Source organism: Candoia aspera, chromosome 2, assembly GCF_035149785.1.
Source record: "Candoia aspera isolate rCanAsp1 chromosome 2, rCanAsp1.hap2, whole genome shotgun sequence".
NCBI classification, from domain to species: Eukaryota; Metazoa; Chordata; class Lepidosauria; order Squamata; family Boidae; genus Candoia; species Candoia aspera.
In genome coordinates, this window is record NC_086154.1 from 170,401,824 (window position 1) to 170,473,912 (window position 72,089).

Below are 72,089 nucleotides of genomic sequence, written 5' to 3' on the forward strand. Positions count from 1 at the left end.
TTCGTACATGATAACTGCAGCGAGACTGTTGTATGCATGAAGATGGAAAGATTCGGCATTACCCACAATGAGGAATGGTTGGTGAAGATGATGGAACTTACTGAGATGGCAAAATTGACTTCTCTGATCAGAGAAAAGAATATCTATGTTTATTGCTGACTGGAAACCTATGCTTTTGATGATTAGACAAGATAGATTATAGAAGAAGAGAGCTACAGTATGTTGTAACCATTGAGTAAGAGATAAATTTATAATTGTACTTATAACTGCTGTAAAGAAGGTTGGAAGCTACTTCTTCGTATCTTTTTTCTTTCTTTTCTATTGTTTTAATTTTTTTCTCTTGTACTTTTCTCTTTCCCTTTGATTTCTTTCTTTTTCTTTTCTTTTTCTTACTTTATATTAGTTTGTATTAGTTTTTATCTTCCTTAAAAAAAAACTTTAATAAAAATTATTGCCAGGATAGGACAAGGAAACTGGAAGAAGCCTCTTGGGAAAGAAGGAAGCTCAGTGTAGTGTGGCAGTTCAGGTGCTGGACTAGGAGCAGGAAGACCCTGGTTTTAGTCATTTCTTAGGTATGGAAGCTGACTGGGTGACCTTGGGACAGCCACTCCCTCTCAACCCAAATCAGCATCAGACTCTGCAACAAGCTGGCTGAGAAACCAAACCCCTTGTCCTGTCAGAAATCAATAATGGCTGTGGGAACTAAGTGAGTGCAAAACAAAACCAGACAATAAGTGGGACAAACACAAAGAGAAATAAGAACAAGTGGCAGAGAGCCTTGTAGAGGTGGAGGTGGGGAGCTGACTAGCAAGGAACAGAAAGCAAGCCCTGGGCTTTCCAAAGATGCTGAGAACCTGCTGAAGTTTATTCCCTCCAGTCCTTGAGCTTTCAGAGACAAAAACAGACTCTTTGGAGCCTCAGGAGTCCAAACTAAGAACTCAAAGCAACGTTCAAAATAAAATGTCTAACCAAGGAGGTAAACTGATCTGTAGATGCAGTTTGAGGCTTGTTCTCCTGCTCTTGCACCAACTATCTGAATAAGCCTTCCAGCCTTATCTGGGGCATATAAGCAGCTCCTTACTTGAGTAGTCTCTGGTCCTTTCCTTCCCTCTGAGGAAGGCTTTCCAGCTTGAGGAACCAGCTCTCTTTTCTTCCTGGACAATGAGCTGAGTCCAGACCAGGCAGCCTAGAAGGGTGGGGGAGTTTGTCTATCCAGGCCTGATCAAGGTAATTCAGCTGTGCTGTCTCTGTAGGCTTCTCTTTGCCATCCCCTGGCACCTGCCATACCATCTCCCTCAGCCTTCTTCTCGAGCCCCCCATACCTGCTCCTTCATCAGAGCAGCCTATGCACTCAAAAGGCACTGGGCCTGCAAATGCTCATTTACTCAAAAAGAAGCTGGTATTTCCCCTTCACTACCCAACAACTCTTGGGAGAGGTGATCTGCTTCTGGCAGGGCAAAAGGCGTAGGTTCATTTGCAAACTTCATTAGCAGGTTCCTCAGTTAAAGACTCTGAAATTCTACCATGCTGATCTGCTTTGCTTCCTGTCCTCCTGTGCTTTATGGGCTTATGCAAGAGGCCCAGACCAAATGCCAGGCATTTTTCTTTTGTGCGATTTTTTCTTCGCTCCAAACAATACTTGTTCTCACCGGCAAAACATAAATGGCCAGTTCCAGCAATCTCAAAGCTAGAAAAGCCTCAAGCTGAAGATAGATGTGGATTACAGCCAGGCTTTAAGTAGAAACAAATATAGGGCAGGACTAAAAAAGAGTCTGCACCAGCCGGAATCAACTGTAGCGGTTAGATTTTCAAGGAAATGTCCTGTTTGCCCATGACTGGAAGAATAAAGAGCAGCAGAATATAGATCTGCCATATCTGGGCTGCAGAAATCCAGAGGACCACTAGAAGGCAACCAAGAAATACAAAAGTCTTAAGCTTTTGCTGCCAACTAGACTTTGTCCCAAATCTGCTATGCCTGGCAGAACGTATCTGCATGAAGAGCTTGACACGTTTAGCTACATACATTTAATTCCCCACTGATTGCACTTCCAACGCTCACATAGCTATTGAAGTCGGCTGGTTTAAACAAAAAAAACAAAGAACAAAGACCCAGTATTCGGATATCTCTGGACTCCAGTGAAATTGATGTACAGTTGGTTAACACCACATGCATATAAAGCAGAACCAACCCTGCATTTTCCAGAAACCTCAGGGCGATAATGCAAGAAGAAAGGGTTCATACTTCTTCCTGAAATCTAGCTGGGTGGGGGTGGGGAGATGGAGGGATTGCTTTCCATAAGACTAATGCATAGCTCCCTGCTATGTACACAACATCCAGAATTTGAAAATGCAATTTAAATCTATACATTGTTTTATATAAGCAAGGCTGTAGTTAAATATGTATATTAGTGATACCCATGTGCTGAACAGCTGCAATGTGTTGATCCTCCCCCTTAATCATTTTTATCCTCCAATCATTCTCTCTGGATAACCCTTATGTCCTCTCCACTTGTGCAGAAGTGTCTGAATCCTGAACAGAGACCAATGCACGTCACATCTTAGAGCTCTGTCCACTTTGGCTGATACAGTGGGTGGCAATAGTGGTTCCAGTTGCAGGCCTTCAGTTTTGGACATGGGCACCTTGTGAGCCTGGCTGTGTCTTAGTGGCTCAAGGAAAGCCTGTCCCAAAGAGGAAGAACCGACAGCTTGTCCAGGTACGAGTTCTTGTGCTTCCAGCTAAAAAGTGTCAGGAAATTCATTGTCACTTTCCTGCTTGCTTCAAGAATCATCAAAGCTTGGCAATCATTATTCAACAAAAGCTGAGACTGAAGTAGGAGAAGCTGGCCCTTCTTGTCCTTTCCCTCAAGTGGAGCTTTTAAATTGTCATTTTGGCTTTTTTCCTTTCTTTCCCTGGTGCTTCTAGGATACTCTGCATGCCAGGTCAGCACAGTTTGATACTTTGGGCTCTAGACATTGTGTCTAGCCTTCTCCAGCTCTTCAGCAACCGGAAGAGTTCTGCTGAAGTTTCTGGTCCGTCCTGTTTGTTAGATTCCTTTAAATGTTTTTTTTCTTTCTTTATTGGTATTTCTCTGCTGCTCTGTTCCAAAAAAGCTCCGAGCAGCACGCAAGAGAAACAAATGCTAAAAACAGGGGCAATGAATATATATTACAACAGCACTAACTTGTGGGGGAAGGTAATAATAGAAAGTCTAACATCTGTCCAATGATCTCTTTCAGTGCCGGGTTTCCACCTCTTTTTGGAAACTTAGCCGGGAGAAGGCAGTTATTAGGTGTGAGGGCAAGCTTTTCCACAGGACGGCACTGCCCCTGAGAAAGCTGTGCTCTGAAGCCCCTGTAGGTGGAATTCCTTTGAAGATCAACCTTGGTAGGACCTCTCCCAGATCTCATAGCATAACAGATTCACTTTGGAGCAGGAGGTCTTAGAGCTGAATAGGCTCTGAGCTAAATTAAGTTGAGTTTGTGATGCTATTTTAAAGGTCAGCCTCTAAACCAGTGTTTCTCAACCTTGACAACTTTAAAATGGGTGGATTTCAACTCCCAGAATTCCCCAGCCAGCATTCTGGGAGTTGAAGTGCACCCATCTTAAACTTGGCAAGGTTGAGAAATACTGCTCTAAGCAATGGATGTGGAACCAGCAATGCATTTTACACTTTGGAAATAAGGACTTTGCAGGACCCATTCTGTATAATAGTCTAAGGACAAGGGGATGGAGCTGCTAAATGATAATAGGTATTACTTCCCTTGCTTCAATTATTTTTAGACAGGAGCTATTGAGATTGTAATGTGTATTGCACTTCAAACTGCATTAAGCCTGGTCTGTTCTATTTGAGGGCCTCTCCTATTTATTTTGCTTTGAGACCCTGAACCTCTGCCCTAAAGTCCTTCTCTAATGGCACATTTTTTTTCCACTTGACATCTACATTTTCTTGGTATTATCATGTTGAGACATAGCTTCAAGCCACTGGTGGATTAGGTGAGTGCTAGCAATAGCTGGAGACAGAATCAGAAGTGGGCTGATGGAGCTTTATTTCCCTGCATAATAACATTTTCTGTAAAGATTTTACAATCAAAGTACTCTGATTTTGGAGCTCTTTCACCAATCTGTGAATCAAAAAGAAAGGATAGAGGGAAATGAATAGTTATGTCTTAATAGTAATCAGTACTGCAGAAGAGAGAGCCAGTTTGGTGTAGTGGTTAAAGCACCAGGCTAGAAACCGGGAGACCGGGAGTTCTAGTCCTGCCTTAGGCACAAAGCCAGCTGGGTGACCTTGGGCCAGTCCTTCTGTCTCAGCCCTGGGAAGGAGGCAAGGGCCAACCACTCCTGAAAGACCTTGCCAAGAAAACTGCAGGGATTAATCCATGCAGTCACCAAGAATTGGGCACAACTGAAATGCTAAAAAACAAAACAAAACAAAAAAACATCTACTATAAACAGAATTTTGCGATATGCTTCTGAAATTCCAGAGGTACCACTAACAAAAAAAATGTTGCTTACTCAGACATTACTCAGAAAAACCTTGCCAAGAAAACTGCTTTGAGTGATCAAGCAAACTTCTCAGACAGCAAGCAAATCAGCAAACAATATGATGGCTGATCCCACTTTCCTAATGCCCTTGTAAAACATTAACTAGTGTTGTGCTATTGTATAAAAAGAATAGAGTGGAGAGGGGTCATTTGAAAGCAAAATATGAATTCTGTCTATTCCAGCTTCTTAGCAGGGGTCATTTTATGTAATGGTATGTGGGAATGACCCTAGGAGACAGGAGGAAGAGCCACAGGCTAGACAACTGTCACACAAAAGTTATCTCAGCCTATGGAAGGAAAAGGGGTGTGGGAAACATCTCAGAAGGGACCCTCCCTAGTTTTCTGAAAAGTAAAAGAAAAGGAGGGGTGAAGTGCTTTCAGACTTGTGAGATTCTGTTTCTGTCATCTTACAATAAAGGAAGTGTTAGTACTTCTTGTCTGAACGACCTTGAAGGGCGGACAGTTTATCAGATGCTTTAGGTGGCACTGTTGTGCCATGTCAAGTGCTAAGGGTTTGCTACAGGACTACGCTGATGGCAGTGAGATGGTGGTGAATACTGCTAGGACCAAGAGTAGGCACAGCCAAACTTTCGCCTTTTGTAATGTCCTTTGACTTTTCTCTCATTGTATCTGGTACTAAAGATGAGTGGATAGACAATGCTGGCTGGGGAATCCTGGGAGTTGAAGTCCACATATTTTAAAGTTGCTAAGGTTGAGAGACACTGGGATAGACTTTGAGAGGTAGGGAAAGATGAAAAACCCTAAACTAGTATTTTAAGGAGAAAAGATATTTCTCAGTTCTCTTCAGTCATGGGACTAGCAACAGGAGCTCACCCCGTCACGCGGATTCGAACTGCCGACCTTCTGATTGGCAAGCTCAGCAGCTCAGCAGTTTAACCTGCAGTGCCACCGCATCCCATATATATATCCTAGATCATCCTCTTTTTCTTTTTTCAATCTGCTGAGTAGTTTGGTTCACAGAATATTTTTACTACCTAAATTTGAGGTGATTCAGAGAGAAGATGAGCTGTTATGGCTGGAGTGGAGCACCACAACTGGGTTACATGCCAAGCCTTGGGTGAAATGCAGATTGAGATATCAAACTTGAGCTATAACTACATTTGCTCTGTATTGTTTTTGAAATAGTGTCAGCAGGGTCAATATACTGTATTTCCAAACCTGGAGATGACAGAATCCTACCCCAGGATGATTTAATCAGCCATGTCTGGTATTTTGCTTCTGGAGCTCCTGAATGCTTTTCCCTGGTTAAGAGCTTCAGAATTCCTTCTTCTTGCAGTGTATTAGTGCTGACTCCAGGTTTTGGGGTTCTCCTGAGCAATGCACCCCTAAAAACATCCATATGACATGTGCCTTCTGCTCAATGCTAGTCCCTAATTCTTTGCACATGGAAGGGAGCAGCCTCCCTCCCCCACGCCAGTCATTTATTCACAATCTGATTCCACTGTCTTTCCATTTGGAGGATTGCATAAAGTGCTCTCCACCCTGGTGAGATCTCCTGCATTGGTCCAATCACCCAGAAAGGTCATCAGCAGCCGTACTCTTCCTCTTTTGGATGGCAAAAGGAAAACAGCTCTAATCTTGGCCCCTCCAGCAAATGCTTCACTCTGCCAGCCTCTGGCCCTAACTCTGCACAGCCCAACCTTCTTATCTGATGTGCTAGAAGTGTATATCTGCCTGTTCCACTTTAGCAGGAATAGCTGCGCTTCTCCGATCATGCCCTGGGAATCCTCTTGCGTAACTGTGCAGCATATAAACAGAAAGAGGTGTTAATAGGCCATCTCTTCTTGCTCATTTTCATACCCTGGCACTAAAAATCTAATGGGTGGGCTGCTGTGAATGGTCCTGACTAACAGCTCAAATGCTGTTGTTAGCACGGTGGTAACTGTGTGACTGTAATAGCCTTCAGTATCCAATAAAGAAGAGCTGTTAACAGCAAGGGGAACTCTCATAGGCCCGGCTTGCAGCGTTACCACTTAACAACTCCGGGGGGCATTAGAGACACAGCATCCTATGTGAGCTTGACAACAGCCTGGAGGGTTAGGGGACTTGAGAAAGCTAATATGCCTTATTTTGAATTTACTGCATGGAAGGGGGGAGGGGTCAGAAGAAGGGGGGGAAATCAGGAGAGTTGTAAATCATTTTTATTAGCAAAAGAACAGAGTGGGACCCCTCAGAGATGAGGCAATGACTGCAATGGGCAATTGTTATTGCCAGACGCCATTTCTGGAAACTCCATGCTTTCTCAGGCACCCACCAGGCTACAGACGGAGATCTTGTTTTTCCATTCAAAGAAGAAGATGCACGACAGGGAAAGGATAGCATTGTGTGTTCCTGTACACCAAAACTACATTATGTAGAATATCTGCACTTTTGGGTAAAGTCGCACAGAATATTAATTCATTTTAACTGTCGCACCTAAATTAGCATCCTACTGTAGCTGAAGATTCCATGGAACATTCATGATGCCCTGGCAGAAGTGGCCCTTTGCTTTGTTTTTTTTCCCTCCGTTGCCCTCTCTGACTTTCGTTTTATTGGCCCTCCTTATTGCTTGATCTGATTGGCCACATCGACTCATGGAGCACTTGCTTAAGTGGTCATTGCAGATGCTATGCATTTTATTAAGCCTCGGTGGCAGATTGTGAACTTGGTTAGCATCAAGGTGGCCCCACTCAACATTTTAAACTGAAACGGATGCTTATGAATTTTGGATTTATTTCACCCACACACTATATAGATGTTTCCCCAAAGTAATGCACTTTTAATCAGGATCATCTGTTCCCCGTGACTCACAACTGCCTAGGATTTTTCCATTGTAAAATTCTGCAGCAGGATTACTTTGGACTATTGGTTTAGCATTAAAGCAAAAAGGGTTGCATAAAGATTCAGGGATGAATTTGGGATAGCTGCTGGGCAGAACCAATCTGTTTGGGGTTTCATTTGAAATTCTGCTCATTAACTTTGAGATTAACTGGTTCTTCTTCTTAGCTTGTGGGGCTTAGCAGATGACTGGCAATAAGTGCAGAATCTTATACAGCCTGCTGGAGATAGAAACAGAAGTGAGCAGGGACTCTAAATTCATAGTGGAAAGCAGCACAACAAGTAGAAAGCTGTTTGTGGCGTCCAGCCTGGCTTCAGTTAAAAGCTTTGCAAAAAGAGGAAAGCAACCTTGGAGGCTTACTGGGTAACTCTTCAGTCTGATGGAAGTTGAATCATCCACAGAATCTATATCAGCCTTTCCCCGATGTAGTATGTTCCAAACACAATGGGAATGCAGGTCTTAGAATAGCCAATCAGCTTGTTGGTTGGGGACTTTAAGAGTTGTAGCACCAGCAAATTAGGAAGGTTTATTATTAAATATATATCCTTTGTCTTTGCCAGGATCATAAGGCAGCTTACACGAGGGTCTCTTTTAATTTCATTTCTACAATAGCAAGCCTATGAAGTAGGTTGGCCAGAGAGAGAGAGCGTGCGCACATGTGCAAAGGGCCCCAAGTTACCCAATGAGTTTCCATGGCTGAAGATAGACTGGAATTTGGGTCTCCCCAATCCTAGTCCAACATCTTAACTATTCTGCCAGGTTCTGTCAGCCCTACAAGTAGACCAGACCAAGAAATAGTTACATAATCTTGCAACCCTGATTGTTCCTCCTCCTTCCTCCTTCTTTTATATTCATGTGCATCAGGGGGATTCAATATGAGACATTTTCATAATCCACCTGCACCATCTGGACTCAAGTAAGATTTCCTTCTTCATTACTCTGGTAATGGATCTTCCCTCTCTCCATCAAGGTCATCCTCTTTACTCTCTACACTCTCTTTCAGATATTTTTCCCCCTCTTTGGAGTTCTTACTATGTATTGAGAGTAAGGAAAGTGACCTTGATGGAATTACACCAGCTCCATTGCCAAGGTGACAAGGGGTAAAATACCAGTTGCATCCCTTCCTTAAAAAAGAATGACCTTAAATGTGGTGCATATGTTGGTAAACTACTGTATTTAAGGATGTAAGGGTATGTGGGAATGACCAAAGAGATGCAACCAAGGGAATGGTCAAATAAAAGGCTTGACTACTGTAACACACTCTACAGTGGGCTGCCTTTGGGCATACTCCAGAAACCTCAGTTGGTACAGAATTCAGCAGCCAGGCTGGTCTCTGGAAAGACTCAAAAGACAACAACTGTGCTAAAAGCATTGACTGACTGCCAATTTGTTTCCAGATGAAATCCAAATGGCTGGTTATGACCTTTAAAGCCCTCTATGGTTTGGTTCCAGGCTACCTGAGAATGCTCTTTTCTATATTACCTCCCACTCCCTGCCTGCCAGAACCACTTCAAGAAGTGGCATGGTTGATGTGGGCTTGAGTTGTGATAATTTTGGACTGAATTATTATCTGCAGCTGCCCCAGGACTCTGGAATATACTCCCTGATGAATTGAGTGGCTTGATCTGTCTGTTGGCTTTTAAAAAGACTATAACAATCATAGGGTTTAAAACAGTCTTTTAACTCTGGTATTATGCCTATGTTGTAAAAGCTGATGGTTGTTGCAGCAAGCGCAGCAAATGAAGAAACAAATAACGGCGCTTAGAAGCCTGTATGCAATCGGGGATCTCCTAGAATGTGCACAGGGAAGCTAGCACATGCAAGAGAACTGGGTATGTAGGTGTCTTACATGCTTGTTCAAATGCCTAAATAGGGACATCATACTATATAGATCCAGAAATGTGCTATGATGGAGATAGCTACAGTAGTCTTCTCTAACTTGGTATTGTTTAGTTGTATTTGAATCACATTTCCCAGGCAATCTGGCAAATGACAACTAAGGATCAAGAGCAATAATACAGATTTAATGTATTTATTTGTTCAAGTTTTGCCTTTTGCTTGCCTAATCAGGATTATATATCAAGACAACATTATGACCATTGCTATACCACAATTTGTGTGTACCCAGATCATACTTACTCCACCGGTGCCGTCATTGTAGTTGAACTTGCTGGGCCTGGCATCCAAATACAACCAGATAAGAGGTGTGATCTCCCCTCAGGAAAACTTCAAGTAGACAGTTGAGGAGTTCACAAGACTCTCTGGGGAATGGCTATCATGTAGAAGACAGGACAGAATTATTCAGAGTATTCCAGAAGACAGGACAAGGGTCAGTGGGCTTAAATGATAAGGAAGCTGATAGCCTGAGGAGATCATGGACACTCCATTTCAGAATGTGGTTGACCATCTCTTCTAATATTGTAGTGGTGGATTCCTGAATGGGCAGGGGAGCAGGAGTTTGGATTGGAGCCGATCCTTATATTCTATGATGCCCTCCAATTGCTCCACTTTCTCTATTCTGGGACTCTGAGGATGAGTATATGGAAGGCAAGCATGTTGAAATGGGCTTCCAGTAATGGATGACACAGGCCCAGATTGGAAACCTCATTTTTTTGTGACTTTCAGGAAATTGAACTGTTGAGCCAAGAGCTGCACATCATCTACTGCTTCCAGGTGGCCACAGGGGATCCCCTGTGGAGTGGGTGGGGCCTCCCACATCTGACTACCTGATGCAGTTTTCTATATGTGTGGTAGACCTTCCCATCTGCATTGCAGCTATGCAGAGAGTAAAATGTGGGTCACCTTGTCCTGGAGGAGATTTCATCATGATTTTTTCAGAAGAATAAATTGTGGAGATGACATTTGACTTGTGACAGATTTGAAAGCCTCTGCCCAGATGCCAGACAGAGGTTACAGAGAGAGACAGCACTTCTGTCTACTTTCTCTGTTGTCAGTGCCTTCTTGGAAGGATGTATCTTGACCTTTGCCTTTCCCAGTGAGTTGATGTAGACTCAGAGTGATCCAAAAGGCAACAAAAGATTGAAAAAACACACACACAAACACACAATGAAGCTTCTTAGGCTGGAACTCTTTCACTTACATGCTACAATGAAAACTATAATTCATTAATGGTGTTTTACTGTCCTGTCTATTATTTGTGAAATATTTGATTTGTGGTTTCAATAGCCATGCTACCTAAGAATGATGGGACCTATGGTTTAACACCTATCTTGAAGGACAACATGTTAGAGAAAGCTGATTGAATGGTTAATTGCATAATAGAGGAGTCCCCTGCCTCATCAGGCTATTCTTGGACCCAAAGTTCTTAGATAAATATTGTCCTATCTCCTATCTATCTAGAAAAGGAAGGTTGTTGAGAAGGTAGTCAGACAGTAGCTGCTGAGAACTCTGGAGGAAGTGGATTGGCTAGACCCATTTCAGTCAGATTTCAGGCTGGGTTTTAATACAGAGACAACCTTGGTTGTGCTTGTTGATTACATGGGGCATAGCTGGGATGGAAGTGGTGCTGGACTGAATACAAGAGGGAGTCACCAGTATAAAAGAAGTACATTGGGCTGATTTGGTCACAGGATGAATCATGATAAAAGTGCAAAACAAATATATAAATGAAGAAGGAATGGATCAAGAAGAAAGGGAAGACCAAGGAAGTCATGGTTGGATGGAGCTGATAAGATTCTGAAAACAAAGACAAGTGAGAAGTTTTAAGAACAAAAGGCAAGGTATGAAGTGATGGATGGATGGATGTGGCACAAGTTAATATGGTTTTCAAGGATAATAAAATATGGAGGAGTATATCAAATGGTGTTGTGTAAACTAGTTTTAGCTATATTTTCTTTTTCTTATTAATGCCTTTAATTTATTTGGCTTATTACTTCTTTGTATTTTTCTGCACTTTGTATGATTTATCCAGACACACATAAACACTCTCATTTTAAAAGGAAGTGATTATAAAAATGCATTTTGCAGAATCCATCCTAAAAACTGGACTTTCTTAAAAAATATATCATTTAGTTAAGGTCATTAACTGATTTCTTCAAGAAGATAACATCCCTGTTCAAAATCTAGTCAGATTTAATTTCTATATTCAGTATTTAATGTTTCACTCTTTGATTATTGATGTAAAATGTAATATCTAAGAAGTTCTAAAATATGTAATTAAAAAAGGGATTTAGTGCTTTTAAAACAAAGCAAGCCTCCCCATGGGATGCCTACACACACTTAGGACATAAATTTACAGTTAAAAATTAAGGTTGCCCATCTAAAATGTGAATGATGGAACTGAAGGCTAGAATGCCTTTTAAATTCTAAGCTTTTAGTTTAAGCCCTTAAGAGGAAAGTGATGTCTACTTGTTGTAAAATTTAATATTAGGTCTTTGGTCTACAGCATTTGCTTTGGGTTCTTTTCCTTGAAAACCAAATATGAAAAAACGCACACTGAGGGCTGCAAGAAAGTGCAAACAGAACTGCTAAAGTAAATATGTACCATTTTTAATGTGGTTACATGGTTTCATCAGATGCATTTTTATGTCTTGTGACATCAATAGAGAGTGTGGAGACACAGAAAAAGGGTGCAAAAGTTGCAGAAATAAAGCCTTCCAATCTAGGCTTCCCCAGCTCAGGGTTCTCTAGGTATGTTGGATCTACAACTAGCATCACTTGAAGCCATGGGACTTGCAGTCCAACACATAGAGGATGACTGCTTCTAATACCTCCTATCTGCCAATGCAAATTTCTTCACTGAAACAAACTGGAGAAAAAGAGACAATACCAGACTAGGACTGACTTACTGCAATATACCTGGTCTGTCTGTCTGTCTGTCTGTCTCTATCTCAGTGACTGCCCATTGCCACTGGGAGTCAGTTAGCATATAAATATAATAAGTCGTCATCATCATCATCATCATTTCACCAGAGGGTCAATTAACTCCTTTTCTTTTCTTTTTTTAAAAACTTTATTGATCTTTCAAAGTATAAGTAAAATACAAAATGTAGAGTACAGAAGACATAGAATACAGAACTAAAGGAAAATCTATAAAAGTGCAGAAATCGATAGAAAATATAGAAAGAAAGCGACTTCCGACCTTCTCCAACACAGATATAAATGCATATTATACAAATGTAATCTCTTACCATTAGTTAAACTTTTAGTACCATTATTTCTATAAAATCAAACCATTCAATCATCAAAACCCAAAATCAAAACTTCATTTTTTCAGATTCAAGCAAATAACCCATTAACAACTTTTTTTTAAAAAAAATGCAATTTTTTTTAAAAAATGCAATTTTTTTCAGATACAAGCAAATAATCCATTAACTCCTTTCTTAAAAAAATGCAATTACAGCTGCCACCTTTGTCCTGTGTTTGTTCTATTTAGAAGACATTTGATCTGATGTAAAAGGTACCCATTTCACACTCCGCACAGGACAAATTCTAGCCATTTCTATTTTTCTTTCATGGGTAGCAAGTTAATAGGTGATGCAGATGGAGTTCCCCAACTGTAGGTTTTCAAGCCACAAGCCATTCTTCTTTAGCGGATCAGCCACGTGGCCTCTTCAGTGAGCTTGCTTCACATTAACACAAGCTGGTAAAAGCATTTCTGACCTTTTGAAACCTCCTTTCCATTAAATTCTCCTCCAGATGGAATGTTACATTCTTTTAAAGTAAAGTTAAAAACACAGACCACACAATAGTGATACAACAAAACCATGACAGAAATAAAGGGATAGCAGGTTAGAATAAGGGGTGAGAAGGTTCAGATTCATCCTGAAGTGAAATGGGCTTATTTGGAGAGATTTGGGAGATGTCTTTATTACAACAGGATTCTTCTGAAGTACCCCATATCAAAATTTGAACCCCTGACCCCAAACCTTTTTCTTTTTACTGATTCGGAAGGACAGCAATTGTTTCTGCAAAAATTGATGCATTTTTCACCAGCCTCTCTGCTGAAGGAAATCATAAGGGAAATAAGAATGAGGAGGTAAAGAAGCAACATTTTTTAAAATTGAGAATTCTAGCTTCTAAATATGGTGAATAATTGGACCAGTCTTCAATCACAGTGCTCTGGGAGAAGGGATGTGGAATGGTTGCACAACTGTCCTACAGTTGTTGGGGTGGGATCTGAGTGATGAAAACAGCAAAAGAATTTTCAAAGTTTGCTAGACTGGTACGTGAGCAAAGTTAATTTTAACACTAAACACAAAATGTTGAGATTATTTTCTTCCAGTCTTTCCTTGGATAGATGTCCAATGAAAGATGATGATGATGATGACGACGATGATGACAGCTGCAAATGTATTTGTCAACTGACCCTTCAAAAAGGATAGAAGCAGAAAGCAGAATTATAGTAGCACTGGTTGTAAAAGTTAATACAGCCATTTAAAAGTATAGCAATCCTCACATGTAGATTTCTGGTATTTTGAGGACACCCAAATAGGTAACGAGGAGATTATCATCAGAGTGATTTGGAATGAGCCCAAACAATGGGGTCTTTGTACTTATCAGATCTGGACTACAGAAATCCCAATATCCATTAGATGGCAGCAAAGAGATATTCTGTATAATGTGATCATCCATATTTTTTGCAACTCAAGTCTGGTTGCCTAAGAATGATACTCTATTTTTATTTGGAGGGTATTTCAATAGGAGAATATTCATTATATCTTTGATCAAGGCTGCCATTTCATATCTGGGAGTAAGCCTCACGAAAATTGGTGGAACCAGCTTTTCAGTAAACACATCCAAGATGGTGCTATGAATGTGTCCGTTGTCAGCTCAATTTGTTTGGACTGAAAAAATTATGGTGATGCAAAATGAAACAGATTTCTCAGTCCTCCATGGGAGACGAATGATTATTGTGTTCCTCTCTAGAGGAAACCTCCAAATGCCTAGCTTCCACAATTATCATAGCTGTGTATTCACTTCATTTTTCCCATTCTAGTTTTTTGCTTTTGTTCTTTCTACTGATTGAGGAGGAGTCCTTCTCCACTATTTGAAAAGATGCTGTTTGTATAACTTACCCTCTTTACAGTTTCTTTTTTAAACTGAGTTGTCATCAAGATGTTCTGCAAATGACTTTCTATCATATATCCACTTTTTAAATTTGTTTTATAAAGAAGGATTAGAAGCACATAACTAATATAAACATCATATGCTTAGCAGGACATGGAACATTAACAAAATAGCAACGAAACTGAGTAACAAGAATAGAAAGAAAATATTTCATGTTTTGCCCTTATCTTGCTTCCCTTACAATGAGTGTTGCTTCAACTTCACTCACAATCTGTACATTAAACAAGATAAAAGTAGAATTGCTCTGTATTTATGGTCTGGTCTATGTGATATTATTGACCCTATATGAGAAGTAAAAGAACTCCAAATCACAAATTATTCTCTCTCAATCCATCACGAAGGGACGCGGTGGCGCTGCGGGTTAAACCGCTGAGCTGCCGATCGGAAGGTCGGCGGTTCGAAACCGCACGGCGGGGTGAGCTCCCGTTGTTAATCCCAGCTCCTGCTCACCTAGCAGTTCGAAAACATGCAAATGTGAGTAGATCAATAGGTACCGCTTCGGCGGGAAGGTAACGGCGTTCCGAGTCGTCATGCTGGCCACATGACCCGGAAGTGTCTATGACAACGCCGGCTCCAAGGCTTAGAAACGGAGATGAGCACCGCCCCCTAGAGTCGGATTCGACTGGACTTTACGTCAAGGGAAACCTTTACCTTTACCTTTACCAATCCATCACATACTATTTCAGCCTGCATGACCATGTCAACTTTCTGCATGATAGTAAAGTCTTGGAATTATGAGCATGGATTAGTTGGCTTGTTTCTTTTCTTGGAGTTATCCAAACTATGTTTTTTTTTAAAAAAAAATTGAGGGAGGTAATATTTGATTGCATACAGGATTTGAATAAGTAGAGTTTCTTTTAGAAGTCAGAAATAGGGTTTTTTCCCCCATATGCTATCCAATAATTCAAGCCAGCATCCAGATTAGCATTTCTGAAGATGGTGCTTTGCAAACTGGTTAGACTTCAGGGCCTATAATTAGCAGCACAGATGGAAATATCCTGGTTAAAAGGGTAGAATAGCCTATAATTGATTAAATAACCATAACAATATTTTTCCAGAAGACAATGATATCTGTATATGAACAAAACAAATCAATGCACATACTGCACCCCTTCGTAGGTCAGATCCAACCCATCCCCTATCTGGTTGTAATGATACGTGAATTTGGCTATTCTTTCTCCTATACAAATAGTTTTCTAGGGAATTCCCATTTGGACTTTGTATGCAATGAATTCTATTAAACCTTTTGGGGCAGCTGGTCCTAGTTACAGATCTTTTCTGGAAAACAGACAGCACTGGTTCAGGAAGGAATGATCAGATGTACTCTCCTCAAATGACCTGCATCTTTCAGTAGAGCCAGAATGTTCTTACATTCTGACTCTCAGCTCAAATGACAAGATGTCAGCTTTAGCACCTCCAGAAGTGAATCATGCCTTTCCTACATGTTCCCAGGAGTTGATAGACTTCCAGTGGCCTGCTGCACTCTGGAAGGACTTTTTCTTGGGAATTGTTCATATGTCAAAGTGTCTGGGGAATGAAACCAAAGGGTGTTACCTATTGTCAGCCCTCCCAGGTAAACCAGACAGCAAACACAACCAGATGAGCTACTTCTACTTCATTGTTAGGCTACATTTGTTAGGCTACATTAACAGAATCTTGCAAGTATGAAAGTGCAAATCTCCCACCATCCTTATATACTGCTTAACCAATTAGGGCGGGTCCTTTCTAAGTTTCTTTCTCTGCCCGTTACTCAGTTGCGGGCTCCTCCCTCTTTTATCAAATTGTTCCTTAGGCAGCATCTCTTCCCCCCATCTTCCGAAGTCATTCTCACATTCCATTACACCTATGGAGTGTCCCTTTGCCACAGAAAAAGCTTCAGGTGTCCATAAGCCCCAGGAGCAGGGCCATGTGTGGGATCAGTGCCATCTGATGCCCTCTAGTGATCCAACTCCCCTGTCAAGATTAATGACAATGGTAGACAGCAGAAGTGCAACAAGAAGTGCCATATTGCATTATCCATTTAGAATTCCCCATAGAATTTTGTATGGAGCCTTTTAGGGATTTTAAAATGGAAAGCAGCTTACAGCTGTCTGATGCTAGGTCCAAGGATACAGCGTAGGAAAGAGCTAATCTGTGGGCTGCATCAGAGTGGTCCTTCTAGGGCCTTTGGGCCCTTGGCAATTGCTCAAAGATTTCAGGTGCTGCCACTGATATTTACTGAAGTATCTTTTGCCTATTCTTCAATCATGTAGCCACATATTCCAAACAATTTTGATTTTGCTCTTTGTCTGGCTTCATGTTGTTGGCATCAAAATCTAGGGACAGATGACTGTATATGCAGAACCTGTTTTTAATTCAACATATCTTTTTTCATCAAGGTTTTGTGAAGACAACTCTGAGTCTTGCCAGCTTGGAAGTTGCATTCATTGCCAATGTTGTGGGACCTGTTGACAGTCAAGGGAGCAACTCAAAACAAAATTGCTAATGTGAACTGATGTTCACAGGTTGCCATGTGCATAGCTGCCTGAATGCACAAGGGTACAAATTGCTGAAGTTGTATGCAATATTTCAGTTCTCCTCCTTCATTGCTATATATTGCAGACAAAACACTGACCATACAGATGGTCCTCATTTAACAACCACTTGTTCAGCAGCTGTTCCAACTTGCAACGGCACGGAACTAGTGGTAGTTACGACAGGTCCTTGAAGTTCCAGCTGTTGCAGCGCCCCCATGGTCACATGATCATGATTCAAACACTTGGCAACTGGCCTGGATTTCTGACCATTGCAGTGTCCTGTGGTCACATGATCACAATTTGCAACCTTCCCTGCCAGCTTCCCATAAACAAAGTCAATGGGGAAGCCGGCAGGAAGTGTCCTAACAGCCAGGAACCACGCTGAGACAAGGAATAGGTCTCTAGTGTTTTATTACTGCTACATAACAGAGAATCCTAACAAACTGAAGAAGCGTGGGAAAACCCAGACATATAAACCCCAAAGACTAAGGCGGGCCCGATCTGTGTCTCTTTGAACGGCCACCTAATTCCTCAGTACTACGCATGTGCTTTACAACCTGGATGGGAGCCCCCTGCTCGCCATCCTCACTCATGACAGGAAGTTGGAAGTTGCGATCACATGAGGTCCTTGCTTAATGAGGGTAACTAGGGACTGCTGGAACTGCCCTTCGGTAAGCAGCGTGGTCATGTGATGTTGCACTTTACAACCACATTGCTTAGTGATGGAAATGCTGGTCCCAATTACCATTGTAAAGTGAGGACTACTTGTAATGGAAGGCATAGCTTGTGTGAGCTTCATTTCTTTTAGAGATAAAGAATAGAAATTGTACTAGTTTTTCCCCCTTTCCCCCTTTTTCTTCTTTTTCTTTGTATTTGTATTTGTAAATAATAATATAATGGAGATTTTGGCACTAAGCTCAAAGGTTTATACTTCTTTTTCATATTTTTTATTAATGTTACATTGAGCATTAATTGTATCACTTCAGTAATTTTCATTGTCCACTTACTGATATATGTCTTTTGAAACTGCATCTTTGTTTTAATTTAAAAAAGAATAGAAGGAAACAGAATTGATCCAGTATTCAAATAAATTAAGCCATGCTATTCCAGTGGCTTATACAGTGACCCCAGTGAAGAAATGAATAAACGAAAGAGGATATCAGTTTGGATAATATATGCTAATTTTTCTGTATAGTTGCATAGATAGAAATAATTGCTATAATCTAAACAGCAATACAGTAAAGATCAACTGGGCAAAGCTGCACTTAGGTAACCTTGAGCCCACACAATTTATTGTCAAGACAATAATTGTGGAAAGGAACTTTCCAGGGTGCCTCTTCACCTTCCTTTAAAAAAAAGAAAAGAAAGAAAGAAATCTTTCTAAAGAGTTGAACCAGACAGCCTCTCAGCAAGAAGAGAGTACCATCAAATGGAGATATATGTCTCTCTGTGATGGTTGCCTTATTCCCAAAGAAACACAGACTCACTAGTTAGGGCTAAGGATTTCTGGTTTATTGGGAATAGAATGCATACACAAAAATAGACGGGAATGAGCACATGGCGTGCGTGGTATCCGGTAAATACCCACAGTGTGGACCTGATCCTTCCCCACCCCCTATTGTCCCAAAGTCCTGATCTGGAGTCTTGATGGGCGATCAGGGTGCGATTCCGGAGTCTCGATGGGCGATCGGGGTGATTAGCGCTGATTGCCTCTGTCCTCTTCCTGTGTCCGGAGCAGGTGTGTCCCCTGTGGTAATGCAGAGATGTCAGGGAGATAGGGTGATGGCTTTTCAGGTCAGGACAAAGGTATGGCTCCTTTGTCCTTTATTTGTCTTTGTCTTTAAGTGTTTGTGAGATTATCACTGATTCCTTCCTCCTTCCTCCCCTTCCCCGGGAAGGCATGTTCCCCGTTGTGATGTATGTATACATCGCAACGGAGGACATGACATACTGCCTCCCCCCAAAAAACTTCAAGGCACCGGTTTGGAAGGATACGCTGCATGGAAGCGTTTGACAAGCCATTGCGCTGAGACATCCCGGGCATGCACCCACTCAGGGTGGGGGAAATGTCTCCAGCGGACCAGGTACTGAAGGGTGCCCCATAGCCTTCGGGAATCTAGAACCTCCTTTATTTCAAAGTGCTGTTGCCCATCGATCATGATGGGAGGAGGCGGGGGGTGGGTGGGTTTTGTTGTGCCACTTTGAGGAGGTAACCGGTTTCAGTAAGGCACAATGGAACACCGGGTGTATGCGTTTCAAGTTGTGTGGCAATTCCAACTTAAAAGTTACCGGGTTGATTATTTCCACTATTGGAAAAGGGCCAATGAACTTGGGGGCTAACTTCTTTGAGGGCTGTGGCGACTTAATGAACTTAGTGGAGAGGTAGACCTTATCTCCCACTTTGAAGTCTGACTGTGCAGCCCTGTGGTTGTCTGCATAACGCTTGTAGGTTGCTTGGGCTTCGGAGAGGGCCAGCTGAATGATTGGTCAAATGTTGGCTAGCTGAGCCACCCAGTCATCTGGGGAACAAGGTGGGGCAGTTGGCTGTGGCAACTCCGGGATTGGAATGAAGTCTCGACCGTAGACTACCCGGAAGGGGGTGTAGCCCGTGCTCTGGTGCACTGCATTGTTATATGCTACCTCAGCAAAGGGGAGTAAGTCTACCCAATCATCTTGCTGGTAGCTTATGAAGGAGCGCAAAAATTGCTCCAGGGTGGAGTTAAGGATCTCCGTAGAGCCGTCCGTGTGGGGGTGCCAAGCAGTGGACAATGCCTGCTTGGTGCCAATCAACTTCAAAAATGCTTTCCAGAATTGTGAGGTAAATTGTGTACCCCTATCTGTGACCAAGCGGGAGGGGGTACCGTGTAATTTGTAGATGTGATTTAAAAAGAGGCGTGCCAGCTGTTGAGCGGAGGGAATGGAGGCGCATGGGATAAAATGTGCCTGTTTCGAAAAGTAGTCTTTAACCACCCAGATGACCATTTTCCACTGGCTGGGTGGCAAGTCAACTATGAAATCCATTGAGATTTCCTCCCAAGGACGGGAGGGACTTGCCACTGGCTGCAATAGTCCCTGGGGCTTCCCCACTTTTCGCTTGGCCATGGCACATGTAGGGCAAGCAGCGACATAATCTTTGACATCCCTCCTAAGTGTAGGCCACCAGAATTGTCACCTTACTAGATGTAACATTTTCACAAAGCCAAAGTGCCCTGCCATTTTGTCATCGTGAGAACGTCTCAGAACCTCTGCTCGCAATTGCTCCAGCACATACAGGCTATTTTGTTTCCAGGCCAAATTGTTATCAAAAGAAACATTGTTTTTATTGTTTTGCAACCATGTATCCATTTTTAAGGCTTGTGCGAACTCCTGTTGCAATTGCGATGAAATTGACCTGCGTCTCCCTCCCCTTGCGGGCGGTTGTGCCGGAGTCCACTGCGTTCCATTTTGGCTGCGCGTGACAGCTTGGCAACCTAGTCAAGTCCACACAGTACCTATAATGTCAGATGCCTGACTGGCATCCTGGGGCCACCTAGAGAGAGCGTCAGCTAAGATGTTCTTTCTTCCTGGTATGAACTTCAGCTTAAAATTAAAGCGGCTGAAAAACTGAGCCCAGCGAACCTGCTTGGGGCTGAGGCGTTTCAGGGTACTGAGCGCTTCCAGGTTTTTGTGGTCTGTCCAGACCTCAAAGGGGCAAGTGGCCCCTTCCAGAAGGTGTCGCCATGCCTCTAAGGCAGCTTTGACGGCAAAAGCCTTTCTCCCATACATGCCATCTCCATTCTGTTTTGGAGAACTTGCAGGAGAGGTACGCGCAAGGCTTCAGCTGATCATTTAAATCCCTCTGAAGCAAGAGCACCCCAATTGAGAAATCGGAAGCATCCACTTGTACTACAAAGGGCTTGGTGGGGTCGGGGTGTTGTAGCACCGGTTCGGCTGTAAACAGGCTTTTGAGGTGATCAAAAGCCCTTTGGCATTCAGGTGTCCAGTTAAGGAGCACTCCTGGGTTTCGTGCTTTGCGCGTGTCTCCCAAACCCTTGGTGTGGAGTAAATTAGTTAGGGGCAAAACGATTTCCACTAGTCCCTTGATGAACCCCCTGTAAAAATTAGTAAATCCCAAAAAACTTTGTAGTTGCCTCCTGGTGCGCGGGCGCTCCCATGCCAGGATGGCCTGGACTTTCCCAGGGTCCATTTCGATGCCCCTCTCAGAGATTCTATAGCCCAGATAATCTATCTGAGATTTATGAAACTCGCACTTAGAAAGCTTGGCGAATAGCTCGGCTTTGCGGAGTTTCTTGAGCACCTGTTTAACCAAGCATTCGTGCTCCTCTTCAGTCTCAGAATATATCAATACATCGTCTAAATACACAAGGACCCCCTTGAACAAGTGTTTGTGCAAGACCTCGTTAATCAATTGCATAAATACCCCCGGTGCCCCTGCCAAACCGAACGGTAACACTTTGTATTGGAATGATCCCAGTGGGCAATTGAAGGCCGTCTTCCACTCATCCCCCTCCCATATGCATATGCGAAAATAGGCTTCTCGCAAGTCCAGTTTAGAGAATATTTTCCCCTTTGCCAGATGTGCTAATATGTCTTTGATTAGGGGCAAAGGATATTTGTTGGATATGGAAGTCGCATTCAATCCGCGGTAGTCCATACAGAGTCTTAATGTCCCATCCTTTTTTCTCTGAACAACACTGGGGCTCCAACTGGCGAGTTTGTGGGCTCGATGAAGCCTCGTGCTAAATTCTTGTCCACAAACTCCTGCAAAGCTGCCAGTTCTTTCTGGGTCATTGCGTAAATTTTGGGCTTTGGCAAGGGTGTGTTGGGGACCAGTTCTATCGCACAGTCAGTCTTTCTGTGGGGTGGGAGTTTGTCTGCTTCTTTCTCCCCGAACACATCTGCAAACTCCGCGTACCTGTCTGGCAAGCCTTCCAGGGCCGCTGCAGCCAGGACACCGCCCTCCCCACCGCAGCATGGGGAATTCGGTCCCCTGTGGGTGCTTGGTAGAAGCCGTCTGTAAACGTGATCGTCCTGGTTTCCCAATTTATGTAGGGGTTCCTTTGTACCAGCCACGGAATGCCCAAGATGATTAAAGGTTGGCCCACCAGTGCTACAACAAATTTCAGTCTCTCCCGGTGACTGCCTAACTGCAGCGCCACTTCTTCGGTGAATTGGGTGACCGGGCCCCCTCCCGCTGCCGAACCGTCCAATTGTGTGAACACTTTGTGGTGCTGAAGTGGACAGCAGCAGAGATTTAAAGCGGCAACCACGTCCGGGTGCATTCGGCACCTAGAACAGCCCGAGTCTATTAGGGCCCAGACTTCAATCGACTTCTCAATGGACTTTAGCTTAACTTTTATGTACAGGGTGGGACAGTTGGCACTCACCCAGATGTTGCTGCGCCCATTCTCCTCCTCCACCTGCCCTCTGGCGCTTCTTAGGGCAGGTGGCTGGCATTTCCCACCAGTTCTACTTGGTCATTCTCCTCCTCGTCACTGGAGTAAGATAGTTCTTTTGCTCCGATCTCTCCCCTGGCCGCTGGCATCTTTTTGGGCACTGCGGGTGGTTTGCCTGGCGTTTTTCCTGGTCTGTCAGCTACCTTTGTTTTCGGGCACGCCGCTGCTTTGTGGTCCTCTTTCCCGCATCGAAAGCATTGCCCCCTGGCGAACCATCTCTCCCTCTCCTCTCTCCCGGGTTGGGATGTTGTCCTCACCAGTCCTGCAGCGGTTCGGGGTCCCTTTACCATTGCCTCTTGTTGCGCTGCCCTCTTGGCTTGTAGGAAGGTTTCCTGGGCATTTTCCGCCTTACCGGCCAGCAGTATCCACTCATGTAGAGTGTTTGGGTCATCTCTGGATAATGCCCATCTCAGAACATTCAAGTTCAGGCCCTCTTTGAAACGTTCAATTAGGGTAGACTGCGACCAGTCCACCACCTTTCCAGCCAATGCTTTAAAGTCCATGGCATAATCTGCAACGGATCATTGCCCTTGGCTGATTCCCCTTAGGGATCTCTTCGCTCTCTCCTTTTCCAAGGGGTCTCTGAAGTGCAGATCTAGTGCTCAGAGGAACTCATTGAAGTTATCGAGCTCTGGGGCATCTGCCTGGCATAGCTGTACATACCAGTCAGCTGCCCTTCTTTTAAGTTTGTTTGCAATGGCATTAATTTTGCCCTTTTCTGAGCAGAAATATGGCCCAAATTCTTCCATGTAGTTCCTTGCGTTTGTCAGGAAGAAAGATAATGTTGCTGGGTCCCCGTCAAATTTGACCCCAAAGTCTTTCACCCCTGCTCCTGGTGGGCTCCAAACCACATCTGATCGTCTGGGCGTACCTCGGGCTGCTGGGGTTCTCCGGTCTCAGTGTGGGGATTCCTCAAGCCGGACTCCGGGCAGTGTTGCCTCCGTTTCTTGCCGACTCCAGCCTCTTCCCAGCGGTCATGTCCCCAGGGAGGGGGGGAAGATGACCTCCTGGCGGATTCCGCGAGGTGAATTCTGCCCGGCGCTGCCTCACCCTCCTGCCATCTCCTTCCTCGCCCCGGCTGTTGCGTCTCAGGGATGGGAGGGGGGTGGTGATGAACTTCTGGTGCCTGGTTCCAGCTCACCCCTTCCTCGGGATTCCCACACCACCGACCATCTCAGGAACAGCTGTTCAATCAACTCCAGCCTCGCCTCCATTATCCTCAGCCTCTCAGCTGTCTGGGGGCTTTCCTCGGATCGTCCGATCTGGCGCCTTCCCTCGGCTCCTGTGATCGACGATGACAGCAAGTCCCGCGGCTTCCTAGACGCCCCGAGCGTCCCTGGCAGGGATCTCGGTGTTTCGTCCATGGTGACCCACTCACCCTGCGACTCTCTGGTGGCTTCAAGTGTCCTGCTTCTTCTGGCCTCCTCCTCCTCCGAGCTTGATTCCGAACTGCCCTGGACTTCGTACTGTCTGGGAATAGGGTTCTCGCCGATCACCCGTGCCGTGGAGTCAGGAGTCCTGTCGCCGGTCCTCTGGTAGCCACCTCTTCGTGGGTTGAGTCTTTCCATCACCAGCTTTGGTCCCTCACAGACGAAATCTGGAATGGTGCTAGCGGAAATTTTTTTTTTTGATTCCCGTCTTTATGTGATGGTTGCCTTATTCCCAAAGGAACACAGACTCACTAGTTAGGGCTAAGGATTTCTGGTTTATTGGGAATAGAATGTAATGATTGCCTATTCCAATAAAAGGAGTCTCATCAGTAATTACTAGAGAAAACTAATTTATTGAATGAATAGTATGCAAAGTACGAAGAAAGCTGAGAATGAGCAAAAGCGCGCCAAATGCAAACTTAAAAAGCCTTGCTCCCGTTGCGAACCCTCCCCTCAGGCTAGCATAGCAACCACCCACCCCAGATGCTAGCAACCGTTAGAATCGGCCTGAGAAAGTAACCTTGAACAGCAGAGATAACCCAAACATACATTCCAGAAGATCACAAGTCAGCACAAAGGAAATTTACCAGCGTGGCCAGGCAGGCACGCAACTGCAGATATGACATGTGAAACGTTACGAGGAACCATAAACATCGGAACGGGACCATGACATAGAATGCATACATGAAAATAGACGGGAATGAGCACATGGCGTGCACAGTATCCGGTAAATACCCGCAGTGCGGACCTGATCCTTCCCCACCCCCTATTGTCCCAAAGTCCTGATCTGGAGTCTTGATGGGCGATCAGGGGGCGATTCCGGAGTCTCGATGGGCGATTGGGGGGATTAGCGCTGATTGCCTCTGTCCTCTTCCTGTGTCCGGAGCAGGTGTGTCCCCCGTGGTAATGCAGAGATGTCAGGGAGATAGGGTGATGGCTTTTCAGGTCAGGACAAAGGTATGGCTCCTTTGTCCTTTATTTGTCTTTGTCTTTAAGTGTTTGTGAGATTATCACTGATTCCTTCCTCCCCTTCCCCGGGAAGGCATGTTCCCCATTGCGATGTATGTATACATCGCAACGGGGGACATGACACTCTCTAGCTATGGAAGATATAATCATCTTCCATGGATCCTCCTAAGGCAGGTTTAAATTACCAACCCAATGCATTGTCTGAATTAAATCTGCTTTAATCAAAATTATGACCCCAGTTAAAATTATGCATCCTGTTGCCTCCTCTTCCTTCTCTCTTGGAGCAGGGAGATGATGAATGGAAAGGAAGAAAGGCAGAGAGGACTTGAGATCAATGCACTTTGCCTTGTCCTCTTTCTGGCCAACCCATTTTTGGCCCCATTTTTGGGTTATACTATACTGACATGGTAAAGGAAACCCTGGAAAGAATATCAGGAATTATCTGTCAAAGCTGGGCATTTATGTCATGGGTAGTTTGGAATAGGTGGTTCAGGAGGAGCCATCAGGGCAAGCTTTGGAGATAAGAGAAGCAGAACTTGCCTTAATGGGTTACATGTTAGGCAGGTTGGAATGAGTAAGAGTCTGTCAGTTTTTCTATTATGTATTGGCAGCCTTGCTTTTTTTCCTAGATGTATTTCACCTTTGTTGAACTGGAAACATGCCTGTTTTTGATGTGTACGGTGAGAACCATCCAGTTTGCACAGTGTTCTCCGAAGACTTATTGTTCCAAACTTACAGAATCTTACAGTCTTCAGGTAAAGGCAAATATTTTCTATACAGTGTTGAAAGTTCTCTGGGGCACAAACAATTTGATTGCCAGCATGGAATGAAGCAGGATTTTTCTCCCTTCTGAATATAATGCTGGTGGTTACTACTGATGAGACTCAGAGCTAAAATAAGATGTTTTATCACTTGGAAGCTTGGAATCCAGACCAGCTGACACACTAGTGTTGAAGTGAGCTATTGGTTTGGGACAATGTTGTCTTGATAATCAGATTTCTGGAGGCCATGCCTCAAGCAATTAACTGATGTTTAAATGGCATACTTTGGATAAGAGCTGCTACCCTCCTGTTTCATGAAATCAAGGGTAAAAATAGAGAAAGCTGTTCATTTAAAATGGCACTGGAACATAGCCAACATGCAGATAATCATTAGAATAGCTTCTTTAGGGTAACTTTCTCACTGCCACCATATTGCATAAACTTCTTTTGGAAGCTGATGCATGTCACAGACTTGTGTGGAGTGATTCACACGATGAATTATTGAAGTGTTGTGACAGCTTCTCAATGAAATACTTAGGTTCTGGATTGACTCCATCTCCTGAAGCTGGTTATTGGATCCTTCTGGACGGGAACGTATACATAACCCAGTGGTTGCAGAGAGTCTGGGGCAAGGCAAGAAAGATGAATGTTGTTAAATTAATAGCAAGGAATAGGATCTTCAGGAATGATAGTTATTAGCTTTGGAAGAGAAAGACAGTTCTTCCCAGACCTTCTGATGTCTAGGTTATAGTTGAATTAGCATAAAGGTCAGTTAGTGGGTGGGGGATAGGATGCAGTGGAAGGAAAATAATTCTGGGGACAAAGCAGAAAGCTAAGTTAGAAACACATATAGGACCTAACTCTGGGTGTATCAAGGCAGAAAAGTGAGAGTGAAAAGGAAGAAAGAAGGGGTGTTTGGAACCAGTAGAATGGAGTAACCCCTCTCCACCGGTGGAAAGACTAATTTGAGCAAGAGGTAAAGGAGAAGACACAAGGCTTTGTAAGCATCAGTTGACAGTTCACTTGATGTGGAAGGTGAGAAGGTGCAAATTGTACTAGTGAGGAGGTCACTGGGGGTAAGTCATGTTTGGGAGAAGAAGCTGAGAGAAGCAGATTGGAGGTCTAGCCCAGAAGGAGGAAGCCTGAAAGAGAATAAGAGAAGAATATAATATAATATATAATATAATATATATAATAAGACTATAAGACTCTATGCCAAAACAAATTACAGTTAGCATATTAGCAAGGCTAATTGGTTTGATTTAGTATGTACTGGTCTTTAGAAATGTGCTAAACCTGTAAGGAGACTGTTCATACAGTAGCTTAGAATTGTTTGAAGTTTTTATTATACTTGCATGTTATGATGCAAGAACCTGTATGTTGCTTCCACATGATAGAAGGAAAAGCTGTAATAGATAGAAGTGGGATGGGCTTTCTTATCCCAACTGAGCCTTGTAAGAACAAGCTCTTCCTTAGCTCTTCCCACAGCTTTAACTCAATTTCATAATATGTTCTCTGACCCTCTTGGCCCCCAGCATATCCTTTGTTCACCTTAGCTTGTGACAGCACTGGGTGAAAGAAGTGACAATATTGGATGCTCTGGAGATGGAATAGAAAGCTTGTTGCAATGCTGATAAGCAGGGTAGGGAAGAATCCTGTTGGAATAATGTCAGAGATAATGATAGAGATGAAAGTTGATGCATAGTGGCAGTAAGCCTAATCTATATCTCCCTATGGCTACTTTTCTCTGTTCTCACACTAAATATATTTGGAAAAGAATAATCCTGTCCCATAATGATTTGCTAAAGTGACAGGATTTGCTGGTGCGTTCCTTTCTGATTTGTTGCTTTTTTTTTTTTTTTAACATGGAGTGGCTTTGATAAACCTGGGGACTTTGCCAAAAGTTTTTCAGTTAATGACCTTCCCTGCATACAAAATAGCCCTGGTTTAATTTCCAGTGTTCGATACAAGACCCAGAATGCTCATATTTACCTAGCCACCATTGCATATTGTGCTTTTTCATAAGGCTGTACCATGTTTTTCTAGCTAGATGTTTTTGTTCATCTTAATAGTCCAACGCACAATTGGGCAATAAGCTGGAATGGAGAAAGGCTGCAAGATAAAAGAGATGTTCATTTTTGCATCGGCAGGGCCATTTTTCTCCACACAGATTGTGCTTCTTAAATTTTACTAGGGAGAAAATAAATGGTTTTCACCACAGCCAGCAATGTATGTTTTGTTTTAAATCTCAATGGTGGACAGTTGCCTGCATCCTCATTCATTTGGCTTAATGAGTCATCAGATTGCCAAAGCATCTAAGAATGTTTCATTCAATTTGGCTATTCACTCAGTGCATCTGTCTGTCCCCTTCTCATCTCCATGGAAGATGGGGCATAATTATTTTCTGGGACAGTTACCTGTAAATAATGAGATGTGAAGAAGCCAACAATGTCTAGTGAAGCTCACTTTCACTCTGGGATGCAGTAGATGATGACTGTAAGCTACAGTTTAACAAATATGTAAAAATAATGAGTTGCTCTTTTGAGCTTTATTGTCTAAGATAATAAAAATATATTAGTTTTTAAATGGAAATACAAGTATCACATCTCTCTATGGAATAAAAGATGCATTCTGAAAATATGCTCTGAAAACTCTAGAAAAACCAGATATAGAAATATGAGAGAAAAGAACTGTGCCATATTGCATGTAACTTGATTACCACGCACTTGATGTGCATCTGAATATGTGAATTGGTTCCAAGGAGTGGCTTTGCATTTTGCAGTGACATCCCTTTCTGGTTGTGGGGATTGATCTCCATTGCTTTATTTACATATATCATTCATGACTTGTAGTCATTCAGTGATAAACATTTTTGAATGAAGAACAACATATCATTGGTGTGTGTGTGTGTGTGGGTATCTATATGTATGTGTATATATGTGTGTATGTGTGTGCGTGTGTGTGTGTTTGGTGTATGGGATTTGGAAGTTAGAACCAGGCCTGTGTGAATCAGGGAAAATTTAATTCAATTTGGAAGATCAATCCAATCTGATTCAACAATTTGTACTGATTCAGAATGTTGATCTGATTAGACTTGGTGTTTTGAATTGAATCATCAAACTGAGATGACTTGATTCAGAGTGCCACACTGATTTTAAAAAGCCATGTCTGAAGCATTTGACTCATGTGAATCACTTGGAGGCATCTGATTCAATTTAACAATTTGACTTGACTTTCCATCGATGAAGCTGGTTTGGAGATTCAGGTGCATTGCCAACAAATCTTCAAAATGAATTTTTGCATAGCCCTGATTAGAACTGCTAGCAAGGAGTCATTATGACATTTTCAACCTATGTTTCTCCCAGGGCTCTAGAAACAAATTTATTTATGTCTTAGTAGCAGCATAACTCTTATCTGTGTTTGAAATAGAATTGGAGGGCAATCATTTAAAGAGATAAATTGTGACAGACAATGTTAGTATAGTAGAGGCTATAATAATAAGGTAGGGGAGTAGTGGAAGCTATAGTTTAAAACTACTCAGAATATCCACAGGGTATGGTCCAAAAAGTCAAGATGATGACCATGATGATGCATTTGAAGGTTTGCCCATTTTTTATGTGCATCACACATGCAGTGCACATTAAAAACAGGTGGAGCTTTGATCACAGTTATGGTTGCCATCTCAACTTTTGGGACCACACCCTGCAGACAACCTGGAGACAGAGACTGCCTCTCTTTACATTGAGGTTATTTGTGGCCATCTTTTTCAACCTAAGTTGGGATGGTTGTAGAGCAAGATAGTATTTTCCCAGGATCAGTATGAAGTACAAACCAAACCTCTCTGCACTGAGCCTCTTGTGTGTATCTCAAAGCCATTCAGCTTCTTTGTCATCTCAGCTGGCATCCCATTCCCTGTTTCAAACCCAGCTAGTATTTCTTTTGCTTTGCTCAGGTAATAAATGTTTCCCCATCAGGGCAAGAAGATAATGTGGTTAGAGTATGGGAAACCACATGGTAAGAACAAGCTGCTCACAGACCACCTGAAATTCTTATTCATCAACCTTTTTGTGTGTGTGTGCAAATTTGAATAATGTGAGTATTTAACGCCCAAGGGGGAAATGGTACCTCTTTATTCCATATTTTGCATCCATCAATCTGGTCTGATTAACCCTTGGGACAATGGTTTAATGGTGGCCTGAATGAAAGTGGTGTAAGGACCATCTCCCGCTCTTACTGGAAGCCCATTTCTGCTGAAATGCTGGCTCTATGCTTTCTTGTAAAGCCAAAATGGAACACATTGTACAGATGGTGTGTCCATGGCACACTCATAGTACAGCTGTTTCTTCTTGGCACAAAGAACCCTGTCCATATCCATTGGCACTAAGCATATTTTCTCACCCTCCTCCCTTGCAACACAGCAAAGCTTTTTTCCTGCCAGTCACTTTCAAGCTTGCTTTTTCCCCAGCATCAGTTAGACTTTGTTTTGTTGTTGGAACCTAATCAAGACAACTGGTACTACAAGCAAGTTTGTTCTTTGTCACGACAGTTCAGTTGAGGTCCCTCTGCCCATTTCTGCAGAAGGAGGTGACATTATTCTGATTATACCATTTCAAACTGCATGTTGGAGAAAATGTTTCCAAATAATCACACAAATAGGACAGCTTTGTTAGACTATTACTTAGGTTATTTTCATTTACCAAACAAAGGTTGTACTTCTGTACCCACCATCCAAGTGAAAGCCAGCATTCAGAAATGCAGTTCTTCACCTACAACCTGAATTGGTACAGTCCAGAATCCAATCTCTGCTACTTTATATCTGATGTTCAGCTATGAGGACCATTGCAGCTGCTGAATGCCGATGGTCATGTAAAATGACTTTTTTGTTGTTTTGTTTTCGGAGGAATAATAATTAAAAAAAAGGATTATAGAAGGATGAAAATATATTGCTGTGTAAGGCATCATTTTGATCTCATTCCTTATGCCTCAAGGTTCTTTGAATTACAGTTTCCCACAGCCCCAGTGCATGCACTCAATGGTCTGTGATGGTGGGAGATGAAGGGTAGGCTCTGTCTAATGTGGGAGACAGTGGCAGTTTGGCATTGATATGCAGGGTTCTTTATTTCTTCAATGGGTTCCTGCCTAATACTACAATTTCCATTTGAGCACCTTCTTCAGATGTTCCCATCAAGTGAGATAAGGCAGGTGGTCATAAGATAAGGAGTTCATTTGTGTTTTCTTTAAATAGGAATGGTCTGTGCTTGGGCAATCATCTCCTATGTTCCAGATGGAGACCTTTCCCAGGTTTTTTAGGAAACGAAATTTGCAGTGATTGTTTATTATTTTTTTGCTGGTTTTGTTGTGCTTTTGGGTTATATATATGAATGATATGTACAAGCCAAGCACATTATCTCATTTTGGGATAAGCAGTGTCATGCAAAATGCCAGTCCCATGAGGGAGATGATGACCTCCTCCTCCTCCTCCTCCTTGTAGTTCAGTGAATAAGGGAGGTGTCTGTCTGAGCTACCTGGATGTTCTGGTCTTAAAAAATGCTTTAGCCCCTGTTGCCTAGGTTGTGGAGCCTGCATATCTCCATCCAGGCCATTTTCCTTTCTCTCCACACAAAGCACAAAAAGGGAATAAAAAACAGCAAGAAGTTAAAAACAAAGTAAATACAGATAACTCTAGGTTATACCAACATACCTCATTATACTCCCTACTTTTTAATTCTTGCTAACCTTGTTTCCACCACATTTGTATACCACTTGGTACATTCCGTTCTTTAAACTCCTTGCCTCTTTCTCTTTCAGGATTTCCTCAACACCACCCAACCATGACTATTGCAGCACATTCACTGTTCTTTCATATATTTGTTTTGCTATTCAATTTTAATTTATTCTCCTTATATAATATATAATATATCTCAGTATACTTCTTTCATTCTGATCACTTATTTTTGCATTCAGTATACACAGGATGTTAACCCTGAGAGGGTTTCTTTTTCACTTCCTCAACTGCACTGTACTCCTACTGCCAGAAATTCTTATTCAGGGTGGACTCTTGCCCTCCGATCATTACACTCTGGAACCATGAGTGGTCAAGGCAGTACTTGATATCTGAACCAAACTGCAGTAAGTCCTTGAAAACAGAGCAAGCCACCAGATCAGCACAGACCAGCTTATTATTTCCTATTACCTCAAGATTTGAGGTAAACTATTTGTTTTTTCCTGGTTTATATATCCCTCTAGGGACTATGACTCACCATCTCCACCACAGTCATTCATGCATGCATTTGCTTTCATTTAAACAGCAGTAAATATCTCTTTACTTATAAATATCCTGGTGCAGTTATATGGCAAAACATAAGCAAAGAACCCATTTAAGTATCTTTTACTTAATTTTGCAGAGACTACACAGTATGCATAAGACTGCTAAGAAACAGAGATGAAGAGGTACAGGAACATAAAACACCTAAGTTGCAGGTATACAGTAAGAGCTGGATGACCAATCTACACCCCACACAATGATTTGCAGCCTTGTATGAAAGATGTTCAAGTTCACTGCTAGCTGGAAAGTGGAGAAACATGCTGAAGTCCACTGAGAGGGCAGACAAATGTCATGAAAATAGCTAATAAATTCCAAGTAAAACCTGGAGCTTTTAGTGTATTTCCTTAAAGTCCTAGTTGGTTCAAAAATATCAGGCCCTGGCTTTCATGGGTGCTAGTTCTTCCCCTTGGATCTCTGGCACTCCAGATTGGATCTCTCAGCTCCTTAGCACTTTAGAAATGGATTTTTAGGATAAGCTTCCAACTTGGCCTTCACCAAGATTGGCAGAGGAAGTGCTACAACTTTTTAACACATAGTTCAAAGGAAAAAAAATTGTGAAAGTCTATGTCACTCTCAGCTCTAAATCACTGTTCCATTAACGTCTTGTTGACACTTTCTGGTGTCCAACTCTTACCACTTCTTAGTGCCAGAGTTGTAGTATTCTAGCATGTTTGGATTACCAGCAATACAAGAAGGCAAAAGAATATAAATATAAGAACAGCAATGTGAATGGAGTTTGCCCCTTTGTCTAATAATGAAAGAAAAGGGCAGGCACTGAAGTAAACAGAAGAGAGAGGGAGGAATCCCAAGCGCCTTTAAAAAGTTTTTACTTGGCTTGACGTGTTTTGGAAAATGTATTTCTTTTTAAAGGGCATTTCTGAAGTATCTATGAACTAATTGACTGGCAGGATCTGCAGCTGAAATGAGTGTTTGCATGTGAATGTAACGGACTGTTACTGTAAATACAACAGTAACAATACTATTAGCTTCTGTGAATACAGCCATTTGCAGTGATAGCAGGTATGATAACAATAATTCGACAATCCCTGTCAATCAGTGTGACATACTGGCACCAAGCAAAGCAATGGGAAGGCAAAACATTCAGACATAAGTATTTTTCAGGCATGAGCATCAAAAAGCTAGTTGAAATCTCAACAAAACCCCCATTCACTCTTGAGTTCCCCATTCCCATTACATTCAACTTACTTTCATGATTCCCCTGACTTACTCAGTTCTCTTTCCGTATTAAAAAAGGGGGCAGAAATATGTTCTTATGTAGAGCCATTTTCACAACAAACACTTGTTCCTTGCAACAGATCACACAGTATCCATTTCTGCCATTACATTTTCTCTGCCCATTTCCCTATCTTTAGTAAGCATTCTATCAAGTACACCAATTCATCTAGTTTTTCATCATTTATGAATAACTTGAAATTTTCCATTCCACTTTTCCTGTCAAACACAAGTATCTTGGTCTTTGATACCTTAGTTTTCAGGTCCTTATCCTTGTTGCATCATACGATCTAGCATTTGTTATATATATATATATATATATAATTTTCTATCCCACCTTTATTATTTTATAAATAACTCAAGGCGGGGGACATACCTAATACTCCTTCTTCCTCCTCTTTTCCCCACAACAGCAACCCTGTGAGGTGAGTTGGGTTGAGAGGGAGCAACTGGCCCAAGGTCACCCAGCCGGCTTTCATGCCTAAGGCAGGACTAGAACTCTCCTACTATGCCTGATTGGCTCTTGGGCTGAGAGAGTGTGACTGGCCCAAGGTCACCCCGCTGGCTTTCATGCCTAAGGCGGGACTAGAACTCTCCTACTATGCCTGATTGGCTCTTGGGCTGCGAGAGTGTGACTGGCCCAAGGTCACCCAGCCGGCTTTCATGCCTAAGGCGGGACTAGAACTCTCCTACTATGCCTGATTGGCTCTTGGGCTGAGAGGGAGTGACTGGCGCAAGGTCACCCAGCCGGCTTTCATGCCTAAGGTGGGACTAGAACTCTCCTACTATGCCTGATTGGGCTGAGAGAATGTGACTGGCCCAAGGTCACCCAGCCGGCTTTCATGCCTAAGGCGGGACTAGAACTCTCCTACTATGCCTGATTGGCTCTTGGGCTGAGAGAGTGTGACTGGCGCAAGGTCACCCAGCCGGCTTTCATGCCTAAGGTGGGACTAGAACTCTCCTACTATGCCTGATTGGCTCTTGGGCTGAGAGAATGTGACTGGCCCAAGGTCACCCAGCCGGCTTTCATGCCTAAGGCGGGACTAGAACTCTCCTACTATGCCTGATTGGCTCTTGGGCTGAGAGGGAGTGACTGGCGCAAGGTCACCCAGCTGGCTTTCATGCCTAAGATGGGACTAGAACTCTCCTACTATGCCTGATTGGCTCTTGGGCTGAGAGAATGTGACTGGCCCAAGGTCACCCAGCCGGCTTTCATGCCTAAGGTGGGACTAGAACTCTCCTACTATGCCTGATTGGCTCTTGGGCTGAGAGAGAGTGATCGGCCCAAGGTCACCCAGCCGGCTTTCATGCCTAAGGCGGGACTAGAACTCTCCTACTATGCCTGATTGGCTCTTGGGCTGAGAGAGTGTGACTGGCGCAAGGTCACCCAGCCGGTTCATGCCTAAGGTGGGACTAGAACTCTCCTACTATGCCTGATTGGCTCTTGGGCTGAGAGAATGTGACTGGCCCAAGGTCACCCAGCCGGCTTTCATGCCTAAGGTGGGACTAGAACTCTCCTACTATGCCTGATTGGCTCTTGGGCTGAGAGAGAGTGATCGGCCCAAGGTCACCCAGCCGGCTTTCATGCCTAAGGCGGGACTAGAACTCTCCTACTATGCCTGATTGGCTCTTGGGCTGAGAGGGAGTGACTGGCGCAAGGTCACCCAGCCGGCTTTCATGCCTAAGGTGGGACTAGAACTCTCCTACTATGCCTGATTGGGCTGAGAGAATGTGACTGGCCCAAGGTCACCCAGCCGGCTTTCATGCCTAAGGCGGGACTAGAACTCTCCTACTATGCCTGATTGGCTCTTGGGCTGAGAGAGTGTGACTGGCGCAAGGTCACCCAGCCGGCTTTCATGCCTAAGGTGGGACTAGAACTCTCCTACTATGCCTGATTGGCTCTTGGGCTGAGAGAATGTGACTGGCCCAAGGTCACCCAGCCGGCTTTCATGCCTAAGGCGGGACTAGAACTCTCCTACTATGCCTGATTGGCTCTTGGGCTGAGAGGGAGTGACTGGCGCAAGGTCACCCAGCCGGCTTTCATGCCTAAGATGGGACTAGAACTCTCCTACTATGCCTGATTGGCTCTTGGGCTGAGAGAATGTGACTGGCCCAAGGTCACCCAGCCGGCTTTCATGCCTAAGGTGGGACTAGAACTCTCCTACTATGCCTGATTGGCTCTTGGGCTGCGAGAGTGTGACTGGCCCAAGGTCACCCAGCCGGCTTTCATGCCTAAGGCGGGACTAGAACTCTCCTACTATGCCTGATTGGCTCTTGGGCTGAGAGGGAGTGACTGGCGCAAGGTCACCCAGCCGGCTTTCATGCCTAAGGTGGGACTAGAACTCTCCTACTATGCCTGATTGGGCTGAGAGAATGTGACTGGCCCAAGGTCACCCAGCCGGCTTTCATGCCTAAGGCGGGACTAGAACTCTCCTACTATGCCTGATTGGCTCTTGGGCTGAGAGAGTGTGACTGGCGCAAGGTCACCCAGCCGGCTTTCATGCCTAAGGTGGGACTAGAACTCTCCTACTATGCCTGATTGGCTCTTGGGCTGAGAGAATGTGACTGGCCCAAGGTCACCCAGCCGGCTTTCATGCCTAAGGCGGGACTAGAACTCTCCTACTATGCCTGATTGGCTCTTGGGCTGAGAGGGAGTGACTGGCGCAAGGTCACCCAGCTGGCTTTCATGCCTAAGATGGGACTAGAACTCTCCTACTATGCCTGATTGGCTCTTGGGCTGAGAGAATGTGACTGGCCCAAGGTCACCCAGCCGGCTTTCATGCCTAAGGTGGGACTAGAACTCTCCTACTATGCCTGATTGGCTCTTGGGCTGAGAGAGAGTGATCGGCCCAAGGTCACCCAGCCGGCTTTCATGCCTAAGGCGGGACTAGAACTCTCCTACTATGCCTGATTGGCTCTTGGGCTGAGAGGGAGTGACTGGCGCAAGGTCACCCAGCCGGCTTTCATGCCTAAGGTGGGACTAGAACTCTCCTACTATGCCTGATTGGGCTGAGAGAATGTGACTGGCCCAAGGTCACCCAGCCGGCTTTCATGCCTAAGGCGGGACTAGAACTCTCCTACTATGCCTGATTGGCTCTTGGGCTGAGAGAGTGTGACTGGCGCAAGGTCACCCAGCCGGCTTTCATGCCTAAGGTGGGACTAGAACTCTCCTACTATGCCTGATTGGCTCTTGGGCTGAGAGAATGTGACTGGCCCAAGGTCACCCAGCCGGCTTTCATGCCTAAGGCGGGACTAGAACTCTCCTACTATGCCTGATTGGCTCTTGGGCTGAGAGGGAGTGACTGGCGCAAGGTCACCCAGCCGGCTTTCATGCCTAAGATGGGACTAGAACTCTCCTACTATGCCTGATTGGCTCTTGGGCTGAGAGAATGTGACTGGCGCAAGGTCACCCAGCCGGCTTTCATGCCTAAGGTGGGACTAGAACTCTCCTACTATGCCTGATTGGCTCTTGGGCTGAGAGAGAGTGATCGGCCCAAGGTCACCCAGCCGGCTTTCATGCCTAAGGCGGGACTAGAACTCTCCTACTATGCCTGATTGGCTCTTGGGCTGAGAGAGTGTGACTGGCGCAAGGTCACCCAGCCGGCTTTCATGCCTAAGGTGGGACTAGAACTCTCCTACTATGCCTGATTGGCTCTTGGGCTGAGAGAATGTGACTGGCCCAAGGTCACCCAGCCGGCTTTCATGCCTAAGGCGGGACTAGAACTCTCCTACTATGCCTGATTGGCTCTTGGGCTGAGAGGGAGTGACTGGCGCAAGGTCACCCAGCCGGCTTTCATGCCTAAGGTGGGACTAGAACTCTCCTACTATGCCTGATTGGCTCTTGGGCTGAGAGAATGTGACTGGCCCAAGGTCACCCAGCCGGCTTTCATGCCTAAGGTGGGACTAGTACTCTCCTACTATGCCTGATTGGCTCTTGGGCTGAGAGAGAGTGATCGGCCCAAGGTCACCCAGCCGGCTTTCATGCCTAAGGTGGGACTGGAACTCTCAGCCTCCTGGTTTCTAGCCCAGCATCTTAACCACTAGACCAAACTGGGTCCTCAGCCAAAAGCACAGCTTCATCTGCATACAAAAGTGTTTATAAATTTATGTCCCTGACCAACACCCCTCTAATATCTTTATATTCTTTATAGAGGTGTCCATTCATCCATTAAGCAGCCAAGGAGACTTCATACATCCTTCTCTTTCTCCCTGCTCAGTGTTGATCCAGCTGCTAAGCATTCCATCATATACCAGTCATTGCATTTGGTCACCAACCATCAATTCTATACTTGTACAAAACATTTTCTAATTCAAGCAAACTCACTTTTCTATATTTTTTCTCTAAATCAATAGACATACAATACATTTTCTTTCTCACATTCATACGCTTCTCAGTGACTTGCGAAACAGCAAAAATCTGGTTTCTAAAGATGCAGATCACTTTCCAAATGTTGCTTATTGTTACCTCTTATGCCCTACCAAATACATTCCCAGGGACACTTAATACGTTAATACTTCTGCAGCTTTTGCATCCATGCTTGCTACCTTGCCTTCTGCCTAGGAGAAAGACAGCAGCATTCTTTAAGCTGTTAGTGAAAGATGCAGTCTTCACACCCTTGAAACAAGTTCCATAGTCACTCCATAAACAAACCACACCATATGTTAATATTTCCCCCGTTATACCATCTAAACCTGTTGCCTTACCATTTTTCAACATTCTCATAGCATTTACAACTCCTTTCATCATTTCTTTTCTTGGACATTAAGTTTTATAGCATCCATTTTATTTCCACTCTTTGACATATCAGTATCATTTCAGTGCAAATCTCTGAAATACTTGTCCTGGCATACCTTCAGTTTCATCCCAAATCATTTTATCACTTCTACTCTTAATTCCATTTATTCTGTTGGAAACTCCTTGTTTAGCCTTCTTCACTCTCTTCCAGAAGGACTTTTTATCTCCATCAAAATTGCTCTGTATTTTCCTTCCCTTTTGTAATCTTAATTGCTACTTGTTTATTTTTACTACACTGTTTGCAACTCTTTACTCTTTTTTATATATAATTTTTATTAAAGAATTTTTTTACAGAGTTAAAAGATAAACATGAAACAATATAAAAGAAAAGTAAGAAAGAAAAAAATATAAAGAAAAAAGTGTTAGAAAATAGAAAGCAAGGAAAAAGAAAAAGAAAAGAAAATACTTAAAGAGGTGACTTCCAATCTTTTTTACAGCAATTATAAACATACTTAGTACCTTTTCCCCTCTTCACAATTGCATAATATATTTCCTTTCTCCCCATATACAGCCCTTTTTAATTGGTAAATTCAGAAATCACCAGATCATTTTTATCTGTTTTCAGCAAAAAGTCCCTTTAGGTTTCCAGTCTTTTATAAAAATAGTTGTCATTCCCTCCCTTTACTCTTTTTTCTTCTATATACGTAATACATGGATTTTGGAGCAATAATTCTCTTATATGTATCTTTCTCATTCATAGCCTCTTACACTTCATCATTCCATCACACATCCTTTTTCTTACTTAGCATAATTCCACGTGCTTCTGTGGAATCACAATCTCATAGTCACTTCATACCTGCATTTACACAATTTAATGTCTGTGGTACATTTAGTTCCTTAGAGAAATATTGCTTTGGAAATGAAATTTAGGTTTTGTTAACACATACTGCTGCAGTCATCACTTAGAAGATCATGTCTGCGTGAATTAATCCAGAATCTCTGTAATTCTCTGGAGGCACACTGGGACAATATAAGAACATGTTGGTATGTAGTAGAATAAGGTGCCAGTTTCTCAAATAGCTGCCCTTATAGCAGCAGCCAAATTCCATATATTCTGCACAACACAAAAAGTTTCCTCTAGAGCCATGAAAGATTATTTTTATATATGATTACTGCTGTGAGACTATTATATGCACTAAAATGGAAAGACTCCGAAATACCCACAATGGAGGAATGGTTGGTGAAGATGACAGAACTAGTGGAGATAGCACAATTAACTTGCTTAGTTAGAGAAAGATCAACAACTACATTTATCAGTGACTGGAAACCCCTTATGGGCTTTTTGCTGAAAAAAGAGAAAAATGAACATGTGATTTATGGGTTTGAAAATTAGAAAGGGTGGCTTATGGGATGAAGGAAATTATGATGTGACTAGAAAGAGAGGGTAAAATACAAATGTATCTATAATCGCTCTCAAGAAGCTTGGATGACGCTTCTTTATAATTTTTCTTTTTCTTTTCTCTTTTTCTTTTCTTTTTTCTCTATTTACTATTTTTCTTTATTATCTTCTTTGTTCAAAATTTCTCCAATAAAAATTACCATATATATAAAAAGAGAAAGTTTCTTCTAGGGACAGTTTTTCCCAACCCTGGCCACTTCCATATACGTGGACTTCAACTCCTGGAATTCTTCAGGCAGCATGGCCAATCCTGATAATTATGGGATTTGAAGTCCAACCATCTGGGACTTGCTAACATTGGGAAACCCCTGCTCCAGGAACAGGGACAGCTATCGTGCTTTGCCTTGAGTTGCAGCACTAAGATGGCCAATGAGTGCAAGGACCAGTTGATCAGATGTCTATAAACATCCTATAAAGCTACTGAGATCCAACTTGAGTTGCCCTGAAAATGCCCATTCCTGCTTTCCTCAAGACACTGGTGTGGCAGCTTCCAATGGTTTTACTATGGAAACATACAGGAAACTTTTAAAACTTAGATTAAAAGGGACATAGAAATGCACATTGCTAATAATATCTTCTCATTATATTCTAAAATGTGGCATACATTCTTCTAAATGCACTCAGAAGCAGACAAAGCATTTTGTCAGGGCCAGTGGCTAAAACTATTTAAATGCAATTATCCATTTAGGAATGTATACCTAATTCAGGAAAGTCATTGTACCAGCCATTATGAGTCTTCTTTCTTTTCTTTTAGCAGATTTCATTTGCTCTCCATATTGAGCATCTTCTAACTGAAGATGGACTGAGTGGCTAATTAACAACTTCTCATCTGACTTGGACCATGAGAAAGTGGGCTGACAATGTGTTTCAGGATTCAGGATTCCAAATTACTTTTTTTATCATTATGTGTCCCTGCCCCATACTTACTGTATGCACAAAGATAAGCTTGATAAGATAGTTTCCCCATCTGGGGCCTTCCAGCTGTGATTGCAATGGAAGTTCCAACTGAGATGCTGCCTGGGGTCAGCAGGAGATGCAGACTGCATCAGTTGGGGGAAAACTCTTTTTGTACTCTGCCTACAGCTGTATGTCCAGACCACTGCTGGGAAGGCGAAGTGCTTATATTAGCCTGCATTTCTCCAGGTACTCTCAGAGGGTATTGGAGCATGAGTAGCCTGCCAGCTATGGATCTGAAGGATAACAGCATACTTTTTCTAGAGGGCTTCATCTTCCAAACAATGCACTTCTTGAGCTTGATCCAGGACATGCTTTGCTGATGACTGGAGGGACAGGGACTTCCTTGCTGTGTCTATGACCTTATGTAGGAATCTCAAGCTTTGTATCTAGCCTTTCTTCCAAAGGGCTGTGGCAGTCCTGTGAGATAGCTGAAGAAAGCTGATCCAGCTTCATCACTGAGTGAAGATTTTAACTTTCAGTGTTCAACCTACTCAACAATCCAGTTACTGGAGCTGGAGTGGGCCAACCGTTTAGTAGCTAGTAGCCATACTTTTAGTTGTACATGTATATGTGTGCTGTGACAGGTCAGCTAAGATACAGAAGAGGCAGGGATGTGGTGCTGGGGCCAAAATTTCCATGTGAAGCCTTAGGTGTGCTAATCTTTCTATACCCTTTACTTTTCTTGCCACGAATCAGCTGACAATGTCACCTTGAGTCTGCAAGGTTTTGTTATTGATTTTCAGTGACATAAACTTGGGGGAAATTAAGAAAGGGTCTGCTATAGGAGGTAAGCAATGCCCTATATTATGAGGCCAGGTACACAGACCTAGTCAGGATAATAGTGTACAAAGTTAGGATAGTGGGGAAGGAAGGAAGGAAGGAAGGAAGGAAGGAAGGAGGGAGGGAAGGAAGGAAGGAAGGAAGGAAGGAAGGAAGGAAGGAAGGAAGGAAGGAAGGAAGGAAGGAAGGAAGGAAGGAAGGAAGAGTTTCTTTTACTTGAATTGTAGCCTAATTGTTTTGGGGTATGATGCATCTGAACTGAAATTCCATCTCTTTAAAAGTGATGTTGATATTCTCATCTCCAAAAGCTGCAGCTTTTCTGAGCTCTGTGCTATCATAGCTGAATCAAGGCCATTGGACAAGAGAATAACTACAGCTATGGACAGAGAATGGGACAAAGCCATTGCCACTTGACTCACTGGCAGCAAAGCAAGACAATAGCAAAAGAGGCAGATATCCTGCCTCCAATCTTGGGCTGGGAAGAACCAAATAGTTGTGCAATTTGTCACCACCTCCATCACAAAGTTGGTTGTGGATGACTGTTGGATGTTAGGATGATGAAATACAGGTAGTTCTCAACTTACAACCACAATTGGGACCAGAATTTACATCATACGTTATTGTGGTTGTAAGTCGAGTCACCACATGACTGGACCGATTTTACGACCATTTTTACAGTGGTCATTAAGCAACTACTGCAGTCGTTAAGCAAATCACTGCAGTCTTAAAGTGAATCCAGCTTTTCTAATGGGTGTTTTTTGCAGGAAAATGGCAAAAAAGTTGCAAAACACGATCACATGACCATGGGACACTGCAACCAGTCATAAATGTGAGCCGGTTGCCAAGCACCCAAAATGTAATCATGTGACCGCAGGGTGGTGGTGTGACATTTTGTGACATTCAGAAGTGCTTTACAAGCTGTAAACCACCCATTCTGAGGCCGTTGTAACTTTGGACTGTCATTAAATGAATGGTCATAAGTCAAGGACTAACTATATTGTATTTAACTGGTAGGAAAAAAAAATCCCCATAACTACCTGTGACTTGAGATGATTATCTTACATTCTTCCACATGCTCTGATAAAAAGAGAAGAAAAATTTAAAAGCAAAGATGCAAGGCTTCACTGCTGAAAAGCGTGGATGCCTTTAAAGATTAGCCTGAAGATCAGCTCTTGCTTCAGATGGGCCATTTGCCTAGGAAATGTTAACCCATTTTAAAATGTCCAAACAAGGACATTTTAAAGTTTCTCTCTCTTTTCTTCCCTTGGCTATCCAGTTATCTCTTCTCCTTGCTTAATCTCTCTTTTTTCTGCCCTGCCCAGCCCAGCCGCCCATTTTCTTGCTCCATCACTATTCTATTTTTTCTTCTTTTCTACTTGGCAGGAAGTTTGTGTGTACTCTGTGTCTCTGGGGGACACCTTACCTTGTAAGCAATCAGTTTTCATCAGTAATTATTAATTTAATTAGTATTCCATTATTTTTGGAGGGTGGTTTCTAGCAGGAGATACACATTTACACACTTAAATCCAGGCACACAAATATTCTGGAGGGGGAAATCTCCAGGGTTGGTTTCCACTAGAGCTGTTGATCCTATGTTGGCAAGATGGAAGAACTTGGCATTTCCCACAATTTTTATTTGTGTTTGTAATTTTTTCCCATTTCTCCTCTTCCCGTGGAGATGAGGAGATTGTCAGAGCATTTGTATCACCTTCACTTTGGGTTAATATTATCCTCCCTCTCTCCCTTCCTCCATCCCTCCCTTCCGTTTGATGAAGGAACACTTTCTCGGTGGGTTTTTTGAGTTCCATACAGTCCATTGGGAGAGTTTGCTGAAGCCAGGAGGAAGATCTGGTAAGAACATTCCAGAGTTCAGAGAAAGCCAAACCACTCATACCTCTACCTTCCTTGCAAGATGTTAAGTTGTGGGAGGCTTTGAATTATCTACGAAGGGGGAAAAATAATTATTCTGGGTGAAACCTGAATTTTTAAGATTGCTATAGCAACCCGGCAATTTCTTGCCAAGGAGGAAAGATCGCACAGAGACATTGCCAAAACCCCTTTTCTTTTCATTTCCATAGTTCTAAATCCTTAGAGTTGCTTCTAATAGAGCTAAAAATAGATGGCATTTGGTTGTGGTGCCAGAAGAGCTGCCTTTACCCTCTGCTTAGCTGCTGTAATTGCTCAGCAGCTCAGAAATTCAACACCAATGAAGGAGTTCAGACAACTCTGCACTTCTCTGCATTTGTTCCTCTATAATGACATTCCAGATGGCCAGCTGGTGAAGTGCTGTAGCTTTATAGAACAGAAAGATCCTGCATTCATTAAAGTTTCTGGGGGCAAAACTTGGTTGTCACTCATAATGAACTATTAGTATAGTTTCATATGTCACAGAATCATCCCTTGTGGTTGGTTATACGTAGAGAAATATAGTCTGACCTCAACGTAACATGCAAAATTTAGCAAATTCCAAGAGGATTTTTTTTTACAGGAGCATACCTCTGATTACCAGAAAAAGCAAATAGACATACATACATACATACTTTCCATTTTGGCAAAACCATCACCCAGTTCAAGGAATCAATGAATCATGTTTACCAATTATAACTTGTATAGAATTCAGAGACCAGAGGGGAAGCAATAATTTTAAAATGACCAGTTCTGATGGAGATTCCAACAGTGTCTCCCCACATTTTGGTTTTAGGACATTGAATAAGTTGGTTTCATCTTAAAGGACTGCACCTCTCTGCAGTATTTTGAAGCAGCCACGTGATCTAGGGCAGGGTTTCTCAGCCTGGGCAAGTTTCAAGTCCTAGAATTCTCAGCAGTGACTATGCTGCTTGGGGAATTCTGGGAGTTGAGGTCCACACATCTGGAAGTCACTAAGTTTGGAAAATGCTCACCTAGGGGAAAGGTGCAGCTGTTTTAAGGTGTTGCAGAGAGGTGATGTACTGGTGCTCCCTCTGATGTGAGTCTGAAGCACAGTGCAGACCTAGTGAATGTGCTTTCTCCAAACCTATAGCTGGGTGTACTTTGTGGCTGATTTGAATCCTGACATGAATGTTCAGTCAGGGGTCAAGGACAACTAGGGGAATAGATAATATGCTCTCCATACCTTCTGTTGCTTTGTTTGGTGCCCGTACAGGGCTCCAGTCCATCCAGGCTTCCATCATCTTCTTTCCCTTTTCACTGAACAGGAACCACCACAGCCACATCAGGACTTCTGACCACAAAAGTGATTGGTGAAGGTCCAGTTCAGAGGGAAATAGGCAATTATTTACCTGAGACAGAGCCATAGCTATCTAACTCAGTGTTGCCAAAATGGAGCAATTCTGCCATTTCCAGCTATTTTTTTTCTCCAGCTCTTCTTCATAATGCCAAGGCTTGAGCCCCAAAGCCTTGGTATGCTAATATGTGCCTTACCACTAGGCTACAGTCATTGCAATTGCAATCCACTCAGCATGAGGGCACCTTTGCCTGCTCCCTTGACTCCAGAATAATGCTCTTTTGACTGACGCGCATATGGGGTGGAAAGAGATGCACAAAGAGAAACAGCCAGCCCCATCACATTTCAACAAGTGTTACCTGATCAAATATTTCTTTGACTTTGCTGTTCACTGTAGTGATGGACTGGAACAATGTCTAAGCAGAACTCTGAAAAGATGTTCAGCTGGGTTGTATCAGTGCAGGGCAAGCATAACAACCCTCTGAAATTCTTATTTGGCTCAGATTAAACATTTGACTGGAGAGGAATTTCAGCCCTCTCCTGCTCCTTCCTTTGTGTCAGTCATCCGTCTTTACTATCGCTCCAAGCCCCATCACTTCTCTGTTTTACCTTGTCCTTCCCACTAGAAAAAAATCTACAGGCACACCTACTTCATACATTTAATAAACAGGCTCCTGAAGACTATAATTCTGGCATAGAGACTAAGGAACACTACCACAATTCGCCCCTCAGTTCCTCACAGTTTTTGGAGAAATCCATGAGGTTTACACTAAAGGCAGTAGGGTGGGTAGTATCTCATTTGCTTTAAAATGAGAAGTACACATTCATATACCTGAAAAGGACTAGATCCTTGCAATCTTAGCCTCTCTCAGTGGCTCCAACTATCCCATGGATGGAGCTGGGAGTGAATTAGGAATCAGGCATGTCTAATCTGGTCTTCTCCTCTTTCAGGATTAGGTTTGATTTTTTTTTTTTTTTGCTTAGCACCATTTCAAAAAGAGAAGTGTGAATTCTTTGTAATAATATCCCTATAATAATCCTTATCGGTGAATAGATCTTTAATGGACCTACTTGTCCCTGCTCATATTTTCTGATCTGAACTCTGAAAGGGATTAATTGAACATCCCTCCAAGAATAAAGTGTGCAAAAGCTGTGATTATGAGAAGCAGAGAAGGTCTTCTGAGATGCTGAGGTATTTGTTACAAAATGCTATAAAGGCACATGGCGAATCATTGCTTCACAAAAGAGGTAGATGAAAATACTTTGAAGATGCTGAAATTATGTTACAGATTGTGTACCTCGCCCACAGGGTTACCATATGGGGGATATGCTGGGGAGCAGGCATGACCATTAAGACAGCAACGAGAAATTACATGTAATTAAAGAAAAACTAGGGCCAACTTCAGCTCCAGGCATGCTCAGATATACTAGGCCTTCATTAACTATTTACTGAATATTGCCCTGGGCTGCCTTTATCTTTTAATTTTAAAAAAAAATTCTCCTCCTCTGGCTCCATTATTTAGTGCATGAGTAGTTTGCAGATACCATCTAGGTTTCCTTAGTCTGCTGAAAATCCAATCAGTGCTGATAAACGTTTGTGTAGAAAACAAATGGTGGCCTTATTTTTGTGCTGTTTGCTGTTTGCTATGGTGGTTCCCCCAGCAATATTCCAGCATTATTCAAATTCCAGTGAAATGGGACAAAGCTGAAGGAGGCAACTAAAAGCTGTTGGATGATAGAAGGAAACTAATTTTCAGTAATAAAAAAGGGAGGAATGTCCTCAAGATGTCATTCTCAGAAGGGAAAACCATTAGTCCTTGTGAGAACCATGTGAAAAGCAACATTTCAATCCCTCCATTGAAGAACTAAGGACCTTCATTAATGTTAGATGAAATGGCTCCTCAGTTATGTTCATTTTTTTCCCATTCATTCAGTCAATCATAGCTGACACCAATGAGGAAATAATAGCACCAATTAACATTTGCACATCACGATGGAGTGTTTACCATAGCTCACATGTATTTTCATGTACAATGCAAGTATTCTTAAGCTAACTGCAGTGAGGAAGATTATTGTGGATTTCATCAAGCATAGACTTGTTCATCTGACAAAATGAATTGCACCTAGACCAGTATTCATACACTATATAAACAATTGTAGTTTTTGAACATGTCTCCCAGAGGAAGAATATCTATTCTCTGAATAATGCTAACAATGAATCAGTACTTACACAGTATTTATTCACACCCAATATGCTGTTCCCTTCTGCAGTGAGCAATGTTATACAAAATGCAGAAAAGGAATAGGTACTAGTAAGCCAAGAAATGTCCTATTTTTAGAAACATTCTACCAAGATTCATCTACCTTCTCTAGTTCAGTGTTTTTCAAACTTGGTAGCTTTAAGATGTGTAGACTTCAACTCCCAGAATCCTCCAGCCAGCATAATCGCCCAGAGTCCCCCTTTTTTTGGGGGGGGGGAGATGGGTGGTAATAGAAATTTGAATAATAAATAAATGTTGAAGTCTACATGTCTAAGGTAAAGGTAAAGGTTTCCCTTGACGTAAAGTCCAGTCGAATCCGACTCTAGGGGGCGGTGCTCATCTCCGTTTCTAAGCCTTGGAGCCGGCGTTGTGCCTAGGGACACTTCCGGGTCATGTGGCCAGCATGACTCACGGAACGCCGTTACCTTCTCGCCAAAGCGGTACCAATTAATCTACTCACATTTGCATGTTTTCGAACTGCTTGGTGTGCAGGAGCTGGGACTAGCAACGGGAGCTCACCCCGCCGCGTGGTTTCGAACCTCCAAACACTGCTCTAGTTCTTCAGTATTTATGTATGACTTGTAATTGTTCACTTGGTCAGACACAACTGCCCTGGCCTTCAGTACATTACATATGTCTGTCTTGAATAAGGCTGTAGTTAGTCCACTATGCTGAATTCCCAATTGAGGCTGAAGAGAAGTCAATACCCACTGAGACTATCAAAGCAAAATAATAATACTATATGCCAAGATTTGGCCAGACTATTTGAGATCCCACAATGAGCTTAGATTTCCACCCTTCTACATTTCTTTGCTAAGTATATCTTTTTCTCTCTTCCTATTCCATCTTCAAGTTTTATTATCCCTTTCCTTCCTTAGGTTTTCTCCTATTACCTTTTTCCTTCTTAGTAGTTCCTTATTCTAGTCCTTATTTCCAAAATTCTTCTCCACTTCCATTAGCCTGTGAATATCTTGAGCCCTTGCTTTATTCCTCTTTCTCTTCTTCTTCCTCCCCTCCTTCTTCCTCTTCTTCCTCCTTTCTTCCTCCCTCCCTCCCTTTCTTCATGTTCCCATAAGAATAACCATCTGGGTTGCTATCCAACTCCAATACTATCAGAGATTTAGAACCTTTTGTCTCATAGCCCCTTAGCACAGAAATGAGAGACAGTATCTGGCCCAAAGGTGACCTAGCTTGCAGGAACTCAGACAAGACTGCTTTCCTTGTCCATCACTGAAGGCCAAGGCCAATACTTTTAAGTACTCTGCTGGATGACTACAGGCTCCCTTGAACCTAGTATATTACCGTACACATTATGAACATACAGCTCGTGTCAGGCTCATCCTGAGTTTCTAATATCTATCCTACAACTTTTTTTTTTTTTTTTGCTTGTTTTCTTTCCTACCTAAAAAGACATCATAAAATTGGCAGCCCACGGGCCTAACCTCAGTGGCCCACTTCAGGGAAACTTACAGAACCTTAGCTGGGCCACTCAGCAAGCATTTGCTGAGTGACAGAGTTCCTGTGTCAATCAACCTGCTTGAAAATAGAACGCTTTGGGTGCCCTACAATGCACGTAATTACAGCAATTATGCAAAGTTCTGCAATTTCAATAATTGCAGGTGGCACTTTTTGAGGAGTTATTACAGCCTCACACAGAAAGAACTGATTTATTGTATAAAAGAGCAGCAGCAGCAAAGTGTTGGAACTATCCATCTGTCTGCACAGAACACAATAGGAAAGGGGGAAAAAAACCAGGGTAAAAGCAAAAAAGAAAAAGTAAAGCAAAAAAAATCACAAAAGAGCAAATGCGTTTTAGCAGTAAGTGCTGTGCCCGGAGGAATTAATTATGCCATAGATCACAATGCATGCCATGCAATGATGCAATATTTAGATATTTTATTATTACCAGTTGTTGTCTTTTTACTATGATTTTTCTCTCAGCAAATATTTCACAAAGATCATGAAATCTTTGTTTACTGATTTATTTATATTTATTTAGTACTTTCTGAAATAATTCCTTTAGGAGTGTACAAGATCCGTTAAAATCTTCATCAACCAAATTTGAAAAATCCAACCCAGCATTAAAGAAAAAAAAAGGCCAGCACTGTAAGAGATAAATATAAATTGCAGGAGCTAAAAAAGTGTTTGCAAATGTTGATGCTAAAAAAACTAGTGGGACCACAGGGATTAACATTTCAAATATTTAAAGAACTGGGGAGGGCTGGAAAGCCTTAGGCTAGCACTAAAAGAATGATGGAATGGATGCCAAATAAACTTATTTCGAGAGAATTTTAAATACAAGGGAGGACCACTCAAAAGTCCCTCAATCTTCTAATAGACTTTAGAAGCAAGCATGAGCTTGTGTTGGATGCAGGAGAGAAATTGGGGACATATTTAGACATGTTGACTTCTTCCTTGTTTTTTGTTCTCTGTGCACATCATTAGGCACATCAGTTTCTCCTTAAGTTTCATGTGCCAGCTGACTATTGCCAATCCCTAACAAACTTGAAATATTGCTCAATGTTTTTCCTAGGAAGTTTGATGCACTGCCTTCTGTAATCACCAAGGACAGATCAGCCCTGGATTAACCATTAAGCAAAATAAGCACATGCTTAGGGCATCAAGGCAATGGGGCACCCCCAAGTTTTTTCCCCTGGCCATCATGCCCTTAACTCACTGCCACACTTGCAAAATTTTCTGTCATTTTCCTAATCTGCATTGTTAAAAAAAATGTTTTCTTTGACATGGTGAGTGACTAAAGTTTAAAAGTTTGGTTTGAAGGTATTGTCAGCTTTGTTTGTTTCATGGTGTGAGGCTTTCGCTTCTGTCAAGGGGCACCATTGTTGGGTTGTGCTTAGGGCAGTGTTTCTCAACCTTGGCAACTTTAAGATGTGTGGACTTCAACTCCCAGGCTAGAAACCAGGAGACTGAGTTCTGGTCCTGCTGTAAGCATGAGAGCTGGCTGGGTTGTTAGCAGATGCTGGGAAAGCCTTTAGCCCAGGAGAGGTCAAAAAAGTCACACATCAAGCATTTCTATAAAAATAATTTATTTACAGAAAGCAAAACAAAAGCAAAACATATTTAAAGGACTTAGCTCCCCTTTGGAGCAAGCCTTGCTTGGCTACATTGCCGGCAGAGAAAAAAAGAGGAAGTAAGAAGCAAGTCCGGGCAGATCCTCCTCCCCCCAGGCGATTTGCATGAAGCACGTGAAAGGAGTCAATCAAATACAACCTCTTCACCCCGGCCAAAATTATTAGGTACAATAGCAGTCTTAATCGTTAGTAGGAAAACCTCAACATGGGTGACCTTGGGCCAGTCACTCTCTCTCAGCCCACCTCACCTCACAGGGTTGCTGTTGTGGGGAAAATAGGAGAAGGGGGGAGGATTAGGTATGTTTGCTGCCTTGAGTTATTTATAAAAATAATAAAGGCGGGATAAAAAAATCTAAAAAAAATGACTGTACCTTATTTCCTTGCAGTTATGGAAGAGATTGTAACCAAGTCCTTCAGGGCATGGACTGGGTTGTTGTGGGTCTCTCTCTTTGATTACATCTGCTAATCCCATCAGATCCAGCAAGAAAGGCATGTTGCAGGTCATGTCTCCCAGAGAACTATACTTGGTAGGCCAAAGGAGGTGGACCTTCTCTGCCGTGGTGCCCACCTTATGGAACATTCTCTCCCCTGAAGTGAGCTTAGCTCCATCCCTCCTTATTTTCTGGAGGTCCCTCAAGACCTGGCTTTGTCATCAAGCCTGGGGATCTCAAAGGACCAGTGAGATCTTTAGGTAGCTCCACTGATGGTCGAATCTCTTGTGTGTATGTACTGTATGTGTGTTTAATTTTTTTTTAATATGACTGCGTTTGACATATTGTTTTTATACTTTTCTGCTGTAGGCTGCCCAGAGTCATCTGTGGGATGGGCAGCCATATAAATTTGATAAATAAATAAACAAACAAACAAACAAACAAACCACACACTCAAGAGAGCAACTAATGGTTCTTTTATTAGATGCCCACTGCACTGCATAATAGAGTAAGCATTTCTGAGGAACGTAATTAAGCTTTGTTTGATATACAAGCTGAGGACCATTTAATTCATGATTTAAGCAGAAGCAGAGCCATTTACAAAACTTAATGTCACATATTTAATTTTGATAATAGGCTATCAATGACAAATGATCATTATTTGAATGATGTTAAAGTCACAAATGTGCTGGTGTCTTAAAGGTATTGGACTGAAAGGCCAACAAAATCCCAATAAAAAGTAAACGTGTTTAATTTCTTGGTGAGCTGCTAAAGCAATCAGTTTAAGGGCATCAGTATCACCTATAATCTGAAGTGGCATAATCCAGAAATAGCCTTACCAATTCTGAGCATTTGAATGGTTCCATTATTTGTCTTTTTATTGCACTTATCTCCCACATATTCTCGGGAAAAAAAAGTCTCCCTAATTTTATCCATTTAATAATGGCAATCTTAACCAACTTGCAAGGCAAAGAAAAGGCCTGGTGAAGAGAAGGATGCACCCAAATAATTAATAATCAGCTTAAGCCCCCTTGAAAGCTTCAATGTATAATACAAAATATGTATTCAGACATCTTCTTTTACCCAAGAATAAATATACGAAATGATTCTAGCAAAGCCAGAGGCAGCTGGTAAAGCAAAATTTCTGCAATGAACTCATTAAAGATTCTAGCATATACCAAAAAAGAGAAGTAATCCTTTGCCACTTGCTAATGTGAGGTAATAATTAATGTTAATGTCTTCTGATTAAATATGTATATGAAGGACAGTATAAAAAGAAAAGAGAAAAAAAAACCCTCCCTAAAACCACTCTGCATTAAACAACAGGATCTGATCTATGCTTGCAATCTTACTTCTTTTAATAATTGATTTTACATGAAATATACAGTAAACTTTTGCAAGAGTTCAACCCTATGGGAAATTTCACAAGTGTGTCCATGAAAACACTGGGAAAAGGCATAAGGAAAAAAGTGAAGGCCTTTCATTACGAATCTCTCTTAGGTCAGAACCTTTAAGGTAATTATGGAGAAGTGACTTCCACTGGAATGAGTGGTTGGGGATTGTTTTGGGAAAAATATGCAAATTAAGAGAGTCTGTGAAATAAACCTGCTGAGATTTGACTCCACCTTTTTCCTGCTATTTACATGCCACTAAATACCATTGTTCCTGTGGCCTGTCTGGGTTTTCTGGAGCCAGCTAGCTAGCCACTATGGAAAATAGAATGCTCTACTAATGGACTGTGAGTCTGCTCCAGGAGGGTTCTTGTTATGGTCATTCAGGCTACAAAGCTGCTACCATAGAAATTCTTAGATCTGTTCTCATAGAATCATAAGTCCTCGGACAATACTTGATATGACTTGGACCTAATTTGACTTGCTTTCTCTAAGAAGCTGAAGGTTCTTTCCTACAAAGATCAAAAATGGATAACCAAATGCCAGTCAAAGCTCACTAGTGGAGCCTTGAAAGGATGGCTTTTGTTGTTTATTCGTTTAGTCGCTTCCGACTCTTTGTGACTTCATGGACCAGCCCACGTCAGAGCTTCCTGTCGGTCATTGCCACCCCCAGCTCCCCCAGGGACGAGTCCGTCACCTCTAGAATCATCCATCCACCTTGCCCTTGGTCGGCCCCTCTTCCTTTTGCCCTCCACTCTCCCTAGCATCAGCATCTTCTCCAGGGTGTCCTATCTTCTCATTATGTGGCCAAAGTATTTCAGTTTTGCCTTTAATATCATTCCCTCAAGTGAGCAGTCTGGCTTTATTTCCTGGAGTATGGGCTGGTTTGATCTTCTTGCAGTCCAAGGCACTCTCAGAATTTTCCTCCAACACCACAGTTCCAAAGCATCGATCTTCCTTCTCTCAGCCTTCCTTATGGTCCAGCTCTTGCAGCCATATGTTACTATGGGGAACACCATTGCTTTAACTATGCGGACCTTTGTTGTCAGTGTGATGTCTCTGCTCTTAACTATTTCATCGAGATTTGTCATTGCTCTTCGCCCAAGGATTAAGCATCTTCTGATTTCCTGACTGCAGTCAGCATCTGCAGTAATCTTCGCACCTAGAAATACAAAGTCTTTAACTGCCTCTACGTTTTCTCCCTCTATTTGCCAGTTATCAATCAAGCTGGTTGCCATAATCTTGGTTTTTTTCAGGTTTAGCTGCAAGCCAGCTTTTGCACTTTCTTCTTTCACCTTCATCATAAGGCTCCTCAGTTCCTCTTCGCTTTCAGCCATCAAAGTGGTATTATCTGCATATCTGAGATTGTTAATGTTTCTTCCAGCGATTTTAACTCCAGCCTTGGATTCCTCAAGCCCAGCATGTCACATGATGTGTTCTGCATACAAGTTGAATAGGTAGGGTGAGAGTATACAGCCCTGCCATACTCCTTTCCCAATCTTAAACAAGTCCATTGTTCCGTGGTCTGTTCTGACTGTTGCTACTTGGTCGTTCTAGAGATTCTTCAGGAGGCATGCAAGATGACTTGGTATCCCCATACCACTAAGAACTTGCCACAATTTGTTATGGTCCACACAGTCAAAGGCTTTAGAATAGTCAATAAAAGAGAAATAGATGTTTTTCTGAAACTCCCTGGCTTTTTCCATTATCCATCGGATATTGGCAATTTGGTCCCTAGTTCCTCTGCCTTTTCTAAACCCAGCTTGTACATCTGGCAATTCTTGCTCCATGAATTGCTGAAGTCTACCTTGCAGGATCTTGAGCGTTACCTTACTGGCATGTGAAATGAGTGCCACTGTTCGATAGTTTGAACGTTCTTTAGTGTTTCCCTTTTTTGGTATGGGGATATAAGTTGATTTTTTCCAGTCTGATGGCCATTCTTGTGTTTTCCAAATTTGCTGGGATATAGCATGCATTACCTTGACAACATCATCTCACAAGATTTTGAACAGTTCAGCTGGGATGCCGTCGTTTCCTGCTGCCTTGTTATTAGCAATGCTTCTTAAGGCCCATTCAACCTCACTCTTCAGGATGTCTGGCTCTAGCTCCCTGACCACACCGTCAAAGCTATCCCCGATATTGTTATCCTTCCTATACAGCTCTTCTGTAGATTTTTGCCACCTCTTCTTGATCTCTTCTTCTTCTGTTAGGTCCTTGCCATCTTTGTTTTTGATCATACCCATTTTGGCCTGGCATTTACCTCCGATGTTTCTAATTTTCTGGAAGAGGTCTCTTGTCCTTCCTATTCTATTGTCTTCTTCCACTTCTGCGCATTGCTTGCTTAAAAATAATTCCTTATCTCTTCTGGCTAACCTCTGGAATTTTGCATTTAATTGGGCATATCTCCCCCTATCACTGTTGCCTTTTGCTTTCCTTCTTTCTTGGGCTACTTCTAGTGTCTCAGCAGACAGCCATTTTGCCTTCTTGGTTTTCTCTTTCTTTGGGATGTATTTTGTTGCCGCCTCCTGAACAATGCTGCGAACTTCTGTCCAGAGTTCTTCTGGGACCCTATCTACTAAGTCCAGTCCCTTAAATCGATTCTTCACCTCCACTGCATATTCCTTAGGAATATTAGTGAGCTCATATCTAGCTGATCTGTGGGTCTTCCCTAATCTCTTTAGTCTGATCCTAAATTGTGCAAGAAGAAGTTCGTGATCTGAACTACAGTCAGCTCCAGGTCTTGTTTTTACTGACTGTATAGATGTCCACCACCTTTGGCGGCAAAGGATGTAGTCAATCTGATTTCGGTGTTGTCCATCTGGTGAAGTCCATGTATAAAGCCATCTCTTAGGTTGTTGGAAGAGAGTGTTTGTTATGCAGAGTGAGTTGTCTTGTCAAAATTCTATCAGCCTATGTCCTGCTTCGTTTTGTTCTCCCAGGCCATGCTTACCTGTAATTCCAGGTGTCATTTGACTGCCCACCTTAGCATTCCAGTCTCCTGTGATGAAAATAACATCTCTTTTAGGTGTGTTGTCCAGTAGGTGCTGCAGATCCTCATAGAACTGCTCTACTTCAGCTTCTTCAGCATCTGTGGTTGGGGCGTATATTTGGATCACTGTGATGTTAGATGGCTTGCCCTGAATTCAAATTGAGATCATTCTATCGTTTTTTGGATTGTATCCAAGCACTGCTTTAGCCACTTTACTATTAATTATGAAGGCTACTCCGTTTCTTCTGTGGTCCTCTTGTCCACAGTAGTAGATCTGGTGGTCATTTGATGTGAAGTGGCCCATTCCAGTCCATTTCAATTCACTGATGCCCAAAATGTCTATCTTTAATCTTGACATCTCACCAATAACCACATCCAATTTGCCCTGGCTCATAGATCTTACATTCCAGGTTCCAATGGTGTGTTGATCCTTAGAACATCGGATTCACCGTTCACCACCAGCACTGTCGGCCGCTAGCCGTCCTTTCGGCTTTGAGCTAGCTGCATCATCACGTCTGGGGCTAGTTGAACTCATCCTCTGTTCCTCCCCAGTAGCATTTTGGCCATCTTCTGACCTGGGGGTCTCATCTTCCAATGGTATACCGACATGTCTCTGGTTGTACTGATCCATTTAGTTTTCATGGCAAGAATACTGGGGTGGGTTGCCATTACCTTCCCCAGGGATCGCATTTAGTCTGACCTCTCTGTCATGACCTTCCCGTCTTGGGTGGCCCTTCACAGTTTAGCTCATGGCATCATTGAGGTGCTCAAGCTCCAGCACCACGACAAGGTAACAATCCTTTGCTGAAGAAAAAGGATGGCTACTCTTGGTATTTATCCTCAGCAATTTGTAAAGGAGTCATGGATATTTCTTTCAGAAGCACACATGTAGATGCTTATCAGAATGGAGAATGGGCACAGTCACCAGGCATTTTCCAGATATTGTAGAGAATACCCAAGTGGAAGTATAGAATAGGGAATTTTGTAAATTGTCCAACCCATGTGGAAAGTCAACCCAAAGTCAATTCTGAGGTGTTATAAATATAATCTTGCAGAGAACGTTTCTAGTAACTTGGCAACATTTGAATGTGCTAATTTCCCAGCATCACTGGAAGATAGTGGTCATTATTTAAAGAATACCCAAAATTCCCTCCTCCATTTATTCTCATATGATGTCCTGTAAATATGTGCCATATTCCTCCATATTGTATATTTTAATGACATTATAGGAATTGAAAAATGTTCAGGGCTATATTGTCAACACAGTCCATTCAGAGTACGCAAGTATGACTCCTGAGTATTAAGGTTTGCAAATCATGTTTTCCCCTTGCTTTGATCAGAGAACTCCCGGGATACTTCCTCAATATGCCATTGGAACAAGATAAATGTGAACTAGGAATCATTGTGCCATCCCTTGAAGCCACTTTATTAAGAGGAGCAGCTAATTTTAATTCATTTCAATTAAGTCATCTGCTCCAGCATGCAAGGAATTTATTATTTTTCTCCTAGGACACAATTAGCAAGCATTAGACAAAGGAGGCATAATTTCTCTGTGCTTGGGGAACAGCATGAAATTCTAGCTTTTGTGAACATTGTCTTCTCTTTCACTCTCATTGGCTGCCATCCTGTCCATGTATAAAATAAATGATCATGTTGAAATCAGTGGGGACTTATTTTGCACTGGTTGCCTAGAATTTACACTTTGAAGACCAGCTGGTACTTGAACCTGATGTAACCCTGAAAAACATAACCAACCCATTGCTTCCCTAGAGGGTAACCTGTCTTTGGAAGCTAGAGTAGGGAGGCCCATTGTCCTTTCCTTTGTCCTCATCCCAGAATGGATCCCCATCACTGAGTCTGAGAACTCAGCAGCAACTGCCAGTGGAAGGTGGAGCATGGTTACCACAATGCAATGCTTGGTGAGTAACCCAGGGTTTCCCATAGATTGGGCTTAATCATAATGTGGAGGCAGGTTCTATGTGTGCTTCTGACACGTAGGAGAGGCAGGCACATAGGAGAAGGCAGGCTCATTCTAGGCTGTCTAAGTGCCATCAGTCCTTAGTGGCCCAATGCTGGTTCAATAGCTTTAATTCTCCTAGAATGCATGACAGTCTTGTCTTACCTACAGATTCTCTCTATTCTGTTCCAGCAAGAGTGTTGATTAAAGGAAAGAAGAGAGATTATGGGCACCAGAATGCAAACTCCACTTCCTGACCTCAGAGCCAGATAGTTCTGAAGAACCAGTTCCATGTTCTTGTCTAATTAATATCTCAGCCCAAATTGTGCTAAATGTCTCCCATATTAACTCAGAGAAGACACCCCGGGCCTTCCAGAATATATCTGGGTTTCCCACTGCCTTTCTCCTCAGCCTCTTGCTTGATTACTCACCTTGACCTTCTCTGCCAAGTTCTTTAATCTTGGATCTAAACCAAACTGAACCAAAATTACTTGATTGGTGCCAGGTTTGATATTGTTCAGTCTAAATCACAGTTCTGAATTTGACTAGGCTGGATACACAGCCCCAATAGGTTGCTTTGCTGAAAAACACACAAGCAGTTAATCAAGGCAGTCAAAAAAATGTTCCTACAGCAGAAGGCAAATCTCCAGCCCTCAAAGACTGTACCCCACATTTCACCTAGGAGCCCTTGGTCTATTTCTAACAGATTTAAATGACAAATGGCCTGCTTCTTTCTCTTTTCACCCACCACCCCCAGACCTAATCCAAGCACTGATCAGAGACCCACCATGTAGGCAATTGCCCATTCAGAAAACATCCCAGGCCATTAAAGGAACATTAAGATTCTTTCATCAAGTCCCTGGCTTCTTGTCAGGCAACAATTTATGCAAAACTATTATAACCCAAGAGCCCTTCTTCTGTGTTATGTCAGCTACAATGCAAGCAAGCTTAAAGGGAATGCTTAGGGATCTAATTTAGCTGACATAAATGTCAATATATTATAAAATACATTTGCCATGTTGTCTGGAAAAGCTTGCATTGTCAGCAGGTTTCAAAAAATGTTTTGCAAACCCTGTTAGTGTGCAATAATCGCTGTTCTCATATTATATCAAATAACATTTAGAACTGGGGAAAATGTTCAAAAAGGAGCCTTTCTTGATCTCAGAAGTACACAACTTGTAGCCAAGGACCAGATTCCATCCACCCAAATCATTGGGTGTGGCCCTGACAGCCCTGACCAAAAGAGGCTTCTTTGAATCTCTTGTGCACACCTGGTCAGAGAGAGAGAGAGAGAGAGAGAGAGAGAGAGAGAGAGAGAGAGAGAGAGAGAATGCATTGAAAATATTGAATGCATTTTTAATATTTATTGGTTTAATTTGAATTTAAATTCAATTCACGTTCAAATTAAATAAACCACATTTTATTGTTGTGCTGACCCCACTAATGTTTGAGGTTCATGGTCCAAGTTCAGGCTGAAGTCTTTGGTCCTTAAAAGCCAGTGGCCTTCTTTAAATGACGTCTAGTTGGAAAATACATTCTATCCATCTCCTAGTGTAGCATGTTATCTTTAAAACCTGAAATGCAGCTGATTTAATGCATGAAGCCTCCTTGGTGCACATGGCTCAATTTTTGCTGATACATAGTTGAATATGGATCAATTAAATTTGCATCAGGCTTCCTAAGAAAAAGCAAGATATTTTCCTAAGCATTATTCTGCATTTCTGCATAATAATATTATTTATCCTGGGGTTATGAACTGAATTAATTGTGATATTGTTCTAAAACTTCCTGCCCTTTTGGAATTAGGGCTGCAGAATACCATTTTCAATCAGATTATAATTGGATTGCAGATTGTGATAAAGCTTGCCTTAACTGTTCATTATTTGAAGGCTCCAATTTGGTAGATATTAATGTGCACATCTGTAATTTTATACTGTAAATTTGGGAACAGATTTTGGACTGGGTGGGAGGTGGAAGTTATTATGGCCTTCAGAGTCGAGCAATGACCTGAAGAGGAAGAGTCTGAATGAGGCTCTTGGTGCCAACATATAAAAAATGTCAGTCTACTCGTCATTCTTGTTAGACCAAGTGGCTTGCTTGGAGCTATCCACTGACACCTTACTTCCTTGTGAGCTTTCTGGATTAAGAACTTGATATTTTCATATTGTTTAAGTGATTTTGCATGTACTGCCAGAATGATCAGATCAATGGTGGGAACTACCCACATTCTTTCCCCTCCATTTATAAGTTCCCCTAGTCTTTACACAAGTGATTCAACCAACTATAAGACTCTCTGAAACCACAACAGTTTTAAGAGCCTGGGTGGGGAAATATTCACAAGACTGCCTATGAAATACAAGACATAGCAGTGCACCAGATATGCAGGTGTCTTTAGCTTTTGGCATGCTTACTTAATGACAAAAGCAATCAAGATAATAATCCATATACTGCTGTCAGCTCCAGGGTGATTTGGTTTTGACTTAATATTACGTGAGGATGAGGTCAGTGAGGATAGCTTGTTTTAGTATAGCTTCAAGCAATTTTTCTGGTGGTCTGATTCAGTGTGAAGGGATCTGTATAATCTGCAGGGATGTGCAGTGCTTTGAATCCGAAGCCAAAGGGTGAGCATGAAGCACTTCTCTGCAACTCTTTAAATGAAATGAAACTTTTCCTGAGATGATGGACAGCTGTGAGATCTCAGCAAAGGATGCATCTGCTTTAAGAAGTTCCAGACAGGTGCTACATGACCGTCCCTTCACTTTTTAAGCAACTTTTGCCCTTGTGTGTTGGTAGTTTCCTGGCTTATTCCTGGCTTATTTAATGCTTCATACCACTCTCTAGCAAACTCACAGAATGAAAAAGCAGAGTAGCTAAAAAGGAAAAGCAAGCCCTTCAGGATTTGAACAGGAAACTACAAACAAACAATGGGCACCTACCAGACTAATTTATTTCTGGTTTGTTCAACCAACCCTAATTAAAACAAAGCATTGTATAAGGATTTCATTTTTAAAAAAGAATACTGCTAGCTCTTTTAGATAATGAAGAAGGTGATGCTATGAAGAAGATGATGCTATAAGGGGATCAGAAGTCACAGAAATGATAAAGAATGGAAAATGGATACATTCTGATTAGGGAGATGTTCTTGATCCATGGCAGAATCTATTTAGATATCTCTTAATGCAAGGGTAAGCCACCGAAGGTATGCCAGATGTTGCTGATCTGCAACTCCCAGCATCCTTGGGAAGCACGGTGGTTGGTGAGTGATGCTGGACATTGCACTACAGCAATATCTGGAGTGTCACAAGTTGTCTACGCCTGTCCTAATGCTAAGTACAAGATTTCTCTGCCCACCCATAAGTTCAATGTGGATTAGATTCATGGGGTGGGGAGTGAAATTGTGATGCTTGATTTGTCTCCTGAACTCTGCATGTTTTTTTTTTTTGACAAGGGACATATTTGAGACTAACTTATCATAAAAGTATGGCACAGGTGAGCAGGACCAGAGCTAAACAAAAGAGGTAGGATCTCACCTTCTCTCTCTTCCTTTCCCTCCTTTTCTTTGTTCCTCTCTCACTTCTTTCCCATCCTTTGGATTTCCAGAGCTTTAAACTGGTTGTCTGGGGAGGGCTTTTGACATTTGAACAAGAGCTGCCTGCAGTTTGTCTACTGTAAAACTAACTAAATGTGTACAGGCCTTACATTTGTGATTGGCTCAAGATTGCACGGAAGAGTCTGCATGTAGTGAGCGTAGCTTGAAAATGAGAACTAGCTAACATTGGTATCTTACATATGAGAATTACTTCTGCTTCATTTCTTCCATCAAAAGAAGGGTCATAATAATAATTAACTGGAGAAAGGCTATATTTTTTAAGCAATGTATAACTGAACACAAGCAAAGCAGGTTGAGGTTTTTGGATTACAAAGAATAAGATCAGTGCAATTTGCCTTAGTCGACAGAATATTATATTGTCACTGAACTGGAGGGCAGGAATGTCTCCTTTCCTCTTGCACTCAATAGCTCCATCTTACTCTTTACATTCCAGCACTCGCTATTTGATGCAGGTGATCTGGAAAATTGTTTCCCTTTTTAAAGTGTTTTAGATTTCAAGTACCATCAACCATGTCACATTCCTGCTAAATGGCTGAGTAGTTCTTCGTTTTCACTTTGGGTTTCCAAAATGTTATTCATGGAAAAATATCTGTGGACACTCAGGGAAGCTGCATCCATGACATATTGCACCATTTTTTTCAGGCTGCAATGTATGTGTATGTGTGTATGTGTGTGTGTGTGTGTGTGTATGTGTGTATATATTTGTATGTATATATATATATATTCCACTATTATTCTTACAAGTCACACGAGACTGGAGCAATTGAACAGATAATCATATGACATTTAGCACCTTAAGGACTAATATTAGAATTGGGTCAGAGGTTGACAAAAAGATCCAGAGTAATAAGAATGAACAACCCAAATAATAAGTATCAATACAAATGTCTGACTAATCTGAAGCATTCCATCCTCAAGATTATGGCCAGTCAGAGAAAAACTAGTATTCTAACATCTTAACCAAAACTTCAGAGTGTAAGCCTGTAACTCTGTTTACAGCATCTGGGGATCATGGGGTTCCTCAGATTGCCTCTTACGAGACTGGAAGAGAAAATCTTACACTGGATCCTCCTTCCCACACTTTTATCGTTTTTGTGGCTGGCTCTTTTGGAACCAGGAAATCTGGATCTCAAAAGGAATCCTAAAGTGTTAAGCAAGGGCAGGCTGGGTGAGGTTTTGGATCTAGGTGGCTCTCTGATCTCTCAACATGCCTCCAACATGCGAAAATACTTAGACCAGCTCAAGAGCCAGTCTAATATAGGAAGTTGTGGCAAACAATTTTATTTAAAAACAGCAGGCAGGGATTGGGCTGAGAGATGCAGAGAGTCACTCCTCCTTCATTTAAAGGAGTCTTGTCTAAGACATTCTAGATTGCGAAGCGTCAAGTACAAACTCATTGCTCCTTTCAACAACTTTGAAGGAAGCAATATTCCTTCAACAACACTGAAGCATCACTGCATGCACAACATTATTACTGAAACCACTGTTTTGCTCTAAATTCACTACAAGAACAGTGATGTTGGAAAGTGCCTGGCTGTCATGCGCTGCCTACCTCTGAATAACGTTCAGACACTGGGTTGCAAAGCAGGCTCTGGTTTATTTCAGGATAGGTACAACGTTGTTAGAAAAAGCTGAGAGTGACAGGAGCGCGCCGGTGCGGGGTTTAAATACCCCGCGCCGGTCAGCGCCCCCTCGCTCTCGGTCACGTCACCCCCCTTTGTCCCATGCGTTGCCCTGCCATTGGTTGAGGGTTTCTAGGATCGCCCATCCGCAGGTTTTCATTCTTCTGCTGATTGCTTTCAGCTGGGCGATCCCCGTGGTATTGCTGCTGATGGCTTGGGTGGCTCCGTGATCCGTTTATCTATTGTTTGTTAGCCGTTAGTCGTTGTGGGTTGATGGCTACTTAACTTGTACCCCTTCACCTATTTCCTTGTCATTGTCATGAGTGCCATTGCGCTGATTACTTTAGCTCAACGGCACTCATGACATACTGCCCCCTTTCCGAATAGTGTTCTCCCCCGGGTTTCTGGGTTTCCCCCATGGAGCTGTCAAAACGCCATTTTTTTTTTTTTTTTTTTTTTTTTTTTTTTTTTCAAAGTTCCCGCCGGAGTAGTTGTCGCCCCTCCCTTTGCTCCTCCCTCTACCACGTGCCTTCCCAGGGTGTGTCCATGGTGCGCATGCTCGGGTTCTGACCTGGCGTGCGCATGCTCCAACCACACCCTGTTTGTTTGGCTCAGTTCGGCGAGGCGAGAGGCGTGGCTGGTCGGGTGCTGCTCAGCTCCAGGTAGGGCCCTTTTTTGCTTATTTGGAGTGCGTCGCCTTTGTTGTGTCTCCTGGGCGTTGCCCCCAGGTTGCCCTGTTGACTTGCTTGCCACTCCCCCGCGGCCAAGGGGCGGGGGGAGGGTGCTGGCGATCGTTTGTCACCACCCCGTGGGCCCGGGGCGGGGGGAGTGAGTCCCGGGGGGGGGAAGGTCCACCCAAGTCGCGGGCTTGGGGGGGGCCCCTTCCCTTGGGGCACGGGAGGCGGGGGGAGGCCTGCGGGGGGGGGGGTTGGTTTTGCTGACCTTGATTGCGGTTTGTCGGGGTATGCCCGGTGGAATGCTCTGGTCAGGTCAGGCGCTTTAACGTTGTGCGCCGCCACCCATTCCGGGTGGGGGAAGTGTTTCCACCTGACCAGATAGTGTAGGGTTCCTCGTTGCTTGCGTGAGTCGAGGATGTCCCTTATCTCGAAGTGGTGTTGCCCGTCGATCATAAGCGGTGCGGGCTGAGGCGTGCTTGGGTGCCATCGGGAGGTGGTTGCCGGTTTTAGGAGGCTGGTGTGGAACACCGGGTGGAGCCTCCGGAGGTTGTGTGGCAGGTCCAGGCGTATTGCTACCGGGTTCACTATTTGCGTGACTCGGAACGGCCCGATGTACTTAGGCCCCAGTTTTTTCGAGGGTTGGGTTGACTTTAGGAACTTGGTGGAGAGATAGGCCATGTCCCCCGCCTGGAACGTCGGTTGTTGGCGCCGGTGCTTGTCGGCCTGCTCTTTGTAAGCAGCCTGTGCCTCCTTCAGCGCCGCCGTGATTACTGGCCATGCTTCCGCGATCTTCCGTCCCCAGTCGCTGGCGTCCACCTGGGGTTCCGGGGGTTGAGGTAGCTCCGGTATGGGGACGAAGTCGCGCCCCGAGACTACTTCGAACGGGGTTTTTCCCGTGCTCGTGTGGACGGCGTTGTTGTATGCGACTTCGGCGAACGGGAGCAGTTCAGCCCAGTCGTCCTGGTGGTAGTTCGTATAGGATCGTATAAATTGCTCTAAGGTGGCATTAAGAACCTCAGTGGCTCCGTCCGTCTGCGGATGCCAAGCCGTAGACAGGGCCTGTTGGGTCCCCGTCAGCTTCAAGAAGGCCCGCCAGAATTTGGAGGTGAACTGTGTGCCCCTGTCGGTCACCACACGTGCGGGACATCCGTGTAGCCTGTACACGTGGATGAGGAAGAGTTTGGCTAGTTGTTGAGAGGATGGGACTGACGTGCAGGGGATGAAGTGGGCCTGCTTTGAGAAGTAGTCCTTCACCACCCAAATGGCCGTTTTCTTCTGGCTGGGTGGGAGGTCCACTATAAAATCCATAGAGATTTCCTCCCATGGGCGGGAGGGTTCTGCCACCCGTTGCAATAGCCCCGCGGGTTTGCCTGGTGCCCGTTTGGCCCGAGCGCACGTTGGGCAGGACGCCACGTAGGTTTTTACGTCTCGCCTGAGCGCGGGCCACCAGAATTGCCGCCGTGTTAGGTGTAGGGTCTTGAGGAACCCAAAGTGTCCTGCTTGCTTGGCGTCGTGTGACCTATGCAAGATCGCCTGGCGTTGCGAGTCCGGGACGTAGATTCTGCCTTCCCCCCATGCTAGGTCTTGCGCCATCGTTACCTTGTCGGGGTTTGCCAGGAACCAGGGGTCGGTTTTGAGGGCGGCGGCGAGGTCCGTGCGCATTCCCCCTGGTAGTTGCGGTTGCCTTCTTTCCGTCGCCGGTTGTCCCGCCGTCGGCTGCGCCGTAGCGTCGAGCTGCCTCCGTGCGCCGCTTCGGGTGGTCACGGCCATCCCCAGTTGCGAGGCGGATAGGACCGTCCCAATGGTGTCTGGGGCGGGCTCTTCGTCTTGGGGCAGCCGGGAGAGGGCGTCGGCCAGGAAGTTCTTCTTGCCCGGCATGAACTTCAACTGGAAATCAAAGCGGCTGAAGAATTGTGCCCATCGGACCTGTTTTGGGCTAAGGCGTCTAGGCGTTCGTAGGGCCTCGAGGTTCCGGTGGTCCGTCCAGACCTCGAATGGTTGGGTGGCTCCCTCGAGTAGGTGACGCCATGTTTCTAGTGCCGATTTCACCGCAAAGGCTTCTTTCTCCCAGACGTGCCATCGCCTCTCTGTCTCGGAGAACTTCCTTGACAGGTAGGCGCATGGTTTCAGGAGCCCCGTGGAGTCTTTTTGTAGGAGGATGGCTCCCAGGGAGAAGTCTGAGGCGTCGGCTTGGACCACGAACGGCCGTTCTGGGTCCGGGTGCGCGAGGATTGGCTCCGTCGTGAACAGCGCTTTCAGCTTGTCGAATGCGGTCTGGCACGCGGGAGTCCAATTCAGCACTGTGCCTGGGTTCTTGGCGCGTCTGGTGTCCCCCACCCCTTTGGTTTTGAGGAGGTCCGTTAAGGGTAGGGCTATCTCAGCGAACCCCCGGGCGAAGGACCTGTAGAAATTCGCGAATCCCAGGAAGCTCTGTAGTTGCCGTCTGTTGCGGGGCCGCTCCCAGTTTAGTACCGCTTCGACTTTTGCGGGGTCCATCTCGATGCCGTCCCCGGAGATTCGATACCCCAAATAGTCTAGGCGGTCTTTGTGAAACTCGCACTTTGTGGGCTTTGCATAGAGCTGCGCCCTTCTGAGCTTGTCGAGGACTTGCCTGACTAAGGTTACGTGTTCCTCGTATGTTTTTGTGTAAATAAGGACGTCGTCGATGTAGACCAGGACCCCTTTAAACAGATGTTCATGCAGTACCTCATTGATGAGCTGCATGAACACCCCAGGGGCCCCCGCGAGTCCGAAGGGCAGTACCTTGTACTGGAAAGCGCCTAGGGGGCAGTTGAACGCCGTCTTCCATTCGTCCCCCTCCCTGATTCGGATGCGATAGTACGCCTCGCGCAGGTCCAATTTGGAAAAGACTTTGCCCGTGGACAGGTGGGCGAGCATGTCCTTCACCAGGGGTAAGGGGTATTTGTTGGACAGGGAAGCCGCGTTTAGGCCCCGGTAGTCGGTACAGAGCCGTAGGGTCCCGTCTTTCTTCTCCCGGAATAGGACGGGGGCTCCGACCGGTGAGCATGCTGGCTCTATAAATCCCCTGTCTAGGTTTTTATCGATGAACTCCCGGAGGGTTGCCATCTCCTTCGGGGTCATCGAATAGATCTTTGGTCTAGGTAGGGGGACGTCGGGCAGTAGGTCGATTCGGCAATCCGTCTTGCGGTGGGGGGGTAGTTGGTCTGCCTCTGCTTCTCCGAAGACCTCGGAGAAGTCGGCGTATTGTTCCGGTAGGTCTGCAGTGGTAGCGGCGTTGTCTTGTGTGGTCGCCTCCGCTCGTCCTACCGTGGGGTTGCTTTTGCCAGCTGGTACTGGTGCTCGATACTCGCCGTCGCCGAATGTGAAGGTGCGGGTCGCCCAGTTGATCCGCGGGTTGTTTTTCGCGAGCCATGGCATCCCCAGGACTGCAATGGGCCGTCCGATGGGCGTGACTACGAACGATGTGCGCTCGGTGTGAGTGCCCATTTGCAGGGTGACCGGCTCGGTTTGTAGCGTGGCTGGTTTCCCCCCCGCTGTGGAGCCGTCCAGCTGGTGGAATGCCAGCGGCGTGGGGAGGGGGAAGCAGCGGAGTTCGAGTTTGGCGACTAGGTCGGGGTGGATAAGGTTTTTTGAGCACCCCGAGTCCACTAGTGCCGCGGCCGTGGTGGCTCCGTTGCCGGCAGAGAGTTGAATTGCTGCCAATATTACGGAGCTTTTGTCGTTTCGTTGAGGTGGTTCGCGTTGCTGTCCCGCCGCCTGCCTCGCCACGCGTTTCAGGGCAAGCGGGGAGCATTTCCCGCCGGCTGGTCGGGGTCGGTATTGTCCTCTTCTCCCCAGTAAGCGTCCCAGCCCTCTTCCGGTGTCGCTGTGGCCACGGTCATTCGGCGGTGAGGGGGCGGCCCCGGGTTGGGTGGTTTGGGGCTAATTTTCGGGGCGGGCTTGGGCGCGCTGGTCGGCGGTCGGTTGGCGAAGCAGTCCGCCGTCTTGTGCCCTAATTTGCCACACCTCCCGCAGGGCTCCCGGTTGAACTTCTTTTTAGGGTATATGGGGCCGGCCATCCCCCCGTGTGGTGCGGGTACCTTTTTCCCGACGTAGTTTGTGTCTTCCGTGGTTGTCATAAGGAAGGTGCGGTGCGCGTGTTCGGCTTTCCCCGCGAGGTGGATCCACCCGTGTAACGTTTCTGGGTCGTCGCGGTAGAGGGCCCATTGGAGAACGTCGCGGTTGAGCCCCTTTTTGAAGATTTCCAGCAGGGTGGTCTCAGACCAGTCGCAGACCTTTCCCGCGAGGGCTTTGAACTCCAGGGCGTAGTCAGGGACCGTGCGTGCGCCCTGTTTAAGTCTCTGGAGTGCGCTTTTCGCCCGTACTTTGGCTAGGGGGTCTTCGAAATAGTTTTTCATCTCGTTGATGAAAGCAGGGAAGGTGGCGAGGGCGGGGGAGCTGGACTCGTACAGTTGGACGTACCAGTCCGCCGCCCTGTCTTGGAGTTTGATTGCCACGGCGCCGATCTTGTCGGCCTCGGAGTCATAGGAGTGTCCGTGCCTCCCCATGAACTCCCTAGCGTTGGTGACGAAAAACGAGAGTTTTGAGGGGGTCCCATCGAAGAAGATGGGGAAGTCCTTTGGGGCCCGGGCGTTTTGCGCGGCCCCGCCTCTCGCTTCCCGGGATGTGGTGTCGGCCGCCTGTGCCGTCTGCTGGCTTTCCGCTGGCTCGTGTGGGTTCGGTGCTTCGCTCGGGGTGTGGGCTTGTGCGGGGACGTCATTGGGTGGCGCGGGGGGCATAAGCGCCTGGAGCATGGTCCGGAGTTCCGTCAGCTGAGCCCGCATGGCCGCGAGTTCAGCTCGTGCCTCCTCGTCCACAGCCCGCACCGCCGCTGGGGCCGGTTCCGTTGCCGCGTCCTCGGGGGGGGGGGGTTCATCGTCCCTCCGCCGCGGGTCCGCTTCCTCCTCCGTCTGATGGGTGTCTCCGTCGTCCTCCTCCGTGTCGAGCACCGTGGGGCTGTCGCTCCACGCCCGTTGCTGGGGTGCGATGTGGGGCGCGGGGTCCTCCGCTGGTTTCGGAAGTCGTGCTGCTCCCTCCCGCGGTCGGGTTGCCTCCGTCGCCATCTCCCCTTGGGGTTGGAGCTGAGGCTCGGGTCGGGTGGGGCGGGCGTCCATGGCTCCGGGAGTCCGCGGTGCCTCTGGCCTCGGTCGGTCCTCCTCTGTCTCTTGCCGCGCGGCTCGCCCTCCTTGCCCGCGCCGTTCCGGCCTCATCTTGCTGGTCTTCTCGCCGTCTACTCCTCCCGCGGCTCGTTGTCGTCCGGTGGGGCTCGGCGAGGCTGAGTTTATGACTCTCAGCTTTATGTCATGCGCTGCCTACCTCTGAATAACGTTCAGACACTGGGTTGCAAAGCAGGCTCTGGTTTATTTCAGGATAGGTACAACGTTGTTAGAAAAAGCTGAGAGTGACAGGAGCGCGCCGGTGCGGGGTTTAAATACCCCGCGCCGGTCAGCGCCCCCTCGCTCTCGGTCACGTCACCCCCCTTTGTCCCATGCGTTGCCCTGCCATTGGTTGAGGGTTTCTAGGATCGCCCATCCGCAGGTTTTCATTCTTCTGCTGATTGCTTTCAGCTGGGCGATCCCCGTGGTATTGCTGCTGATGGCTTGGGTGGCTCCGTGATCCGTTTATCTATTGTTTGTTAGCCGTTAGTCGTTGTGGGTTGATGGCTACTTAACTTGTACCCCTTCACCTATTTCCTTGTCATTGTCATGAGTGCCATTGCGCTGATTACTTTAGCTCAACGGCACTCATGACACTGGCCATATATTATGCAGAGGAAGAACCAACGATCTTCAACCTTTCGAGAGAGCTGTAAGACAGAAGAGAGAGTGAAGGAGCACACTACCTGGGAACTTTGGATACAACTGGATAAAAGAACTTGAAGCAGCATGCTCATCAGTAGTGTAAATATAAGGAAGGCAGAGAAGGAAACCACCCAAGTCTCCTGTGGGACTCCCTCTTGCCATCCACTCCTGCTCTCCTTCTTCACCACATCTGATCCTGTAGTTTAGGACTACCATATTGGGGCTGCAAAGGTCCAGCTGACTCATAGGGGACATCAAAGTTAGATTTTTTTGGTGGGGGGGGAGGTTATATCTCTTTTGCTGCCATGTCTACTGGTTGCCTGGTGTTGGTCAGCTTAAACACGTTAGCCATAGCAAGAGCCCCAATAAAAGCTGTAGCAGAAGAACAGCATGGATGAAAGGAGGGAGTGAATGAAGGAAGAGCAGCTATGGCTGCTGCTACGATATTCTCTTCTGATGCTAACGGGAAGGGGGTGTTTCACGTGTGGCTGAGCCAAAGCCAAACAATCCCCATGATGGTTTCATATTATATGCAGACTGGGCCATAGACTCCATCCAGATCAAAATATCTGAATAGTGTGGTGGCTTTAATGAAATGTTACTATTACAGTACAGCACGGACAAATGTTGTTATGATCTTTCACAACACTGTGTACATATATATGCTGTTGGATCTATAGATGACCTTTTATGTTTTGTTTTGTTCTAAAATCTACATCATAATTTGTTACTTTATGAATCCTGTTACTTTATATACTGAAAGCTTTTTTGCTTGTGACCTGATAATAAACTCCTGTTACAAAGAAAGCTGAGATGACAGGCATACAAATGAAAGGTGCTCACTGTTGATAGGCAGTTTCAAGAGGTTTACTAAGAGCCAGTTTGGTCTAGTGGGTAAGGTGCTGGGCTAGAAACCAGAAGACTGTGAGTTCTAGTCCTACCTTAGGCATGAAAGCTGGCTGGGTGACCTTGGGCCAATCACTCTCTCTCAGCCGAAGAGCCAATCAGGCATAGTAGGAGAGTTCTAGTCCCGCCTTAGGCATGAAAGCCGGCTGGGTGACCTTGGGCCAGTCACTCTCTCTCAGCCCAGCTCAGTGCAATGTAGACTAGCCTCCTCATGGTGCACCCCGGGCAATGTGACTTGTCATGGCTAAATAGTCTACTCATCTGGCTGCTGGACCTCACAAGGATTTCCCAGCAAGAAAAAAGCAGCATGAACACCAAACTGCTATGCCATACGATAGAGAGAGAGAGAGAGAGAGAGAAAGACAGAGAGTGTTACTTGCTCTCTCTTAAGGTTCTTAGTGTTCCACTGAATTTGTAGTGGTGAGCTAAAATTAAAACAGGATGGGCAAACTTTCGCTAGCTGGGTGTTTGTTTGTTTGTTTATTTATACAATTTATATGGCCACCCATCCCACAGCAGTGACTCAGGGAGGCATACAAGAACAAATAGCAATTGGAACAATCCAAATAATAAATGTTGTCAGTCAACAACAGACAACACCAGCCAGTGCATCTCACTTTATCTCCTAGCCCAGATGCCTGGGGAAATAGTCAGCTCTTTACTTTATGGAGTGGGATGAGAGCCACACTAGGTGGAATGAGGAGGTCAGTTGGGTGGGACCATCTCATGCACATGAGCAGGTCTGAGATTTTCTTTTCTTTTTTTTCTGATTGGAGAAGCAGTTTGGCAGGAGGTTGGTTTTTCAATGGCAGCAAGACTGTTTTAGAAATTAAATGGCACTTTTTTGTGTGCTTCTTGATTCAAAATGATGGGATAGCATTGACAGTTTTGGTGATCGTAGCTGGAGAAGGTCCTGCAAGGCAGAATGAAGCCCAGATAGCGCTCATCTGATAAGCTGCCCGTCCTTAACTAGAGGAGTTTTCCAGGAGAGGGTAGTCCTCAGACAGTTCTTCAGGTACAGGGGTGCCTCTGCCAGTATGACCCCTGACCACCAAATTGATATATCTGAGGTCCAAATTTTAAGAACTGAACCTCTGCTCAGATACATGCTCATTTATTAGATTGAGAAGAAACAAAACAAAACAAAAACAAACCCCAAAACAAAACAAAAAATAGTGGAGCATTCCCTTAAGAGTAATAGAAGATTTTGCTTTGAGTTTTCAGGAGGTGATAAACCAGTTCTGTTCCACATGGCTAAGGAAATTCCACTCCCTCACCTTGATTCTGCCCATATTACTTTGAAGAGTTAAGGGGTGAATATCATGGAAGGACATTGGTCACCTTTTACAGTTTTCAAATGGCTGTTTTGTGACTGGCTATAGTCACCAGGCCAGCCATTTTGTGTGACAGAGAAAAACTCCCATGAGAGCTGTTTGGTGAGACTGATCTCAAAGTTCCCCATGTGCCCACCAGCCAGAGATGGTTGTCAATCCTGAGCTCTAGGCTCCTTGTAGGAACTGAGGGTGTGCTGCATGGTGAGGCAAGGAAATCATTTCATAACTAATCAGACCAATGGCATCCATAAATAGGGCCTTAAATGGCCAGGCTAGCTGTGGAGAGCAATCAGTCCTCACAATGCCTTTGTTAGGGATAAGGCTGCTGGAGCATCTCAGTTTGCATAAATACATTAAGCGACTGCTCTAGCAGAGAAATGTAGGTTAGGGAAACACATTTTCAGTCTCTCTTTCTCTTCTCCTCCTCCCTTTTACAATATCATTAGAAAATGCTTTACCTAAAGGGATATTTTTGCCCAATGGTAAACTCCCAAAGCTACGCCAATCCCTCCCCTCCCCTCTCAGTGTGGAATAAATGGAAATAATAGGCAATGCAGAGAAAGTCATTAAAATAATTGCAGGCAGTTGCTTTTCTAGGGAGCATTCTTGCTTTCCATTGCCCAAACTTGTCTCTTCTTCCATTAATCATCCCTAACTTGCCACCGCAGGAGAGGAAGGCCATTGGGGCTGGCCCTTCTATCCAGTGGAAAGCAGACTGGAATAATTGGTTAGGAGGGAATGCACAAAAATATGAATCTCTGTGATTTGTACTTTTTTAGACCAAGCTGTACCTACAGCAGTCTTCTCCAGGGGTTTTGATTACATTTCCCACCAATTCTTGCCATTGGCTATGCAAGCTAAGGCTTATCAGAGGTTGTCATGAGTACTGATGGTGAGCAGGAGGGGGCCCCTATCCAGGGGGGAAAACACATGCATAGTAGTGAGGAGTTGAGCAGCCATTCAGAGAGACACAGATCAGACCCGCCTTGACTTTAGGGTTTATCTGTCTGGGTTTTCCCACGCTTCTTCAGTTTGTTAGGATTTTCTGTCTAATGTAGCAGTAATAAACACTAGAGACCTACTCCTTGTCTCAGCGTCGTTCCTGACTGTTAGGACATCAATCCTAACAAACTCAACTACTCCCATTGAAAGAGGGAGGAACAAAAAAAAAAGGAAGAGACTTTTGGGAAAATGTCTTCGGAAAACCAGGAAATTCGGCAAGCCATCCAACAACTGGCAGCAGCATTGCAACAACATCAACAACAAGTAGATCTCCAGATCAACACATTACAAGCAGCCATGCTACAGCAGTTACAACAACCAGCTCCGATTAACCCACAACCGGTGCCAGTAGCAGCAGCAGCAGCTCCGCCAATAGTCTTGAGATCCCAGGGCAGTCTACCAGAGAAGTCTGGAGGAGAAGCAGGACAGTTGAGAACCTTTCTCACACAGTGCACAATGTTTTTCGACAGCAGACTGGCAGAATTTCCCACAGACAGAACCAGAGTCACCTTCATTTTAAGTCTGCTAAAGGGCCCAGCAGCCAAATGGGCTATTCCCATGGTGGAGAACAACGACCCAATTCTCAACGACTACCAGAATTTTCTGGCAGGGTTCTGAGCACACTTTGATGACCCAATCAGAGAGGTCACTGCCAGCCAGGAAATTCGGAAGCTCGAG